Source organism: Balaenoptera acutorostrata, chromosome 1 (assembly GCF_949987535.1).
Source record: "Balaenoptera acutorostrata chromosome 1, mBalAcu1.1, whole genome shotgun sequence".
In the NCBI taxonomy this organism is placed as follows: Eukaryota; Metazoa; Chordata; class Mammalia; order Artiodactyla; family Balaenopteridae; genus Balaenoptera; species Balaenoptera acutorostrata.
This window is the reverse complement of record NC_080064.1, coordinates 156,276,283-156,348,371: the sequence shown is the minus strand read 5'-3', so window position 1 is coordinate 156,348,371 and position 72,089 is coordinate 156,276,283. Positions and strand designations below refer to the sequence as shown.

The 72,089-nt window shown below is 42.5% G+C and overlaps 1 protein-coding gene across 2 annotated transcripts; it reads right to left on the bottom strand.

The window, feature by feature from the left end:
• Positions 1-15,156: 15,156 nt before the first annotated feature.
• Positions 15,157-37,976, bottom strand: CD34 (CD34 molecule). Of its 2 annotated transcripts, none has more exons than XM_007163950.2 (8): positions 37,837-37,976; positions 27,992-28,174; positions 27,108-27,361; positions 26,005-26,085; positions 18,100-18,250; positions 17,813-17,865; positions 17,328-17,492; positions 15,157-16,624 (listed from the first exon to the last, which is right to left on the bottom strand). In XM_007163950.2, exons 1-8 carry the CDS (start codon positions 37,913-37,915, stop codon positions 16,439-16,441), a joined length of 1,152 nt encoding a protein of 383 aa, XP_007164012.2. In that variant the 5' UTR covers positions 37,916-37,976; the 3' UTR covers positions 15,157-16,438. The 2 variants fall into 2 exon arrangements, with proteins under 2 accessions (XP_007164012.2, XP_007164013.2); XM_007163951.2 differs by lacking the exon at positions 15,157-16,624 and adding an exon at positions 16,632-16,777.
• Positions 37,977-72,089: the final 34,113 nt, after the last annotated feature.

Here is a 72,089-nt window from a genome sequence, read left to right as displayed (position 1 = left end):
CCCGCGCGCCCGCTCTTCCCACGCTCGGCGCCCGGCGCCGCGCCACCCAGCGGCCGCGGCCGGCACCGCACGCTGACGTCCGGGAAGATCTGCCGCAGCACCGCCGACTGGTTTGGAAATTCCCAGAATTTGACCGTGGGTTTGCAGTGGGGCAGGGGACCCCGCAGGCCGTTCTGACCTCCGGCCTTAGGGCGGAAAGGCTCCCACCCACCCCATCTCTGAAGGAGATTCCAGAGTCTTTGCATAAGTCCCTGAGTTTCCCCTCTGCTTCTCTGACCTTGCCTCCCTTATTTCTCTCAGGGCAGTGGAGACTGGTGAGGGTGGTGACTACTCATAAAATGGAGGTGGGGGGATCAGGGGTGGGCAAAGGGAGGGAAGCCCTGTGAGCTAGCATTTCAGTGTCTCCTTGGGCCTGTCTAGAGATCCGAGGTGTGCACCGGACAGTTCTTGAAAGAGATAAAAAAATAAAAAATAAAAAAAAACGACAGATGCCTCAACCCACCTGTAAACTCTAATTCGGGAGATCTGGAGTACTGTTTTTTAACATTTTCTCAGCTCTAGATCCTTCAGAGAATTGAAAGAGAGCTGGGCCCCTCTCCAGAAAAGTGCACATTCATGCATAAACATAATTTTGCACGGTCAGGGAATTCTCAGACTTCTCAAAGCTCCGTGGACCCCAGCTTAAGGACTCCCTCTCTGCCATACCCAAGATAGCAAGAGATGGAGCTGGTGATTCCCTGTGCCCGCTGCCATCTTTGCTCCTGCTGTTTCTTCCTTCAGGAATACCTACTCCTACCGCAGTCCCACATTTATGCCTATAGAAATTCCACCTCTCCTTTAAGACCAGCTTGAATACCACTTCCTCCCTGGTTTTCCCATTCAGAAGTGACCTCGGTCTTCTGAGAGCATGTTCTTTATGCCATTTATGGCTATTAACACTATTCATGTGGACCTGTAGTTATTTTTGTTGCTGGTTGTCTTATCGCTGCTTCTAGATTATAAACTCTTTTAAGAAGAGTTTCTGCTCTGCAACTACGAAGGTGGCTTATGTGGTATGCCCTTGACAAATAGCTCTTAAATAATCAAAGGGAAGCTGGGATGAGGGAACAGGAGGCCCACTGGAGACCCAGGAAGATGCATGCCTTTGCTCCAGAGGAACCGGAGCCCCTCATACTAGATGCTTCACCATCAACATACATCCACACCTTGGCACCTGGCAAGCAGAATTCTCAAGTTGGCAGGATCATTTCATCCATTTCTTCTCCTCTGGGCAAGACAAACATAATTTAGAGGTCCCTAGGTGAAATTGGGTTACAAGCTCATACAGGATACCCCTGACAAATAGCAGATATTCTACCCCAAGTGTCCCCTTGTTGAATAAGGGACATCACCACCCACCAGTTGCACATGCCAGAAACAAGCTAGTGTTATCCTTGACTCCTCCCCCTCCCTTCCTTTCCTCCATACACATTCCCCATCAATCACCATGTCCTAAATCTATTTCAGAGATCGCCCTTCTCTCCATCCCCATGGCCCCATCCCAAGCTCAGACCACCATTATTTCTTGCTTGAATTTCTGCATCTGTCTCCATCCTAGCTGGCCTACCTGCCTCCAGTCTCACCAGGCTCTGAGAAACGGAAGGTGAGGAGCGGGCAGGGGCTCCACATCCCAGCCAGAAGGATCTTCCAAAAATATCAACCACTTCTCTGCTGAAAATGTGTAGGCAGCTCTGCATTTACTAAGAATGAGGTCCCAACTCCTTCACCCAGCTCTCTCAGCCTCCAAGCTCTGGCCCTCAGCTAACCCTCTGGCCTCCTCTCTTGCCACTTCCCTCTCACCCTTTGTGCTTCACTTGTACCAAACAACAAGCTCTTTCCCACCGTGAGGTGAGAAACCCCTTCCCTGATTTGTGAGGCTATACCCTACTCATTCTTCTGGTTTCCCTTCTGTCTCTGTCTCCACGTATGTCACCTTGCCCTTCCCCAGCTGTTACATTCATCACAGAGATTGTTCCTCACTTAGATGATGTCCACTTACCCCGCCACACTAGGAGCGCTGCAGTAGTATCCTCAGTGCCAGGCACGATACCTGATAGGAACACAGATGTTTACTGCTTACCAGAGGAATGAAAGCTTTGAACATGACACACACAGGGACTCTGGGACAGATACTGTGGTGCTGCAGGATCTGAAAGTCAGACGTGCTGGGGCCAGGCCCACTGCTTGTGAATAATAGCACCACTCACTGTTCTCTAGTGAATTCCAATCTTTCGGAGTCTTCGATTTCCTCAACTGAAAAATGGGAATAATGATACTCAGGGTGCTCTGAGGGTTGCCAGGGTGCTCTGAGGGTTGCCAGAGGTATATGGTATATGCGGAAGCACTTTGTAATTTTGAAGTTCTCTCTATATAATAATAGTATTAACTTCGCTTAATCTTCACAATAACATTTTGAGGAAGGTGGCTGACATTTCCTATTTTGCATATGAGGAAACTGAAGGTGGACAATGGAAGCAATTTGCCTAAAGTCACCTAGCTAGTTACCGGGGAACAGAAGCTTGTCACTGGGATCCAAGCCCAGGCTCTGTCCATCACATTACCACTGCCCCTCCATTCCATCCCCAAGAGGGAACGTTTGTACATATTGACATCCAGAGGCTCATGCAGCTAACAAATGTCACCACTTACTATTTCTGAAGGGGTTTTTTTTTGGGGGGGAGGGGGGATAGCAGGGTGGGGGTGGAATGTTATGGGTTGTTGGTAGAAAGTAGATTGTATAACAACAGGTGTCCGGCAGGGGAATTGGGTTCAGGAGTAGTTGACCTTGGAGCTGACCCTATACTCCCCATCTCTGCCCCTTCTCCCACCCTAGAAGGGTGGCCTCAGCTGACATTTCCCTTTTACCACATAGTCGGACCCCTGCAGGCCCCATAGTTCCCAGAAGCTGGAGATCTTCTCTTGCCTCCATATTTCCAATTCTGTCTGTCAGCATATATTTACTGAGCTCATTTAAATGTTTTGTCACTACCTGTGGAGTCCTAGCCAAATGATTTACCCTCTCTGAGCCACAGTTTCCCTATTTTGTAAAATGGGATTGCTAGTCGTCTGTTACACAGCTGTTGTGAGGATTGTAATAACAAGGTAACCTAACCGCTGCTGGTGGGCTGAAGCTGGTGAAGACTCTGTGTCTGCTCATCTTCATTCGAGGGCACCAGAGTGTGTGTTTGGTAACCAGGGTGGGGAGGACAGAGGCCAGCGGAGGGGCTGGAAAAGAGAGGAAAGGAGTATGAAGGCCACAGTCCTCCCAGGAACACGGAGAGAGCTGTGGGGCTTGGAGTCTATTTGAACTGCTCAAGAATGACTTGTGATTTTCTGGGCCCTATGAGTTTGCATGACACAGTCAGCCACAGCGATGAGAGGCTTTTCCCAGCTCTTGGTGGGCAGGAGGCATGGACCACTGAGAGCCAGACCAGGAGGAGAAGAGCAGAGCAGCCATTCTTTGGTGACCACAGCTGTGAAGGCTCGTATGAGGCTCCTTTTTTGGGGAATTCCCAGAAATAACTCGAGGGCACTATAAGAATGTCGACGAAGTCATCAAACATGATGTTACAGACATAAAGAATGGAGGTGGTGCCTGGCACATAGTAGGGACTCCATGTGTGTAGGTTCCCTAAGAAGTACACACGTCAGCATCAGGGCATAGTCTCCGTGCTCCAGAGTCTTCTGATAACGCTGCGTTTGCCCTAAGCATGTTTGTTTCTCACTGTATCCAGTGCCCCAGGGAACACGCAGTGGATCTGCCCTTCACAGATCCGTGTGTGTGGTTATGGGGGTTTTTCTCTTTAAAGATTAAATCATTTTTTTCCCCTTTCTGTTCAACAAAGACAACAGCCTTCTGGTTTTTGATAAACGTTCCCTTCCTACTAACAGGCGGATTTGCCCCGGGCACTAAGCGCTGTGCTTTTAAAACACACACATGCCCAGCTGTTTGAATCTGCTATGCACTCCAGTCTTTCTTACTTCTCTTATCTCCTGCCCCCTGGGGGCTTGAGTTTTCTCTGCCTTGCAGGCTGATAACGTGTGGAAGGAGGAGAACAGTTTTAATTAACAGACTAATTAAGTGGTACAAGCCTTTAAATGCTGATTATAGCAAAGTCGTTCCCCACCCCCCAAGTGATTGATTTATTTATTGCTCTTGTGCTGCATTATGGCAAAATAGTCAGCTTCTAATTATTTGTCGGTTGGTTCAACAGTTCTTTTCCTTCTCTCCCTTTTCGCATTTCCCCTTGCTAATGGTGGGCACAGGTAGAATGGAAGACCTCAAACCAGGTGATAAGCAGCTCTGAACAGATATAAGTGTTGGGACGCTGGTGCCACCCCCATCTTGACAGTGAGAGCTAGAATGGGAGTGGGAGGTAGGAGGAAAAAGAAGGCAAGAAAATCCTAGCCATACTTGTAGGTTTACCTCCCCATGACCCCTCCCTCATGACCACTCCCCCTCATAGGCCATAACTCACACACATGTCAGTTGCATTCAAAAACAGTGCAGTATGGAGTTTTAGAGAATGCTCTGAAATCCGACTGCCTGGGTTCAAACCTTGGCTCTCCCACTGGCTGGCTATGTGGTCTAGGCAAGTCGCTTAACCTCACTGTGTCTCAGCCTCCTCGTTTATAAAGTGGGAAGATAATCGTTCCTCCCTAGGATTGTCACAAGGATTAAAGGAAACAAGCCGGGTAAAGCACTTAGCCCACTACCTAGCGCGTGCTAAGACCGCATACGTGAGCTATGATCACCACTCCTGCTGCCTGAAATTATTCAAATTACCTGCTACACAGAAGGAATTTGATAAATGTTTGTAGAGTAAATGAATGACTATATCATAATTTTCAAATAGATTGTGAGTCCTTGAAGTTCAAAAGGGTGAAGAAAAGAGGAAATTTTCCATTAAATCGTAATAAGAAGCTACCTTTAGTTTAGCGTGCTGATCACAGGTTGGGCTCTGAGCTAATTGCTTTCTGTACATTCTCTCATTTAATCCTTATGTAACCTGATTTTTACCAGCCTTCTTAGAACATGTTTTCCTTAAACAGCCCAAGTCCCCGTACCAAATTCTGTGGGATGTCCCTGTTCTCCCCAAGATTTCCAAGGATTCTTGGGGGATGGGCTGACATTTTCATGTTCCCTTTTTCTTATGAATTCCTGCTCCAGCTGAATTCAAGGTCATTTTCCTGCCTCGTGACAGTGCATCCTCTCGTCCTATTATTCTCATAGCAAGTTAAACTCTTTCCTTCCTTCTGTCCTTAAAGCTCCCAGAACACAGGGTCATTTTGTGTGGAAGACTTTTACTGAAGGTCAAAGGCAAGATAGGACAGTTATAGTACCACTTAGAGCAAGCAATAGCTGGGAATCCCCACAGTAAAGCTCCTCACCTCCCCCGCCCACCCTGCCACCCTGCCCTCCCTCCTGGCTGTTTTGCTACCCAGAACCCTGCCTGCAGCCATTTTTCCTTCCTGAGAGCCCTCTCCTCCATTTCTCTACTGTTCCCCACCCTTCCCTGAAAATATCAGCTTTCTATAACTTTATCACACGAAGAAATTTAGCTCTTTGAACAAATGTCTCCAATCTGGGCTATTTTCAATCTGGGGTCAAAGGAGGAGCTAAGGGGATGGGTGTGTATAGAGTTGCTCAGCTGGTTTTCTCAGCCGCAAAAGTTTACCCCAGCGTTCTCCCCAACAAATGAGCTGAGCGCCTCTGAGGTGAATCCTGCCTCACTTAGAATGAAGAAATACGGCAGTAATATTTTTACATAAAAAAGTTTTCTTCCTGTTAAACTTGTGGTCGTGCTATGAGGTAGATATGATTAAACCCCATTTTTTTTTTTTCCAGATGAGAAGCCTAGGAATGAAAGAGGTTAAAAAAAAAAAAAAAAAAAAAAAACCCACTCAAAGTCACATACCTTGGATCAGGGCTGGACTCCCAGGTCAGGCCTATCTGATTCTAAAGCCAGGGAGGTGGACCACGACACCGTGTGGTCACTTAATGGAGCTCAAGCCGGTCTGAAGTGGTTCTACTCCTAGGGCAAAGCTTTCTCAAGAAATCTTTCTGTGAGGGAGGCCCTGTGGGTCATGGGAAGGTGAATTGATTGACTGGAGGCCAAAGACATGAAAACAGATTTAGAGCTAGAAATAGCTACATATCTATAGGTTCATGTATGAGACCCAAGAGGAGTTGCTATTAATCACTGCCAAATGATTACTATGATTGCTTCAATTTGTTGATGCTGCAGTTGCTGAATTTTGCTGTGCTTTATTCAACCTTGGGTAGGGGCTCTCACTCCAGGAAGATAAGGGAGATTTTCTTTTGCTTGTGGAGTGCTGACTTCATATGTAAAACATCACGTTGGTAGCCCATTCTTGTCTGAGAAGTCTGGCCAGTAGTTGAGGCTCTTACAAAGATTTCAATAAATAGCTTTGAAATGAATGAAAGAATGGCTCTTCACTAACTTTAATTTGTCAGTTCTCTTCCCAAGGCAGAAGGGGTGAGTTAGGCAGAACCAGAGGAAGGAACATCCCTCCCAGCTGGGCAGCAGGCTGGGACACCAAAATTGTAACGTTGCAGGAACATCGCTGGAAGTGGGGTGAGGTTACAAAATGGATTGATCGGAACTCTTCCCAGAAAGAGTAATGAATGTAGTTAGAATTCTCTAACAAGCCACTGCGGTGGGGGGCGTACAGATTTTACCACATAGGAGCAATGTGACCCTGGCTTTCTCATACCCAAAATGGGGATTTGGTGTTTATCACAAGGGATTTTCCCCCCAATTAAGTGTGATAATGGAAAAATTCTAGCTTTTATCCTTACTTATTCTTCAATCTATTATAATCTGGTTTCTACCCTCCCACACTCCACTGACTGCTTTCACCAAGGTTACCAATCACCCCTTTGTTGAAAATTCCATTTCTCTACCACTTGGTAGCATTTGACACTGTATAACAGACCTTCCTCCATGAAATAGTCTCTTCCCTGGTTCCTTATGATGCCAGTCTCAAAGTTTTCATGTCTCCTTGACCACCCTTCTAAGCCTCCATTTGAGACATCTGTATCAGTTATCTGTTGCTACATAACAAATTACCCCCAAATTTAGCAGCTTAAAACAGCATTGATTATCTTACAGAGCTTCTTAGGGTCAGGAATTTGGGAGCAGTTTTGCTGAGTTGTTCTGGCTCAGGATTTCTCATGAGATTGCAGTCTCATTCATTCATTCTTTCATTCATGAAGATTCTCTTCCAACCTCTTCCAAGCTCCCTCCCATGGCTATGGGCAGGAAGTTTCAGTTCTTCACACATGGACCTCTGCGCAGGGCTGCTCGTGACATGGAGATGGCTTCCCCAGAGTGAGTGATCCAAGAAGAATAAGCACATGTGGCCAAGGTCTCAGGAGTGTCATACCATCACTTGTCACACAGACCAATACTAGTACAATGTCGGGGAGGACCACACACGAGTATGAAGATGAGGAGGCAGCACTGGGGGCCATCCTGGAGGCTGTCTACCATGGCAGCCCTCTTGGCTGACCCTAAAAAGTCAGTGCTCCCCAGGGTTCTATCCTCACACCCCCCTCTTCTCAGTCTCCACACACACCCTTGACACCATGGTGCTCTCCTTCAATTACTATCTAGATTTTAAAGTCACCTAAGTCTGCATCTCTAGCCAAGTTCCCTCTCAGAAACTTCAGCTTGTACACTACCTATTGGATCCCAAAGGCACTTCTGAGTCCACAGATCCATACTGAACTCATCCTCGCCCCACGAGCTTGTTTCTCCTCCTGTGTTTCCATCTTGAGGATGACAACATGGTCCACTCTGTTGCCAAAAGAGAAACAGAAAATCATTCTTCACTGCCCTTTTCCCTATCTCTCATATCCAATTGCTGCATTCTTTGTTTTTCATTATTTTCCCCATCTTTTTGCTTTGAAAAATGTCAAACCTCTAGAAAAGTTAAGAGTAAAATGATCCCCTATTTACTAGATTACTTCATATAGGTTCACAATTGTTAATATTTCATGCCACATTTGCTTTCTCTCCCCTCCTCCTCTCTCCATAGATATATATTTTTTCATAATAATATTAAGATGCTATTTGCCCTATCACTCTTATTCTCTCACAGATGTGCTGTGTGTGTGTGTGTGTGTGTGTGTGTGTGTGTAAAGTTTCCACGTAAATACGGTGGATTTGAAAGTAAGTTGCAGGGAAAAGAATCTGAAAAAGAGTGTATATATGTATATGTATAACTAAATCACTTTGCTGTACAACTGAAACTAACACATCTTTATAAATCAACTATATGCCAATAAAAATTAAAAATTAAACTAAAAAAATAAAGTGTAGATAATAAAAGAAAGTTGCAGATATTATGACACTTCATCCCTAAAGAGTTCTGCGTGCATCTCCTAAGAATAAGGACATTCATTTCCCTACATAACCATGATGCCAATATTACACCTAAGATTACATCCTCCCATTCTGTCTGCAGTTTAGCCACTTTCCTTAAGGCCACATGTTTCCCTTATCTCCACTAGTGCAGTCACCTCCTAACTAGTTCCTCCTTTGATCCATGCCCCATACTTCTGCCAAAGTGACCTTTCTAAAATGCAAATCTGATTGAGTCACTTCCCTTCTTCAGACTTGTCAATAGTTCCACATTACCTTCAAAATAAAGAATAGACCTCACATGGCATATAAAGCTTTCATCATCTAGATTCATTTAGAGCAGTACTGCCCAGTAGAAATATGAGTTACATAAGTAACTTTAAATTTACATTTTAAAAGTAGCCACATTTTAAAAAGTTAAAAAAAAACAGGTGAAATGAATTTTAAAAATGCATTTTATTTAATCCAATATATTCAAAATCTTATCATAGCCACATAAACCCAATATAAAAAATTATTAATGAGATGTCTTACTTTTTTTTCTAAGTCCTCAAAATCCGGCCTCTATTTCATACCTTGATTCAGATGCTAAATTTTCAAGGGTTAAAGTGAAATGTATTCCTACAAAAATAACAAGATTATATTTAACCAAAGAAAACTATATTGTTCCAGTCTTAAAATTTGAATTAATTAAAATTAAATAAAGTGGAAAGTTCTGTTCCTCATTCACACTGGCCACATCTCAAGTGCTCAGTAGTCACATAGGCTAGTGGCTCCTGAAAGAGTGAATTCTAAAGCAGCAGTGTGGTCCAGGATCTCCTGGGGTTCCCCAAGACATTCCCGAGGGGTAACTAAGGTCAAAATTATTTTCATAATAATATTAAATGTTATTTGCCCTCTTTCGCTTTCATTCTCCCGCAAGTGTAGTACAGTGGAGTGTTCCAGAGGCCACAAGACATGTAATATGACAACAGATTGAATAAAGAAACATATGAGAGCATCAGCAGTTTTCTATTAAGCCAGATATTGAAGAAATTTACCAAAATGTGAAACAATGCCTCACTTCTCCCTAATTGTTTTTGTTTTGGAAAATATAATTATTTTTCATTAAAATGGGTGACTTATACACTCAAAGAGGTAATTATTATTTTTAAATGAGTTAATGAATAATTTGAAATGGTCTCAGTTTTACTTTCTGATACAGTAATTATTGACAGATATAATTCTCAAAATCAAAAGTCTTTGAAATTCTAGATTACACCTCTCGATGGTGTAAGAGCGCTTTGAGAACAACTGGTCTTGAGCAGGCCTAACTCTCTAGCCTCATGGCTAGTGATTTCCTCTCCTCCCTCCTATTTCTTGCACTAATGTCCAGTTCCAGACAAGATGAAGCAGACACACTTCTCCCTATTCCTCTGGCTAAATACTTCTAAAAACACTGAACATCATATATAAAATAAAAATCTGAAAGGTAAAGAGAAGAAGGTTAGGGACCTCAGGACTCAAGGAGTGACATGTCATCAAGGTAGTATCAGCAGAGACCTAGTGGGGGGATGCTGAACTTCCACTCTGGTCCAGCAATAATGAGGCACCCACCACTCCACAAGTGTCAACAGTTGAATGGGGATCCTGGACTTTTACCCCCACCTGGTGGTAACCAGGAGGTACCCCCGCCCAGTGCAGTATGAAAGGGGCCCTGCTGAAAGAGATCCAGAGTTTCATAACACAATACCCGAAGTGTCCAGGACACAATTTAAAATCATCTGTAGTGCCAAGAACCAGGAAAATCTCAAATTGAATGAGAAAAAATAATTAGCAGATTCCAACACTGAGATGACAGAGATGTTGGAATTATCTGACAAGGATTTAAAAACAACCATTATAAACATGCTTCAATGAGCAATCATAATATGCTTAAAATAAAGGAACAAATAGAAAGTCTCAGTATAGAAATAAAAGATACAAAGAAGAATCATATCCTTTGCTTGGGCCTTAAAAGAACCACTCACATTTCTGGAATGACCAGTTTCACTTTGTGCCTGGGCCAAGGTGCCTACCTCTCCCTGGAACTTCCATATCTCCTCTTCTCCTTTTTAAATCCTGCTTGTCCCTCAGGGTCAGCTGAGTTGTCACCTCCTCTGGGTAGCCTTGCATGACTTCCATGCCCTTCCTCCTCAAGGCTCCCTACACCACAGCACTCACACTCAACGCTAATTATTCTGTCATCTGTCCCTCCACACCCACCCAATGTAAAGGCTTGACAGAGGGACTGTGTCTTATCCCAGGCCTGGAATAGTACCTGGCTTAAAATAAGCACTCAAAAAAATTTTGTTGAATAAATGAATAAATCAATGAATAAATGGAAACTCTGCAGTGGCCCTCTCTCTTCTATTGCATAAATCTAAACTCTGTGGTCTGGCATTAAACACCTTACACAAACTGTGATACATATCTTTTTGGTACCCTCATTCCCTCCATATATCCTACTTTTCTGCCACACTGGAAAACACAGTGTTTTGAAAGTACTTTTTACATATCTGTATCCCTATCTCCACATACACATATGTATGTACTTCTGTCAGCCTCAAATATCCTCACCCATTTTTTTTTTAATTTATTTTTTGGCTGCGTTGGGTCTTCGTTGCTGTGCACGGGCTTTCTCTAGTTGCGGCGAGCGGGGGCTACTCTTCGTTGTGGTGTGCGGACTTCTTATCGCGGTGGCTTCTCTTGTTGCGGAGCACGGGCTCTAGGCGCGTGGGCTTCAGTAGTTGTGGCACGTGGGCTCAGTAGTTGTGGCTTGCGGGCTTAGTTGCTCTGCAGCATGTGGGATCTTCCCAGACCAGGGCTCGAACCTGTGTCCCATGCATTGGCAGGTGGATCCTTAACCACTGCGCCACCAGGGAAGTCCTCCTCACCCATTTTTGCCATCAAATTCTTATCCATTTTTACAACCCTAGTCAGATATCACATCTCCATGACCCAGCCCCTGATCTGCCCCGCTAGAAGGGGTCCTGCCCACCTCTGGATATTCGGCACCTCATTTAGTCTCTTTTAGTGTTATTTCTCACTTTCTGCCTTGCATTTGTTTTTGTTGGTTTGTTTGTTTGTTTGTTTGAATGCACTTGTAGTATTCTCCCCAAGATTTAAAAATCTGTGGGTTTGGGACTTCCCTGGCAATCCAGTGATTAAGACTCTCCTCTTCCACTGAGGTGTGGGTTTGATCCCTGGTGGGGAACTAGGATCCCGTGTGCGGCACAGCCAAAAAAAAAAAAAACTGTGGGTTCAAGTGAACTCATATTTTGTTCATCTTTGCCTCTGCCACTGAGCCCTTAGCACAGTCCCCTGTTATTCTCTGAGTTTCCATTTCTTTTTCTGAGATCATGGTACCTACTTCATAGGATTTAACTTAATTTTTGATACAGCATCTCAATTTTGATACAGTCAGTACTCAATAAGTGTTAGCCATTATGATGATGATGATGATGATGATGATGATGATGATGATGATGATAATTTGAAGGAATAAATGATGGAGCAAGTCCTATTGGCTCTACCTTGAAAACATCTTTTGTATTCCACATGATCTCCCCACTTCCACTATTATCGCCCTGCTCCCAGCCATGACCATTCCTCTTGATACCATCACTATAGTCTACTTGGTCTCCCTGCTTCCCCTCTCTTGCCTGTCTACCTCTATTCTCTACTTAGCAGCCAGCACAATCCCTTTAAATAAATCAGATCATCTTACTTCTCTGCTCAAAATGCTCCAATGATTTTCCCCATCTGGTAATAAAGCCCAAACTCCTGAGGCCTCAAAGGCCTGATGCGATCTGGCCTGTCACCACTCTTCCCCTCACTCCCTCTGACACAGCCTCAGCCGCCTTCTCGTCCTCCTTCACCTACAGCTTCTTGCACTTGCCAGAGTTTGCATCACAGGCGCCTGCACTTGCCCTTCCCTCTGCATGGCCTGATCTCTCCCCCACTTCATTCTAGTGAACTGTGTTCTCAATTCTTACCTCCTGGAGGGTAACAACCACATGTAGATACCAACTGTTACTCTCAATCTATTTTATGCTTTCCATAGCTCTTAATACAACCTGAAAACATATGGATAGATTTGCTTAGATAAATGTGTTTGTTTCTCCTGCACTGGAATTGTAAGCTCCCTGAGGATTTGTTCACTGCTCTGTCCCCAGCCTCTAGAATGGTATCTGGCACATGGTAAGTGTTCAGAAGACTTGCTGAATGATTGAATGCTGGCTGTGGGCTTCTTGGGTGAGGGCTGTAGGGATAGAAGCAGCATCCCGTTGCATTAAATTGCTCAACTGCTACTGGGTTTACGTGAAGAGGAAAGGCAGGATTGTTCCACTTAGAGGAGATGATGGGGGAGGGGGTGGGGGCAGACCTTTCACAGACAGGAGCACAGTAGCATAACCCCATGGAAGTGGAATTTCCTAACCAAAAAACACTTGCCTGTTTGCTCTGTTTTCTGTAACTTTTGCTAAATACTTTATACATTTTTAATGCTAAAAAGCTGTGTCTCCTCTAGCATTCCTCACCCCGGTATGAATGTGTTTACTCCACATAGTATATCCTTCCATCCTCTGGCTGCCTAGGTCAGTAAATAAAATCGATGTACTATAATTTATAAGTAACACTGTTGAAACTCTGATCCCTATGGAGGCTGTAATCTGCCCTTCCCACCCTGTCCCCACTCCCAGCCCACCCCCGTAGCAGCATTTGTGTGTATTCGTGCCAGAAAATTAAATGTTTAAAAGGTTTAAATTTTAAAGGTGTTTGCTATATCTAACTGTTCTGCATTATTATAAAGCATTTTCAGGAAAAAAAAAAAAGGGCCACTCTGTCACCGACCTTTTTATCCAGGCTTAGGGGACCCTCCTCTTTATCCATTAAATGAAATTCTAGCAGAAGATACATCTAGGTATGCTTTTCCATAATGAACTATGTAATAGTCCAGGGTTAATTCTCCAGGGCTGACTTCAGGCACAGCAGAGTGAACTAAGGTCCCGGGACCTGCTTGGCTGCCCAGGCCTGGGAGAGCACCCATTGATGAAATGCTCCAGAGGTGAAGCCCCAGACCTATCCTGACACTGTCCTCTCCAGCTTCAGCACATCCAACTGGAGGAAGCCTGAGGTCCCAAAAGAAGAGTGGGAAAAGCTTTGGATTCAGGACACCTGAATTCTAAATGATTTGGGCCAGGGCCTTAGTTTGTCTTTAACTGTACCATAGGGAGTCGAGTTAAAAGTATCTTTCAAGTATCCTCCAGCAGCGACTGTCTGTATTTAAATGAGCTTCAGGTGTGGGACTGTCTGGATTAGGCTGCTTAAGGGCAGGGCAGTAGTGGAGAGAAACCCAACATGGAGGCAGTTGAACTGAAGCTGAGCGGTAGGAGCCCAGCATGGCCAGCAGGTGGAGCCATTGCCACACCAGGATGCTCAAACCAAAGGTGGGAAAGTTTGATTTTCTAGAAAGCAATGAGTCCTTCAGGGCAAGCTGTCCAGCATCAAAAAGAACCAGTCGCCACCCCACCCTACCCCCTAAAGACACACACACACACACACACACACACACACACACAACCCTCGCTTCCTCCTAAAGCCTACACACTCTGACAAACTCGGGGCAATATACTATTACAGGTTGCTGGGCCTGAGGCTGAAGGCGTTTCAAAGACCCAGCTGCCTTTTCTCCTCCTCCCTTGTTTCCTGGGAGTCTGTACCCTGTACCACCAGCCTGACCTGGCCAGACTCTCCTCCCGTCCCTCTCACGGCCAGATGTGTGACCAGACAGAGGCCAACCTGACTTCTCCTTCTGATTACCATCTTCCCTTTCTCCAACCCGCAGCCATCACCTTCTAGGGAAACCTCAAGATTTCCTCTCTTTGCCTCCCCTGAGTCCTGGGGAGGAACCTCTGGTTAGAGCAGTTGGAGAAAAGAAAGGGGGAAATGGGTGTAGGGCTGCTGAGGGAAAAGGTCTGGTTTTGGCCAGATAAGAATCGAAGGATCCTTTGTTTGGCCCCAACTGCTGCCACCACTGTTGACACACTTAGGAGTGTTTCCTGAAGCTCCTGATTGTCCAACAGCTCTCCCTCCCCCACTTCCTATGGTAGGGGCTGGGGGTGGGGCGTCTGGGCTCTGGGGGTAGGGGGGCTTACAGATGGTTTTGCAGTTAGGCTGCTGTCTTAATGCAGAGGTGGAAAGCATCCCATCCAGCAGTTGGCAGCCAGATCTCTAGAGAGAAGTTCCCATACTGTCCTTCATTGTTCTGCCCCCAGCTGGGGATGGGGATAGTGTGACTATAATAGAGGGTGCACAGGCCCTGGCTCCTTCTCTTTGTTTGGCATCTTTTGCATATGGTGATCAAAATGTGCCTCTATCTCAGAAAGGTGTTTATGAAGGGTACAGCTCCTAAGTCCTCAGCACCCTCCATCCTGAAGACCCCGCTGCATCTGCCTGCTTTTCTTTCTGCGACTAGAAACATCAGCTTCCCTGAGAGCATCCCTGTCTCCCCCCAGAGAGGGGAGTAGTTAGTAGGCTTAGACAACAAGCAGCATCCTGGTTGGTACCTGTGTCCCCTGAGCTGGTCCCACCTCTTCCCTGGCTAGCCCCTCCCTACCGGGTCCCTGCGTAGTCTGGCCAGGTCTCATGGGGAGACTGCTGCTCTGGTCTTCAGGCACACCCGGCTGGGACAGAACCACAGAACAGATATGTTTCAGTATCACTTTAATTACAGTATTTACACACACCATTTTTTATTCAGGAAAAAAAAAAATCCACCCCATCTTCCTATCTCTGGAAAGTTCTATTTCCAACCGTCATTGAAACCAGGATCCCTTTTCACCCCTCTGGAAAAAAACAGAAACAAAAACAGGACCTGGGTCACTCACAGAAAAGGTGGCTGGTGGTGAGGGTCCTCTGGAGATGTGCTGGGGCCCTGACCACATGGTTTGCAGAGCAGTAAAAGGATTAAGGGTTGGGAAGGCAGAGACAGAAAGGAAGTCTGCTGGGAGGCTGAGGCCACAGCTCAACCCAGGAGTCAGGGAGAGGAGGGAGGAAGCCGTTGAGACAGAGGTTAAGGTCAGAACCTAGCCTCAGTGCAAGAGTCTTCCTCAGAAGCACACAGGTCAAGAGGCACGGCTCAGAGATCTGGTCCCACGGTCCTGTCCACTCTGAGCCACAGGGAGAAACAGCACCCCAAGCAGAAGCTCTGCGTGGCCCCGCAGAGATGAGGGCCAAGCTATGTGCCCTCACCCATTTGTGCCCATGTGTGTGCCCATTTATGAACATGTGTGTCCATGCACCCCAAACACACAGACACAGGACATTGTTCTAAAACTTGGGGTGGGGGGGGGAGGGGGGCGGGGCCTGTGGAGCTCAGGGAACTTGGAGAGCAAGAGGGGAGCTGGTGACAGAATCCACAGTGCCTTAGAGGGGGAATGAGGGAGATGGTTTAAGACAACATGATTTTCTGTCTATATCATTACAAAGGAGCAGGTGAAAGGGGTTGCTTTTGGTTTCCCTAAAGTAGAGAAAGAAAATATAACGAAGAAAGAGTAAAAGGCAAAATCTCCTGGGAGGAAATTACAACCCAGAAAAGCCTGTGCTTTCCCCTGGGAGTTCCTATAATGAGGCAGAGAGGAGGGGGAGGGAAGGGGACCCTGTGTGGAAGCTGCAAGACCATCAACCCCCCGAGGGAGTTTCTCTGCACCTTGGCTTTCCCTATCACACCTTTACGCAGAGCAGCCCAGAGGCTGGGTGCAGGGAGCTGAATGTGGAAAGGGCAGGAGCTACCTGTCTCTCCCCAGGGTGGCGAGAACCCCTTGGCCTGGAACAGGGCAGGGTCCCAGGAACGGCCTCCGAGGGGGTGTGCAGTGGGAAAGGGTGGAGAGTGAGGGAGGCTCCTCCAGCAGGGAGACAGCACGTGCTCAGGTGCAGGGAGGGGCTCCTTCCCCAGACTTTGCCCAGTCTCGCCCCGCCCGCTCGCCCCGTCACAGTTCGGTATCAGCCACCACGTGTTGTCTCGCTGAATGGCCGTTCCTGGAGGTGGCCTGGCCGGTGCCGTTCTCCTGAGCCCCTTGATTCACACTGGCCTTTCCCTGAGCCTCAGGGGAGGCCCCAGGGCCTGAGCTATAGCCCTGGCCTCCACCGTTCTCCGTGTAATAAGGGTCTTCGCCCTAGATGGTGTATAAATAAAGGAGCATTATCTCGTAAGCAGGGCAGCAGTAAGGGGGATGGGAGGAAGAGGAAGGAAGTAGGAGGGGAAGATGGAGGTTGCAGCTGCATGTGCAGACTCCTGTCTTCCTGAAGAGCGATCAGGGTTCCAGCTCCTAGAGGAGAAAGGACAGAGGAGAGGCACCACACCGTGCCACGGCAGTTCAAGAGCCAGCTCCCGCCAGAAACTAGGCAGTCCCCAGGGTGCAATAACCTCCCCAGAGGAATTAAAGGGCCAGAGGCCAAAAGTCAAACCCTGGCCTTGTCCTCTCTCATCCAGAACACATCAAGAGTAGATTTTCCTTCCATGTGTCCCCTTATGAGCCACTTGGTGCCCGTGGGCTTTTAACATGCTTGCAAATAAGTGGCTGATTTAGCAGCCTGTTCTGGTTTGTACCCAGCTAAACTATCCCAGGGAAAATAATAAATAGATGACACGAACCACCTGCTACCACAGGGACCAGGGCCCCAGTCAGTGCCCCCTCCCCAATCTGCTATATATTGTTTTGACTTGTCCATGGATACAGTAATGTGCATACACGCATATTCCCGTGTGAGGGCACAGAAGTGCCTTTTCTGGTATTTCTCCTCCCCCACCATGACATTCATGGACCTCCCCAGGAGACCTAGCTTCCCATTTTCTTTGCCCTGGACCCTAGAACTGACCAGCCTTTCTCCTGTGGGGCTCCAACTGCGGCGGTTCATCAGGAAATAGCCCGTGGTGCCCAAGACAGCCAGCAGGATCCCCGAGGTGACCAGTGCAATCAAGGTCTTTCGGGAATAGCTCTGGTGGCTCCCGACATCTTGTTCAGTGAAGCCTTGGATGCCCAGCTTGAAGAGAAGAGACAGAAAAGAGAGCCTGTCATTTGTGGAACATGGGTTCTAGACAAGGGGCCCAGTCCATGCTAGACCCTGTATGTGACTCAACAGTGAATAAACCCAAGAAGACATGGACCTCAGGGATTTTCTAAACAGGACTTAAGACTGGAATCTCTTAATTAAGCTGCACTGTAAAATTTTGTTTCAAACATAGAAGGGAAAGGACTATTGGAGAAGGGTGGAGAGGTAGGAAGGGCAGGTCTGGAGAAGATAATTACTTTCTCCCCTGCTCCAGTGAATTCCCCTGAGACCCCTCATCTCAGAGAGCTTACCTCTTTCAGGTCAGACTGGTGCTTTTTCAGAAGTTGGAGCTTGCTGGAAAGTTCTAGAATTAGAAACAGAGGTTGTTGGATCTAGAAGCTGGAACAGCTCATTCTGTACTATTCTAGAAGATGCTCTGATGGTGAGGGTATATCTCAGGAGGGTCTTTCCCAAAGTCAGCATAGCCCTGCTCCCTAGCACCTGTGCTCTCTGAGTGAAGATGCCTGATTTCTACCCAGGATTCCTCTAACCTCAGCCCCTCTCCCTCCCTAGACTTCAAGACAGATATGCCCCTTACCTGTTCTGTTGGCCAAGACCAGCAGCAGGCAGTGAGGCCTCACCTCAGACTGGGCCAGGAGCAAGGAGCACACCCCCGCCCTGGCCTCAGCCTGCTCCTTCCCACATAGGACTCGGGTCAGTTCCTCTCCATTGTCCTTCTTAAACTCCTCCTGGGACGACAGAGAAAAATGGTGAGAAGGAGATGAGGTTACTAGTATACTCTGAACTGCATCCGGAGTCTCAGGCAATAATTCTGATTAAAGTCACACTATTACCCTGAAAACAAGAAGAATCCTTTTTTTCTAAAATTCCAACTGAAGAAAAAAATCTTGCAAACTTCTTATGTGCAAAAACACAATAAGATAAAAACTCCAAAATCTTCCAGGACCAAAAGGTGGTCTTAGGTGGCACTGCAAGATGCCAGAGAATGAATTTAGGAAACATCATCTTACTGAAGGATTGCCCATGTAAACATATACTATTCAAATTAAATTCAAAAGAAATTACCAATAACAGAAAATATTAATAATGCAATACTAATGAAGAGAAAAATCCTCTGTTTCAAGGTTACAATAGCCCCAAATATTGAAGGAAAAGCTAAGGGAGGTGAGGAATAGAGAACAAATTTATGATTATAGATGCAATGGGATCCTGGGTCCCTTCCCTCTTACTCTCCAAGGGGTCTCACAAAGAGCACGGCTCAAACTCAAGTGGTGTTCTTGTCTAGTGTTCCATTCCCCTTTCCCATTAGAAACATGGAACCCGGTTTTACATGAGGGTGACAGATTGCTCCAGGTTGCTGACATAGGACTCAGGCACTCAGACTCAGAAGACAAACTCTGATTATTCTTCAACAGTTGAGTCCCAGAAAAGGGATGAATTGGAATCACTGACTGTGTCCCTCCAGCACCCTGTGCTCAGACCTCCAGGATTTATTCCAATAGCCTTCTAAAGGGAGTGGCCTCCCCTGCACAGAAAAGGAATTAAAACCAAGACTTTCTCCTCTGTCCAGATGGCAGATGGCAGGGGAGGAAATGCCTGAACGGCTCTGACAGCTTTCCTGTTAGGGGAAAACTGCTGGGGCGTGTGAGGGGCATCAGAACTGAGCCTCTGTGGAGAAGAAAGCTTCCTGTTTGTGGAGCAGGACTGTTCCTTAGGGCAAGGCCAGAGGGCCCTCCCAGCTTGGAAAGCAGCCTGGGTATTTTCCTACTGCTATGGCCCAAGGCAGGAAAACCCAGGCTCCTTTGCTCCTGCACAAGACAAGGTCAAGATTGGCCTCACGTCCAGCTTTCTCCTGCCAGCTGGAATTCAAGGCTTTGGGGAGGCCAGAGAGCAGGGCTACCTAACCTCCAGATCACAGAGAGAAGAATCCAACGGTAGCCTCAGAAGGTCCCCAAGAGCCAAGGTTACAGAGAAATGAATTCTCAGGCCACGGCTGCTTCCCCCTCAGGAAAAGGATAGATGATGCAGGTGTCCAAGGAAGTCCTTGGATAGAGGCTTTTCACAACAGCATTTGCTGTGGGGAGTCTGGGCACCACATTTGATGTGATCAGCAGTCTTCTTCCTCTCTGGGCTCGTGTCCCTTTGGAGAGCCTTGCCTTGCCTCTCCGTGAGCACCTCACCCTCCCCAGCACCGCGCCTTCTGGATGAGGAGGAGGGAAACTCCTGCCTGGATGATTCTGGGCTTCTGAAGTGTCTCTGGTTGAAATGTGTCTTGTTACTGAGAGAGGCAGAGGGACAGGGCTCCGCATAATCTAAACAAGCCGAACAAGGCGGCACCTCCTCAGTCTCCTGAGTCCTAGGAAGCTATTCCTCAACCAGATTCAGCTGTTCTGACAGTGATCAGGACCCGAAACACAGACATTGTGTGAAAACTTCTGCGCGTGTGTCAGGTATGGGGTTGGGGGGTCGGGGGGGACAGGTGTGGCAATGAATTCCACATGGTCAGAGCTCTCACTGTATATGCATGGCCATGAAGATAAACGATGCTTCCTATGTCTCAGGCCCTACTTTAAGTGCTTTATGCATGGTGACTCATTTAGGCCTCACACAACCCTACGAGATGGATACTATTATTCTCCCCATTTTATAGATGAAGAAACTGAGGCACAAAGAGACTAAGAGGTAACAGAGCTAGTTACATGGTAAGAACCCTAAGAAAGGCACAGACAACTGCTATGGACATTCAAAGGAGGGTGAGCATACATCTGGTGTGGGGTTATCAGAAGCATCCTGAAATAGGTCTTGAAGAATGGGTAGCATGTATGCAGGAGAAGCTGGCAGGGAAGGGCCTTGGGAGTGGGGGTAGCACCACGAGGAAGCCCAGGAGTGTGTGAGCCTGCGACCTTCACAACCCTGGTTGCAATGAAGAACATGGCTTTCCCCCTTGGATTCCCATCCTTCAAGACTCAATTCCATCTCACCTCCTCAGTGAAGCCAGTCCTATCTTCCATTAGACTGGGTATCAGCCCCTGTTCTGCTATTAACTAGATTCTTTGCAAGTCATGCAACTCATCTGAGTGTCAGGCTCCTCAGCTGAAGACTCAGTAGGGTTGGTGACTCAAGAGCTGCTGTATGAAGAGTGCTTGGCAAGGTGCTTGGAACCAAATGGGCACTGGATAAATGGCAGCTGTTACTATTACTATTAATAATAGCAATACCTCATAGACTATACTGTCCACACTTCGATGTTTGATCACATTCTGCCTTACTGCTACTGTCATTTCTCTGTGACTAGACTATAAGACTTCTTAGTGGGGGGAGTGGGTGTACATTACATAATTTTGAACCCGGACTGCACGAAGCATAACACTAAACAAACAAGAACTCAGTGAATTGTTGTTCGTCTTAACATCCCAAGTGGTTTGGCTTCTACACAGGGTCCCTCCACCCCTTGTTTAGTTTCTTGGACTCAATTCAAGGGAATTGAGTGGCCAGCCTCCCTCCCACTCTGGAATCCAACAGCATCAGTGAATTGTGTTTGGGCCTGGAGAGGAGCAGGTGGATCCTGAACAAAGCACAATGCTCCTCCGGATGCTTGAAATAAACATCCTCCCCCAAGGGAGGCTGTGGGCAGACATCATGGGAGAGTGGGCAGGAGGAAGCCACAGCCTCACCATTTTGCTCATGAGAATCAGATTGGTGGACCCCTAACTACATCTGCTTGCACATGTTACTTTGTAAAAATAATAATCGTAATAAAACCACCTAACCTTTCTAGAGTAGCATTCTCAAACTTTGCAAAGACTCTTAACATGTTAAAGAAGCACATTAAGTATTGGAGCTGGGAGAGAGAGGGACAGGTATTTTTTCTAAATGAACGTTAAAATATTTCCCAATGTTAAGATTCTAGGCTAAATCGCCTCTCTCTCTGTCCCTCCCACCCTCTCTTTCAATAAATTTATTGACTGTGGTGTGAGTTTGACAATGCAGCTAAAACACCTATTTTCATATAGAGACTGGAGTAATTAAAGGACCTGTTACAAGTCACACAAGTGGGCAGCTGACCAAAAGTTAGGCTGTCCCAGATCTCAGGCTCTTTCCAGAAGACACACTTTCTTCATCAGTCCTCCGTCTGTAAGTTATTTTTTCTGCATGGAAATTGACCTTTAGTGTTGGGGCAGAGGGCAAGGAAGGCGAGGGCTGGGGATATTATCTGGAGGCTGGAGGCAGCCTGCCTCCAATGAAGTAAATGTGACAGAACAAGGGTGATGTGAGCTAGCGGAGAAAATACAACTTCTGCATATAAACATATGTGTTTCTGAAGAAAGGTAGTTCTGAAAAACAAACTGGAGGGCAAAGGACTTGAATAGAGATTTCTCCAAAGAAGATATACAAATGGTTGGTGAGCACATGAAAGGATGCTCAACATCATTAATCGTTAGGAAATGCCAATCAAACACACGTCATGCCCATTAAGATGGCTACTATCAAAAAAGCAGAAAATAACAAGTATTGGTGAGCATGTGGAGAAACTGGAACTCTTGTGCCCTGTTGCTGGGAAAATAAAATGGTGTAGCTATTGTGGAAAACAGTATGGCGATTCCTCAATATTTTAAAAATAGAGCTACCATATGATTCTGCAATTCCATTTCTGGGTATATACCCAAAAGAAATGAAATAAGAGTGTTGAAGAGATATTTGAACAGAGCAGCGTTATTAACAATAATAATGTTATTGCTCATAGCAGCATTATTACCAATAGCCAAAAGGTGGAAGCAACCCAAGTGTCCATAGGTGAATGAATGGATAAACAAAATGGGGTATGAACATACAATGGAATATTACTCAGCCTTAAAAAAGAAGAAAATTCTGACACATGCTACCACATGGATGAACCTTGAGGACATTAGGCTAAGTGATATAAGGCAGTCACAAAAAGATAAATACTATATGATTTTACTCATATGAGGTACCTAGAGTAGTCAAATTCATAGAGACAGAAAGTAGAATCATGGTTTCCAGGGGCTGGGAGCAGGGGGGAATGGGGAGTTGTTTAATGTGTGGAGAGTTTCAGTTCTGGAAGATGAAAAGAGTTCTGAAGATTGATTGTACAACAATGTGAATGTACTTAACACTACTGAACTGTACACTTAAAACTGTAAATTTTTATATTATGTGTATTTTACCACCGTTAAAACGATTCCTTGGTAGATTCCCCTGGACCAATAGCTATAGCATAAGAGAATAAAGTAATCTCACAGTTTGGAAATTATGTGGGAAACCACAACCACAAAAACTAAATTAACCTGATATTGCAGTGGAGAGAATGAAAGTCAGATATAGGGTGGCACGTTCTGCTAATGAAGATTCTGAGATGTGTTAACAGGTGCTTGACAAGAGTGTGGGATTACCTTCCCCCACTCTGGCTGAAATAGGTGATTTCTGCCTAGAGGTGACGGATGAGGAGCAAAAGGAGAGTAGTTGGGATAGAAATGTCTACAGAATGCATGTACAGAAGACAGGCCTAAATAATCCCCATAGCAAGAGCTAACAGATTGGATACTCACTATGTACCAGTGCAAAATGAGTGTCTGGATAGCTGAGAACAATGCATGCATACTTCTGTTATGGGAATATACTAGATGGAAGAGCATGACAACATTACATAAGTACTCAAGGATGTGATGTTAGAGGAACCCATGTCTTTCATGATTCTCATTAGGCCTGAGTTTCCCTCGATTAGAACCAGTGTGGTAAGGCTCTCTGATACCAAAGGTACAAATGCAACCTAAGGAAAATTAGAAGACACTACACCACTTTGGAACAGATTGATTATCAGACAAGCATGCAGTAGGACTCAAGGAAAAGGAATCTGGGACACAATCAGGAGCTGTGGCCAAAAATTCTGGAACAAGGATTGCTGACTGAGGAAAATTACCTTGGGAGGCAATGCTCCTTGGGGGCTGGGGAAGAGGAACCCTCAGGAAGACAGGGGTATCAACAGTGGTGGAAGAAAAAGGAAAACAATAGCACTACACAGGTGCTGCCATAGAGTTGATTCATCATGGGCAGTGCAGAAGCCTTCTTTAGGATATTGGAGGAATTCCTATCTTTTCACATTCCTACTTGCAGATCCTCTCCAAATTGAGTAGAGTGCAGACCTTAGCTGTGGCACAGAATAGAATAGACAGTAAAGACCTCAGAGAGAAAGAGACTGCAGCACAGAAAGAGGAGTTATTTCTGGAGTAGCACTAAGTTTCTGGCACTTGTCTTGTACAATGACCCTCGTTAAATGTGAACTTTGAAGAGCAGCGGACAGACATTTAGAATGAATCCTCTGCAGTTAGCTCTAAATCATTCGTACAAAGAATTAGCATTCTGGCACAGACCACTGTGATGCACAAGAAAATAAGTGCTCAACCAAGATGATACAAAAAGAAAGAGAGAGAGAAGATGGTCATTTTTCTTGGCTATAATTAGCAAAGTGTTGGGCAAAAATTTTTTTTAAATGACTAGAGTTGAAAATCAGCGTCAGAAATACACAGAATGTTACTTGTACGTTGTATATTCATGCTTAACTATTTTGCAGATTGCACTTAGTTATTCCATTGTGTGAACCTATGTCTTCAAAATTTGTGTTGTTGGGCTTCCCTGGTGGCGCAGTGGTTGAGAGTCTGCCTGCCAGTGCAGGGGACACGTGTTCGAGCCCCGGTCTGGGAGGATCCCACATGCCGCGGTGCAACTGGGCCCGTGAGCCACAACTGCTGAGCCTGCGCGTCTGGAGACTGTGCTCCGCAACAGGAGAGGCCACGATAGTGAGGGGCCCGTGCACCGCGATGAAGAGTGGCCCCCGCTTGCCACAACTAGAGAAAGCCCTCACACAGAAACGAAGACCCAACACAGCCATAAATAAACTAAAAAAAATAATAATAAGAAGAAGTATGAGCAAATAGTTTAAAAAAAAATTTGTGTTGTTTTTTAAAATTGTAAGTTAAATAATTTTCTTAGGTATTATTTTAAAAGACCTGTGAGTCACAATGACCCAACTGATAATCATGAATAAGATATCAATAGTCAGAGTGGACAAAATAAGTAACTTAATGCCCTCTACAGACTACGGTATTTGCTCAGGCTCTTTCCAATCTATGAATGTCACACATCATATATATGGTTCCCTTAAATGGATTCCCACCTTGTAAGAAAACGTTTTTTTTTTCCTATGAGTAAATACCATTCTTCCTGTCATCTTATCCTTCATCCAGGAAATTGTTACTGTCAGGAAATTGGATTTACTGAAACAAAGCAAGGAGGTCTGCTATCATCATTAAAAATTAACACCATGCTGTACAGTTTACCAATGCAATAAGACATGAAACTGAAAGAAGAGGCATAACTACTAAAAAGAAGGAGAAAAGCAACATATTATGAGAAATAACATAATAGCTTATGTTAAAAATGAAAAATAATCAGCTAAAAAGCTCCTGGAATTAATAAACAAGTTAAAGAAAATGACTAGACCCAAGATATTAAAAACTCAATGAACTTTCCAATATACCAGAAAAATCAATTGGAATATATCATGGAAAAATCTATATTATAAATAAACCTTAAGAAATCCATAAAACCTAAGGAAAAAACATTTTAAAAACTAAAAAAAGAAGATACTGAACAATACCAAAGAAAACCAGAAAAAAATAGAGGGACTTTAGAGCAGTTCCAATTAAAATTTTAATGGTTTTGTGGTTTTTTTGAATCTTGAATAGGTGTTTCTAAAGTTTTTCTAAAAGAATAGATGAAAAAAGCCTTACATTTTTATAGTGTAATAAGCAAAAACCTGCTTGGCTGGATATTAAAAGTGCTGTAATATAAAAGTATAATAATTAAAAAATTTAAAACAGGCAAAAAAAAAAAGACAAACTAAACAAATAAAATCTCTCTGAAGAATATGCCCTAGGACATATAAAAACTTAATACAAACTAAAGGAAGCATTCCAATCAATAAAGGAGAGGATCATGCAATAAATAATGCTAGGGGAAATGGTTATATGGAGAATGCAGCATTTACAGCAAAAAAATTCTTTGTATATTAAAGAGTTATATAAAAATAATAATAAATAAATTGATATTTTAGGTGACTAGTTTATATTTCATGAAGAATTTTCTTAATATAAAAGCAAACTTAAATCTGACTATATATATATGTGTGTATATATATATATATGTATATATATATATATACATATATATATATAAAATGTACAATAGAGGAGGGAAAACGTAAATTTAAATAAAATTGTCTTTGCCTTCTTTGTCCACCAGATGGGGCCTCTCATTCCTTAAATCCAAAGCTCAGTATTCAAAGTAGCCTGTCCATGTTAAACTCCCCCCACCCCCTCCCAAGTCAGTTAGTCCAAGACTTGCCTTCAGGACATTCAGAAGGAATTTTGGGAAGAGAGGTAAGGAATTGGGGGCTTTGACTTACACAGCTGGAGGTCTCATTTAGCTCCAGGCAGATACCTTGGGTCAATTTCACTTCTTTGACTCTGGAACATTTTATTTCTCCCTGTATTAAAACAAAAACAAAGTAAATAAGCCAGCATCTTTGCCCCTCATTTCTTCCCCACCTCTTTTCTGGTTTGATTTCTGTGAGATACTTTTAAAAAAGGCTTTAAAGAAAGGAAATTTAAACATTTTGTTAGGAGACTAGAAATTTATGTCATATTCTTCTTTTACCTCACTTCCTAACCCGTCAGATAATCAAAACTTTTGTTACTAGCCTGGGCTTGCAGACAAGCAGCTATTTGTGACCTTGGTAAACATTAGCTTGGATGGCACAGAAATGGAAGAGGGGAGGATCTTTTCCCCTTTGAGCTGTTTTCCCTCCAGTGAATTACACACTTGCAGGGAAACAGATCATGAGGTGGCCAGGCAGATCCTGGTGACACTCATTTTCCTCCTGGTCCCTTAGGACTTTCTATTCTGGCTTCTTTAAAAACAGAAATCAGGCAGGTCCCCCATGCCTGCCCACAGGCTCCATGCCCTCACATTTTCTACTCTTCCTGCTGAAAGCTGTTGATAGCCACAGGCCCCAAGGCTGAGAAAGGCAGGTTGAGCTCAACATCCCTGGTCTGCCTAGTTCCTCACTGCCTCTCTACTCCTGGCATACCACCAAACCCTCTTGCATACAGGAAATGGTATTTGCCCTAAACATTTTGGGAAAAGCAGCGCCATTAAGTAGAAGATGGTTTCCAAATATGTCCAAAGGCGAGTGGTACCCTAGTCAAAGATTAGACCAAGAGGTACTGGAAAGAACCACAGAGAATTAGATGGATTTCTGAGAATCCTCTTTACTCTTTACTTCCTAGAAATATAGTACCCACGGCACAGATCAGCCTTGCTACCCAACTCTACCCCTCTCCTCCCTTTTCTATCCCTTCCAGCAATATTTATGCTGCACATTTTTCATGCTAACTCCTATATGACCCAAATTCATTGGCTGGGATAAGCAGAGGTTAAGGGGAAGAGAGAGCTTGCATACATATGAAGTGAGGGGGCAATCTGTCATTTTTGGCCTGATTCACCCACCTTGATGGTACTTGGGATAGGAGAAAATGATGTATAGGGGTTAGTAGGAGATGTCACAGGGCTGGTACTATTGTATGGGGAATCTGAAATATTTCCAGGTAACATGCTGGGCTGCAAGGTCATCTCTGAAGTTGTAAAGTTGATGGGGGTAGAAGACACTGTGGTGGCTAAAGAGGTCTGTGACTGGACAGAAGAGTTCATGGTTCCAGGGACTGGGGTGATCCCAGAGGTAGATGTGAAATTGACTGTAGGCTCTGGAATTGACCAAAACAGAAGTGTGAATATATGCACATTGGCATAAACACACACACACACACACATACACAAACACATCTCAGTTCATTGACATAGGCACGGACTTGAACCCAGAAAAGGGAATTTGGGGAGTTAAGAGTTACTTCGTGTCTTAACCCTTACCAACTCATTTCCAGCCAGCTGTTGGAACCATAGCTATAATCATAGAATGTATTAGAGATGCCCTCAGGACTCTGAAACTGAACTGGAAACTGGTCCACCCTAGAGATGTCAAAGACCCCCAATTTGAGCCTGTACACAGTCTGCTTCACTTAGAAGAGATCAGAGATCTCTACAGAGTCCTCATCAGATCCTTATTTTATCACTAAGCTGAACTCAAACAGTACAAGGAGCATTACAAATCAGGATCAGCAGCCAAGGCACTGACTTGAGAAAGCTGTCACTACAGGAAGAACTGTCTAGCACTTACTTCAGGGTACCCTAAGCACGATACTCAAGCCACTATTAAAAGTGGCTTGTATGTTTCCATCTGTGGTGGGAAATAGAGGGTGGGGGTATTTGCAAATATCCTAATGCTTTACCCAAGTGCCAGCAGCATCCTTCTGGGGCCTGAGACAAACACTCTTTACCTGAGATGGCTGCTGTGTTCCCACTGCTGTCCTGAGAGACAGCGTAGAGGCTGATGTTTCCAAAAGTACTTGATACTGGGCTTTCCTGGTTGGGTATAGTTGTAGGGACAGTTGAAGATATTCCTGGGGTAGATGACTTTGTGGCAGTAGTAGTCAAGCTCTCTGTATTTGTGAACCCAGAGGCTACAGAGAAACAAAGAAGAAATATCAGAACCCAAATCATCCTGGAGCCTCATGGCATCACCTGATACAATTTCTTGACTTTAGGTAGAATCCATCTAGAACATCCCCTGCCACCCCTGGCAACAGAACAGAACAAGGATATCCTCCTGGACATGTGACTAATTTCTCATTAGATTTTTCCTAAGGAAAGAGAGAAGGAAAAGTTTGCATGCACCAAGCATCTAGTATAGTACTATTTATAGGAGGGAAAAGTTGCAAGCAACTAAATGAATTACAATAGGACAGATGTTATATGCACTTAACATACCATAATCATTGCAAATAAAAAAATATAAAAACTATAGCAGCATGAGAATATGAGGCAATGCTCATAACATGCTAAGTAAAATATTAAAATTTCAAATTACACCTGAATAAATATTGCCAAGATCTAAAATGTGGGAAAAGATGTGCTTCTATTTCCTTTTTAATGTATCCTTCTCTTCAGCCAATATATTAACTCTTAGAATAATCACCAGATTGACACCGTCTCTATGTAATCCTTTAAAAATCTTCTATCATCCCTAGATTCCCCCATTCCCCAAATCCTTTCATTCTTTCCTTTTATTGAGGAACTGCAGCTAGCAACCCCAAGATTTCTTTCGGGAAGCTCCGACCTAGGAATCTAGCTGATGGACTAGAGAGCATAAGGCTTGGTTTCTCAACGAACGTCCTGGGAACAGAGAGCTTAGTCCTGGCTCTGTCAATAATTCTGTACTTTAATGTGTGTGTGTCTCAGTTTACTAATTTTTAAAGTGAGGGTCTTTCCTTACAGGGATTATTGGGAAAATCAGTGAGATAACAAATGTTAAATTGCTATAGTATAACGTTCCTGGAACTAGTTATTCTCTGAAAATTTTCCTGCAGGTTCTTACCCTTCCATGTTTCCTGTGGTACCCAGCAGTGCCATCCTTAGACCCAGGAAGGAGAAGCTACCTGTCTGGACCCTGCACTTTAGAGCCTACACTCTGTTCCTCTTCCTGCCCTCCCTGTCCCCAAGCTACGAGGAGTCCATGGGGCCAACAGAGGTGTACCCTCTCTTCTGGATCACGTGTTGGGACCAGAAGTCCTAGAACTTCTTGCCCCAATGGCTCTTTGCTCACTTGAGGACCTGCATGGGCCTCTTCTCCCAGTCCATCCTTCCAAGGGTGAACTGCAGCACCAGGGTGTGTGCCTCCAAGGCCCAAGGGTGGCCAATGGGTGGCGGTTTGCAGGGAGAAGGGTTAGAGCTTAAGATCTAACCCCACCTTGTAGGTGGGGTGTCCCTTGCCTGCATGCAAGATCCCTTACAGTATGGACCAGAGCCATGAGTAAGAAGAAGAGAGGAGGGTAGGCAAGGGCCGAGGACCACCTCTTCCTGCTAAGCCACATTGTGGCATTGAACTCCGAGGCTCTGAGAGTCCTAAATTCAAATCTGGCCTTCCAGGTGGCCATGAAGGTAAGTTTTTCAAGGTAAGAGGATAGAAGATATTTTATTTACCATATGGTTGGCCTGCTTTATAACTTTGAAGTATTTAAACATATAATATGTGGGCCTCCATTGTATTCTTAGCTTGAGCCCTGTAAATATTAAGGGTAGACTTGGTATTCAGAGCTCATACCCGGCAGTAGCATCCTCAAGGAAAGGCAACTGAGGGTCCCAGGCCACCCTAAAGCTTGTCTCTAACTTTTCTGATTGAAATCTAGGCCTGTATTTTACAGAAGTTTCTGGGTAATTAGCAGCGCAAAATGACACCTCTTCTTTTCCTCAGCATCAAGGTGGAAGTTAGGCATTAGTTTCAAGGCAATGAACCTGAGGCCAAAAGTTTCCCCTAAAGGTGGTGGCAAGTCTCACTCTCCCTCATCTGCCTCTCTTTCCAGCCTGCTGCAGGTAGGCTGATACTCATGGTGAGTACAAAACTCATATCTCAAAATTATAGGGCAAGTGAGCAGGAGGAACAAGTGATATTACTATCTCCGTTTTAGAGATAAGAACCTGGATCACCAGGGTTTTGACCAAGAGGGAAGGCCATCATTCATGCAGGGCAAGGAGCAATGGGGCCACTGAGGTTTAGCTGACTCTTGAGTAGAAGTAGCAAGAGGGTCAGGGGGTCCAAACTGCTAAGGATCGGATGCATCTTCCATATTTTGGAGAGAAAAGTATGGGCTCCTGTCTGGCTGGGATAGGGGGCAGTAGCGGGTGGGGAGTGGATTTATCAAAATAAAATAGATGGGGAAGCAGATCCAGTCTTCTTTTGTCCTTAAATAAGTCCCTCTCAGCAATCTGACCCTAAGGTATGAGTTCAGTGCAGGGGGCAGGTGGTGGGAACATTTGGACACTGAATTGAAGGACCATCCTCTCAAGGTACCATTCCAAGGCACCACTGGAACTCCCCCTTGACATCACTCTTCCTGCCCACCCTTTTTTCTTCTTCCCACCAATACATCAATTCTTGGGAATCCCATCTGGCCCAACCTGGCCCAGCCCTCTTCTCTCCCCAGAGAAAGCTGGGCCTGGCTGAGGTGATGTCATGCTTTTGAACCCCCTCTCCCAGGGCCTCCTTCACCCAGACAAACAGTTTTGAACTTTTCCAGATGTGAAGAGAGACCTGCTGCTAGCTCTGAGGACAGACATGCCTGTTCCAGATGAGTGAAGCAATCCTGGACCCAGGCCAGCTACTAAGCCACTAGGGTCAGGCTCCCGGCTGCGGCTGCCCCCTCCCACCCACCCCTCAGCCAAGAACTGAGGAACAGGTTGCAGGATCTGTCTGGAAATGAAAAGGGAACCCCAATCTCAGATTTATGTCCCTGAGCCCAGGGTGAGTGGGGAAGCCTCTGAGACCCTAGAGAAACAGGACAAAGAGGGAAGGCAGAAAGGCAAGGCTGAGCAATGGGGTACATATGAGCTGGTGTAGGGCAAGGGGACAACTTGGTAGAGCCCTGGGGGCCAATCCTGACCTACACTGCAGCACAGAGGCTGTCAGTAGAGACTGGAGTCTCTTGTTTTCACAGTCTCTAGGGCTCCCTTTCTCATGCTCCCTTGAAGAGATGGGTCTTGGAGGAATGACATTTATAAGAATCAAGACTGACCACAGATTTGTTCTTATCCTATATTCCCCCCCACACCCATGGCATTAAACCATCCAATGCGGATCTTTCTTTATCTGAGCTTCTTATCCCTGACTCTGTATGGAAGTCATAGCAGCCTACCAGCCAGATCCAAGAGACAATCGATGAAACCTCTACCCCATTCCACTCTAGACTGGAAGAACAGCCCTTACCCCCAACCCAACAGAGCACTATACTACAATTTAAATTTGAATGAAAGGCTATCTTCTGTTGTTTACTTCTCACTCCTTCTTTATTAACTGTGTCTCCCTAAGTACCCTATTTGCCCCTACCTACCCTACTTGATCTCAACCCATGGACCTGGGACAAAAGGAGACAAGGTATCAGGAAGTTAGCAAGATGAGGATTCCAAGAAGCCAAATAGAGGTCACAAAATTCATGTTGTAAAAGTCACGCATTTAACTTACAGGTACTTATTTCAGAGGCAATTATTCTCGTTTTACACATAATTCTAACAAACTTGTTTATCTGATATCCTAGCTAAAGCTAAAAATTAGAAAGAGAAGCAAACAATAAGGAGAAGCAAATAATAAGGAGAAGCAACAGTTGAAAATGAATAAGCAGCAATAAATGAAAAACAGACATGAGTATCAAAAACCACACTAGTCTGGAACCATTTATGGTAGGAGTAAATGAAAATATACACCTTCATAGGCATTAACAATGCCACTGAGTTGCACCATAACCGAATTATTTTCATGATACATCTGAGTCTGAAGGTTAGAGCCCTTTTTTTCCTGATACACTAAGAAAGCAGAAACATATGTAATATGTTTTTAAAAGATTTCTACCTACAATTAGTAAATTAAAGATTCTTTTAGTCTTTAAAGGGGGTTTACAAATCCTCAGAGATCCAGAAAGTTCTGCTACCTAAATTACTAAATTCCTATACTTTAGGAGAAGGTTTTTCCCCCTATATTTGGTCTTGTTTTTCACCCTCTGAGTTTTAGTTTTTGCTGGTGCTGTTTTCTTATCTCCTAGCCAGTCAGCACCGTTCTGCCCATCCTTTCAAATTCTAGCACCTGGCCCAAGAGGAGTTTCTTGGAGGAGATCCTGGGTATCTTAGATGCAGTACTAGGAAGAAGGAACAAGCTGGCCTCTGCTGGGAGCCCACAGCCTGCGTTGATGGTTGATGAGAAGACAGGAGAGCCTCAAAACAAAGAGCTCGGGCTCTGTAATTGGACCTTGTTGAAAGGCTCCTCTACCAAGTTCTAGCTGCATGGCCTCGGGAAGCTTCTTCACCTCTCTATACCTCACCTGTAAAATGGAGATAAAAATAGTCCCTACTTCCTTGTTGTTCGGAGGAATAAAGGAGATGGGGGGTGTAAAGCAGTTGCCTATCTGGTAAATGCTCAAGAAACAGTGATTATCTTTAGGACAGGTCCCTTTTTTCCTGCCTCTCAGAGACCTTAAGACACATATCTCCATGACTTATCTGGCACAAGATCATATATGCTGTTTCCTGAGTATAGGTCTTGTCACCTCAGTTACATCATAGGTTTCCTGAGTGTTGGAATCATCTCTCATACTTGTCTGTATTACTCAGGACACTGAGCACAATCCTCTGAGTTCACAATAAGCACTTGGGTTGAATGGCAACTGCATCAGGAGTGTTCACACTGACCACCTCTATGTAGAACCATGTCACTCAATGCTATATTTTAAGAGGGAATTTATTTAATTAAGGGAGTGCCCATGAGAGGACAACTAGAATTAGGAAAGTTCTAGAAACCAAGTCATATGGTTGAGGGCTTAGTGTTATTTCATCTGGATCAAGGGTTGGCAAGTATAGCTGGTGGACCAAATCCAACCCATGGGCTGTGTGTTGTTTGGCCAGTGAGCTAAGAATGGCTTCTACATGTTTAAAGTGTTGTAAAATAAAACAAAGTAGAGTATGCATCAGAGGCCACATATGGACTCCAGAGCCTAAAATATTTACTATCTGGCCCTTTACAGAAAAAAATTGCTGATTTTTGATACAGAAAGGAAGAATTTGGGGAGAGAGAATAAGTACCTTTCTTCAAGATTCATTTCACTCATTCATTCATTCTTATTTTCCCGAAGCACCACCAAACTCAGCACTGTGCAGAGCACAAGCTAAGAGAAGATACCTTTCTACTTCTAGGTGTTGGTGTCACTAGAATTTAAATAAATCCCTGTCCTCAAGGAGCTTATAATCTAGTGGAGCAGATGAGAAAGGTTGTTAAGGATTGCCATGAAGAAAGATCAGATTAATTCTGTGAGAGTTTAAGGAATAGAATTGCAGTTAATGATTAGAAGCTATATAAAGGCTAATTTCACTGCAGTACAAAAAAAAGCTAATAATCATGGGATTTTTTTTTTTTTTTTTTAATAGAATGAACTACTCTGGGAGATAGTGAGCCACCCATCTTTCCTGGGAGCATTCAGGAAGCATCCCTGCTATGGGTCTCGGTGGGTTTGGGTCATGTTGGACTAGATCAAAGAACTGGGCTGATGCCTTCCTACACTGCAGAGGCTAAGCTGAGGTGTGAGCATAAAAAAGTGTCTGTGGCCTGAGTGTTCCCAGGGGACTGAGACTCCCCTTTAATATTCAAATAGCATGTCTTGGCCGCCATCCACTTCCTGTGGAACCCTAATATCTTGAGCTTTCCCTGGGGGCCTACGTTTCTCCCAGTCACCTCTTTCTCCATTTTCCTAATTGCCACCGACCCCTGTTTCACAGCTCTGTGCCTCTTTGTCCTCAGGCTGCAGGAGTTCTCGTTCTACACTACTGCACCACGGGCTTGCCAAACACCCATTCCTTTACTCCCCCCCACCCCACCCCAGAGCACCACTAACAGTGTTACAAGGCCAGTGCATGTTTACTGAAGGTTTGAGATCATGGAGGGAGATTACAGCACAGCCCAGAAGAGACAAAGGCATAATCTTGAAACCCTAGGCTAGACATTCCTATGCTTAACAGCTGGGCCACACCATAAGGAATTTTCCCAGCCAGGTCTTTTCCACCCTCCACTCACTACTGTTCCCTACTGCTCCGAGCACCTCCCCTCCTCTCTCTATGCTCTCCTGGCCTCTGGAGTCCTTTAGCCTTTTGTCTCTAGGGCCCATCAAATACAAAGTTCTACTTTATTTTATCATGCTCAGCAATTCAGCCTCCTGTCTGCCACTGCACATCAAAGGTTTGTCCAGGGGTCTAGGTTTTTTCACCCAAAGACTCATTAAGGCATTTTCTTAAATAATGGAGCTGGCTACCTAGAGATGCTGCTCTGCTAAGAAGGTATCAGTGGTGGGTTCTTTGGGGTTTTTTTCCTCTTAAAGCAGGAGCAAACTTCCCAATGAAGCCAGAGGCTTTTTCCTTTGTATTCCAAAGGGAAGTGATTCATTTCAGTGGGCTCCAGAGTGTAGGTCCTAGGAAGTACACCCTGGTATACATCCCTATTCATTTGTATCGCATTCTCCCAAGATGCATGCGTCTTTCTCCTTAGCAAAGTCTAGGGTTCTTGGGACTAAAAATCATAGATACTGTGTTTTTATTTCTTAGCTGAGGAAGGAAGAGAATGTTCTCATTAGGGAAGTCAAAGCCCAGAAAAATATGGAAATTCTGCCCTGGCGACTCCAAGCATTTTCTTTTGGAGGGTGTGTTTTATTCTTTTTCCACACCTTCACATTTTCAGTTCCCCACACTCGGGGCCATTTAGTGACATCCAGCAAAGTCAATGGGAGAAGGAGGCCCAGGCACCCTAAGGGTGGAACTGGGTAACCATCCAGCTCTGAAAGTAAGCCCAGGCCCTCCTGCCCAGGATCTAAAGGAAATCAGGCAGTGAGACAGTAAGAAGTGGAATTTGTTGCTCCTTTTGATTTGTTTTTGTAAGACTCTGAGCCTGAGTTTATCTGTTGCAGTTTGGCACTTCTTGCTCTGAGCTTTTGGAGACAAAGACTCACAGAAGGAAGGAGATGAGAACTAGTGAATGAACAGGCCCAGGAGGTGGAGCCAAAGGGATAAGAAAAAGATGCCCAGGCTCGTTTTATCAGTCAAACAGGAATGTTGCCGAAGATTTGCATTTGCAAAGGCTATGCCAGCTGGGCTGGCCCTACAAGGGGGAGAACTGGGGACCACGGAATTAGTCAGAGGTCCCAAGGCTGCTCCTTCTTGGTCGCCATGTGGCAGAGAGTCAAAGGGTGGAGTCCTCTCCCCTCCGGAAAATATCTGATAAAATTCTTTTCCCTTTTCTTTTTTCCCCTCTTACACGTAGCCCCAGACAGGATATGGGTGTGGGGTCAGCAGACACGAAGGACCCAAAGGAAGAAGAGGAATGTGAAGGGGTGGGACTTGTTAGGGAAAGAGGAAGGACAGCCTTGGAGGGCTTGGAGGAAACAGATACCCTGGGCCTGACAAATGGGGTTCCCTAATTACCTGAAAGATTTCTCTTTCCAGCTGGTGGTGTGGCAGTGCTACCTGGTGGCCTCTCAACGCCCACCCTGACTCTGGTCACCACCCAGAGCCACCCCATCTCCAACAGAGAAAGTCCACTTTTGGTTGGCTGCTGTACCCAAGCCCAGGCCAAGTTCTCACAGGGACAGAAAAAAGACCTTCCCAGAACAAAGCTCTTTGTCAGGGTCAGTAAGGAGAAAACCAGAGAACCCTCTTCTGCCCTAAAGTTCACAGTAACAATAGCACAGAATTTCTGCAATGCTCCTTTGTTAGCATTTCAAGGTAGAGTCACTCACTCATTCCAGTCACCCCACAACATAATAGAAAATGACTCCTACTATTAAATAAAAACAAACTGTAGAAAGCTCTTGGGGAATGCATAAAGCTACACACTGGCCTTAGCAGTCTGGCAAGATTGAGCATAGGGACCCAGGCCCCACCGCTCATCCCCAAAGCGGAGACACTGAAATTCTCAGCATATCTGCCCAAGGTTTTGCAGAGGTTAAATCGCTCTCCCCATCCCCACTGCTGCAGGCCAAGGCGAGACTGAGACTGGCCAGCTGAGGAAATAAGAAAAGGGTGGGCCTCACTCGGCCCAGGACCAGGTCATCATGAGCTGTGAAGCCAAAGGAGAGTGGAGCATCGGATAGGAATCTGAGCCGCTGGTCAACTCACCCCATTGTGAGGTGCAGCCAGCCCCCAGGGCAGTTCCCCATTCTAGGGCTTCAACGGACACCTTAATGACAGTTTTTTCCCTGCCCCGAAGGGCATATCTGGGGCTGCCAAACAGGTCAACCCAGAGCCTAACTTAGAGCTTTCTCCAGCCTGGAGTCTCTCTCCAACTGGGTGGACCCAAAGGGGGACAGCAGAGGAGACTGAGAGCAAAGAGGCCTAGCTGGCTGGCCCAGGTCCCTCTGGGGGGCCGTGGTGGGTGGCCTTTAGGATGCAATAAGAGTAGGGAATTGGGAGCCCTAGAGGCCTGGAAGCAGAATCTTGAGCCAAAGGGAGAATAACTTAACAATGTTTAAATCCTTCTAAGTGCAATGAGATGAGATGGAGAGAATGTTATCCCCAAATGAAAGCAATTATGAATGAATATTTATTGAGTGCCTACTAATTTTTCTTTTTAACCAAAGTGAGAGCAAGAGCTTAAGAAGTCAGGGCGGACGTGGATAAGCAAAGGAGTGTCCACCAGTCTGCTGATCTGTCCACTAGTTTTAGAACTTGGAGAAGAAGGGCAGGGGAAGAAAACTCCAAAATGTAACAAGTTTGAGTTTGTGCCAGGGTGAGGGGCTGCATGGGGAGAGGAAGGCAGGGCACAGAACAAACTCCATCTACCCCGTGCCTTCTCTCCAGTGGAATGGAGAAGAAGGTGTCAGAAGACGGAGTGTAACTTAGCTTTCCGATCTTAAATGCAAGAATATTTTCACGGACTGTTCTTCATTCCAAACTCCCCATGTCACCTAACTCAGCCTGCCTCCTGGGCCTCTGGACCTCGGACCTGGGGCCTCATCCCAGGTTGGCTTCACTCCGGTTCCTTGAATGTCCAATTCTGGCTCCCCCTGTCCTAGTGGTCGGTGGGCACCAACGCTCTCTTCCCAGGAACCGCTCTCTTCCCAGGAACCGGCTCAGGCCGCAGCTTTCTGAATCAACCATCAGTCACGAAACTTTCCTGCTTCTCTCCTCCCCTCTCTCCTGGTTCTGGCTCCAACTCTGCACTCTGCACCTTTGGCAACGCGAAAGGACACTGGCATCTTCAAAGAGCTTTACTTTAGAGACAACTCGAGAGAGCCTCATTGACTCTGGGAAGCCTCCGGCGCGCCCTCCGGTTTACACCTGGGCTAGTTCACGCTCACAGTGTGGTCGCCTTCCCGGCGCATCCAACCCCCACCCGTTCCCAGCGGAGGCACCAGTCCCCATGGGGCTCGGTTCAAGCGGCCCCGGTCCCACCAAGCCAGGAGCAGCCCTGGGCGTGGGGGCGTGGGGTGGGGCAGGGGTCCCTTCGCTCCGCCTAACTCGGCTCTGCGCGCTCTGCCTCCGGGAGAGCGTCGACCCTCCCCGCCACCAAGTCGGCCGGGCCGGGCGCGCGGCCCATACTCACGCAGCAAACTCAGCAAGCAGAGTGCGGTCCAGCCCCGCGGCATCCCGCGCCCCGCGCACGCGCCCCTGCGGACGAGCATCCTTCCCGCGCCGCTCCCGAAGAGATGCACAGAGCCCGAGACTCTGCTTGGCCAGGCCCGGACGCGCAGCTCCCGCCCCTCCGCCCGAACGTGGGGTGGGCGAAACTTGCTTTTTCCCCTCCCCTCCCTTTTTAGTCCTGGCACGGCCAACCCCTCTCCTTGGCTGCCACTAACGTGAGCTTCCCGCTTGGTCCCAAAGGCGGAGGACGTTAGGAGGGAGGCTGGGGTTGCCGCTGTCGAGGCCAAAAAAGGTTTTGTGAGGGCCCCAGACGTCTTGTTCAACTTTATATAGAGGCCCCGTCTTCTTAAAGCTCGACTTCACTTAACTTTAACCCCTTTGTGTCAGCCTTGCCGGTGCCCAGGGCAGGGGACAAGTTTCCTCTGATTTTTTTTTCCATTTCCTTTCCTTTTTGTTTTTACGTTTTAAGCTGAGAACAATCTTGCAGATGAAATCTACCAGTAAGGACCTGAGTTTACAAGTGTGAGCATTTTGCTAATCAGGTAAAATTTAGCACCTGTCAAATCGGAGGCATTTAGTGATACTCTACCAGAGACTGCTGTGTGTTAATGATGCAGAAAGCCTGAGCAGGACATATAAATGACAGTAATTATTCACTTTCTTTTCATAATTTTTCTTACAAGATCTATTTATTTTAATTTGGAGGGTTATTTCCTGTGACTGTTCCTATTTTCCCACATAGTTTTATCCTAACTGTCACCATCATCATAAAGACAAAGGACTCGCCCTAGCACCTGGGATTCCTTCTCTCCAGTCCTAGGGTTGAGACTCTAGGGGCTTCATCCTGCTCTCTTATCAGAAAAAAAGACTTCCCCTGGCTCCACCCTCTTCTACCTAATTGATCCTGGAGCTGTGTATTCCTCGCGAGTTGTTCTGGATGTTGGTAAACTGAATTACAGAAACTTTGAACTGGGCAGTCAGCCTAGTCAAGGACTGGATTGAAGAGATGGATACTGGAAGAAAGAGGAGCCAGGAGGAGCAGATGACGGCACCGGGAGGGGGTAAGAGAAGGCACAGTCTTGGAGACTATGCCCTGAGTTCCTGAGTGGGATCACATGATTACAAATACCCAGTCCAGTCTCTTCCATGATGTCTGCTCCACAGAGCCGAAAGGGAGAGAGAGGAAAGCCCAGCACTGCTCTTTTCTGATTTACTTCTCTGCAGACCCCCTAGCATTATGAAAGTAGAAGGGTGTCCAGGTCTAAAAGCAACCCGAAACTCCCATTCTGAATATGTTGCCTAACTTTCCTTTACAGAGGAAACAAAGCCTTTCATCACATGATGAAACCAAAGGCTTCTGATGCAGATTTGGTAGAACATGGTGGTATGGTATGTATCTGTTTCAAAGTGCAAATGGTGATTCAGATCTGACCACACTGTGATCTCAAGGGCCTGCAGATGGGGACAGAAAGGGTTACAATATACATTTTTAAAATCAGGCTTTTGTCCTTGGAACTCCCAATGAACAGAGAAAAAGAGTTGCCCTCCACCGACCCCCAGCTCTCTCAGCTCCGGGAGCTGGATCTGCTTTACCCCCAATGAGAGGTTGTGAACAAAATGTGGGGTTGAAAACCCCATATGAAAACCAATTTGGCCCTCTCGGCTCTTCCTTCATTCTCAGTAAATTCTTCTGGTTACTTCAAATGCCCTTTGTCTGCCCTAGCTGGAGCAAGAACTTGTCCCTAGCACCTGAATTTCTTAACTAGCTTTGGGGGCAGAGGAGACAATGATCCTATGAAACAGAGCTTCTCAAAGCATGGTCTACACAGAATCAAGGGTAAGGTCTGGGAATCTGTGCTTTTAATAGGCACTCTTTTCTATACACGCTAAAGTTGAAGAAGCCCTGGTATAGAACAAAGACAGGTTAGGTACAAAGTGGATGGCAGACTTCAGGGAGGGAAATAGGAGTAGGAGGCACTGGAGGCTGACAAATCACTTCTTCTGGGAAACCAGAGCTGTTCTTCTCTGGACTACAAGACTATGGATGACACCAGAACCATGACACTAGGTGATAACTGACCACTCTTTCTATTTTCCAGGGCCACTGAGACTCATGACTCCAAGCACACATAACCTTGCCCCGGCTGCCCACAAACTCAGGTTCTGGCCATTGGACACACGTCTGCCCTGGGGCCCCAGCCTTACGTTTCCTCACAGGCCACATAGAGCTGAGCTAGCAAGGGGCTTCAAAGCTCTAGCCTTTTTTGGCTGCCCCTCAATTCTTCTGCTCCCCTGCTTTGTCACATGAGCTGTTGCTGAAAGAAGATGTTAACTACACCACACAGGGACTTCCCTGGCGGTCCAGTGGTTAAGACTTCGTCTTCCAACGCAGGGGGTGCGGGTTCGATCCCTGGTTGGGGAGCTAAGATCCCACATACCTCGTGGCCAAAAACCCAAAACATAAAGAAGAAGCAATATGGTAACAAATTCAATGAAGACTTAAAAAAAGATGGTCCACATCAAAAAAAAAACTTTAGGAAAAAAAAAATAAACCTACACTGCACATTGTGTCAGATGCAGCAGAAATCTATAGAGTGAGAGGCTCTGTTGGGCCCTGATAGACTTCTAGGTCATGGCCACCCTTACCATTGAACATCCCCCACCCCAGCCCCAAAACACACACATGTCGTATCAATCCATTTAAAATAGACCCTCATCCCATGTTAAATATAACTCCTTTGATGTAAAAAGAATAAGGGAAATTATTTAAAATTTTTTTGAGTTTTATGATATAGTCTTCATTTTGTTCTTGTGATTCAAGCTTTATTACATTTATATACTGATACAAGTGCTAAAGAGTTGAATTGCAGTTTACAAGTTGGCTAAGTTTACCTTTTAGAGGCATTTAATAAAACATTTGTTCATTTTGATTTTCCATTTTCATATTTTGGAACCAAGACTTTTTTCCCACATTGCTAACTTGTCTTGGGTCTTTGAAAGCTTTCAGGGTTTGGAGCCCAGTTTGGCAAAGAGAGATGCTTGGTGGTGGAGGTGTACAGATATTAGAGGGAGGCGATGAGAACCTGAGGTCAGAAGTGAGCCCTTTCTGTCCTCTTCCCACTTGCCAGTCTCTCTCCAGTGCTTCCTCTTGGCAGAACATAACCAGAAACCAGCTGACAAGGGAGCCTGGGAAATGTGGCATATAGATTCCCAGCCCTAGTGTCTTGTGGGAAATTGGCTTCATGCAGTGGAAACCTCCAGTGTGCTCTAGGCAGGCTACAGAGGCCACAGACCAAGAAGGCTCAGACCAAATTATGGTGATCAAATCACAAAGGTTACTGAATCTATTTAAAACATACAGCTAGAACCAAGAGGAAAGAGTTGGGGTAAGTTAACCCACTTGGGATGGGTACAAGCAGGGTGAAAGGACCACACACTCTCTGAATCTTGTGTTTTGCTCCAGTAGTGCAGTTTTGAGGACCAGCACTGAGGTTAAAGGATCAGTAGGTGGAAGATGCTTGGAACCAACATATATTTGCTCTACTGGGAGATGCAAGGCCAAGTTGGTCTGGTGGCAGGTTTATGCACACAGCTCATAAGTGTTCTTCTGGGCAGCCATCCCTTTTGTCAGCGTTTATGGGGCAGAGCATACAGGAGGCAGAATGATGTCTACCAATAGGTAGACAACTTAGGGATGACCTGGCTGTCAGCCCGAGGAGGCATGATCTCTACACTTGGTGACTCATGACTTGATTTTTCTATTCCTTTCTACCTACCTGTAAGTAACACTTTTGTTTGGTCTCTTCTTTTTATAATATATTCAATTTATTCTATTTTTGCATGTCTCACAGATTACAAATTTGCTCCTATTTTTAGCACATGTGACTTCTGCCTATGTCTCACAAATCACTTGCTTACTTATCACCTATAATTAGTACATCTGATGAAATTCACCCATCCGGTCTGCTTTCCTTGTCCTCTGTAGCAGAACTGGATATTCTCACATTATACCCTGCATTATAGAGAAGAGTATAGAAGCGTGGGGTTGGGACTGAGAGATGCAGGGTGAATAACTATCACTAATCCAGTTTCATGTATTTTTTATACAGAGAAACACTTGCCCAGCTCTATTTACTGCATAGTCTATCCTTTCCTTACTCATCTGGAATGCCATTTCTGCTATGTGTCAACACTTCATATATATGTGCCTGTTTCTGGGCTCCCTATTCATTGGTCACCATATGTATCCCAGGGCCTTTAGCATTGCCTCATTTACTGCAGCTTCAAATAAGTCCTGATATGGTTAGGTCAAGTGAAAACTCAAATTTTTCTCAGAAAAGTGGCCTGGCTATTCTCGGCTCTTTACTCTTCCATATAAATTAGAATTTGCTTATCAGATTCCTCCCCAAAATAACCTTTTGGATTTTGATTAAAATTTCCCTGTAGATTAATTTGGAGAGAATGGAATCTTTCATTCAGTGAAGTTGGCATAGCTCTCCATTGTTTGGTTCTTCTTTAAAGTTTATGATCTTCCCTGTAGTGGTTTTAATTCATCTTTTGTTAGATTTATTCCTAGGTAATTGATGTCCTCTAATACTGTTGTAAATAGTATCTGCTATTTAATTATTTTTGTTGCTGGAGTGTGAAATGACAGTTCATTGTTGTATATTAATCCTCTATTGAGCTACCTTGTTAAATTCTATTATTTCTAAGTATTTGTAGATTCTTTGGGGTTTTCTATGTAAATGATCATATCAACTACAAATAGTGATAATTTTATTTTTTCTTCTCCCTTTGAATTCCTTTTTTTTTTAAGTTAATGTACTGGCAAGAACATCTGCTACAAGAATGAAAGATGGGTGATCTTATACATTCTTGCCTCATTTCAGATTTTAAAGGGTAATGTTCTAATGTTTCCCCACTGAGGACTACATTTGCTTAATTTTTTTATATGTGCTATTTATATCATGCTAAAGAAATTCCCTTCTATTCCTAATTTATTAAAAGAGTTCTTTTTAAAATAATGAATGTATGATGTTTTAAAAATATCTACATCTATTGAAGAGAAGTATAGTTTTTCCTCTTTTAATATGGGAGTTTAGTGAATTACATTTATAGACTTTCTAACATTAAACCAACTTTGCATTAAACCCAACTTTGTCATGGCTTATTATCATTTTTATACACTGTAGAATTTAATTTGCTAATGCAGTCTTCTATTTATGGCTTTTGTTTCTATATTCATAAATGAAATGGGTCTGTATTTCTTTCTTCATCATTGTGTCATTGTCTGATTTTGGTATTGGGGTTATGAAGTCCTTAAAAAGTGAGTTGGAGAATATTTTCTTTTTTTATAGTCCCAGGAAGAGTTTTTGTAAGATTGGGATTATCACTTTTTTAAAGATTTGTTAGAACTTTCCTATGAAATCACTTGGGCCTGATATTTAGTGTGGGACCATTGAAAAATGCTATTTCCATTTTTTCTAATTGTTATAAGAGTTCTCAGTTTTAAAACATTTCCTCTTGAGTAAACTGTTATTTTCCTAGGAATTTATTTATTTACTAAAGTTTTCAAATTATTATTGATAAAAGTCCTTTTATCTTGTTAATCTATACTCTAATATTTAGAGTGTACCTTCATTTTCATTCATATCATCACTTGTTTGTGAATAATTTGTTACAAAAATTTAAATTACAAATGTTTTCAAATTGCGCATATATATATATATATATATATATATATATATATATATATATTTCAAGTGGGGTTGGAGAGTATTCTTATGTTGGGATAACATCTCTCTCTTGCACTTGAGTAGGTGGGGCTGTTCCTTAGAGGGGAGTGAGCTTGGGCTGATCAACCAGTGCAGGCGCCCAAGATAATCTGTTGGCATCTTTCATAGGCCCCTTGGGATATCATTAAAGGCAAAAATGTAATGATGTTCAGTAAAGAGGCATAAAATGCAGTCCTTCATTTCTCCTTCCCTTCGATGTTGGCCCAGGGCTGCCATCCCAGTTTTGCTTCCTAAGAGACAGGCTTCTCAGTAAGAGAGAAGGACATGGTGTTTCATCTAGACTTGCACATAATCCACAGCTTTTCTGTGCATTGCTATAGCTATTAAGAGCTGGTGATGTGACATGTAAGTGAGGAAAAAGCACATCACGGTGTGATGCTATTTTGTTGTGGGAAGGAAAAAAGGTCAGGGTGTGAGGGGATAACATGCATCACATACATACTCAATGATCATCTCTGGGTGGTAGAGTTAGGGGCAAATGTCACTTCATCTTTTTCACTTCTGTGTGCAGCATGGACCTTATTTTATTTTACAATACCTGTGCATTACTTTTACAAACAAAAATAACAAATAACGCTATTCTCATTGTGAAAAGGAAAAAGCTGCGGCAATTATTAATTATTATAGTTCTTTTCTTAAGATTTGTTAGGACCTGGGTCGTCTGAGGGAGCAGCCACATGATAACTGAAAACAGCTTAGCTACAAGAGTGGATATGTCAGCGATGAGGGCAACTTGGGTAAAGAATTTTTAAGCCCTGGGAAGCAGCTCTCTGAGAAAGGGTCAGAAATCCATGGTCTGTGAATGTGAGTGTGTCTGTGCTTCTGATATTGCCTCTGCTTATTTCCCTTCTGTCTCTTCTAGACTTTCAATAAATCTTCCTGCAAGTGCAGGCGTATCTCAGCTTCACTTATGAGTGCTACCAGACAACATTTATATTTCCATTAAAGCCAGAGTACCAAAGCGGGTCCAGGCTACCCTGGGGGTTGGGGTGTAATGGATTCAAGGAAATTCCAACATGAAGGATTTATTTGGAGTAACAAAAGTGGAGCTACTTGGCAAACTGTGCTTCCTCATTTGGAAATTCTCTCCCTGGTGCTACCTAAAGGTAGGAGCAGGGAAGAAATTTCCTTCACTAGAGGGTCCAAGAATTGCCTCAAGGGGCTGGAATCATCTTGCACCCGATACTGCATCTAGTTCATGGGCCAACAGGCTGTAAAATCCAGGAACCTATCAGTCTTTGTCTTTGGAAACCCAAATGGACAGTTTTAATGACATACATTTGATGGAGGCCAAAACAGAGAGGGTGATTATTTTTAACCTGGGGCAGGAAAATGTGGCTGGAAAGGAAACATCTGTCCCAAACTATTGACTGTTGCACTTTATATAGAGGTCTTTTCTGTCTTGAAATCATCACATAAAGTAAGGTGGTTGGTCAGGGTCTGACTCTGGGAACATTCCTCCCTTCCCCCTTTTCCCACTGCTTATCTTCTGAGTGAGGCTTATGCCTCGAAGAGACCACCTTGGAGGTATAGGGTGGGGGAATGGGTCAAGGACTGCCCAATTCCTGTGAATTTTTTGGACCCCTCCTAGTCTGACATCTTCATCCAAGATGGCCTACTCTTTAGGGTACAAATTTTACAGACTCCCCAGTTGGGGGGTCACTGGAGGTCTTGCGCTGGGAGAATCAGACCTCTGAGTGCCAGAACACTTTCCTTGGCAGTTCTGACTTCTGGTCTCTGAGCAGAGAAGTCGTTCTTTCTTCCAGGGCAGCAAAATCATTCCCTTTCCTTCAAGACATGGCAGCCTCCTGTGTGTCTGGCTGGGGAAGGAAAGGGGCAAGTGTGCCCACAAAGTTGCAGGGACATATTTTCGTCTCAGCAGAAGAATTTTCCATCATTTCTGAGCACACAGAGCAAGGCTGAATGTACCCACAGAGCCTCAGGGTGGATTATGTGATGGGGGGCAGAGGGGCAACATGTAGTGCTCTGGTCGAGCGCTGCAAGGACCAGCAGTGCTGTTTACACAGACCGTGGGGACGTAAGTGGCTCCTCCAGGAGTGGCTGGCAGTGGAGAAGGGGAGGAGAAAGACCAAGTATGTAGTTGGTTGAGGGGTTCCCAGCCTTTGGTCTTGGAAAACTAACCAGAATAGTGCTGCTGTGTTCTTTTCTTCTCTCCTTTCTCTGTCTCTGTCTCTCTCTCTCTCAATTCCTTCCTGTTTTCAGCCAAAGACTGGACCTGGAGAGAAACAACTGTGTTTTCCAGATCGAGTAGACACTTGCCAGGAGAAATGACAAGGGAAGAACAAGAATAAAAGAGCCTACATGAATCCACTCCTTCCCTCTGCTGGTGCAGTCCCAGCAGAGCAGTGTCAGAGCAGCAGGGCTTGGAGGGTGTGAAACAGGATTGCCAAATTGCATGAGTCTCTAAAAAGATCCATATGTCTGGGCTGCACCAAGCTTCTGAGCTCAGGGAGGGGCCGATAACATCATCTGCTGGATGGGTGTACAGTTCTCTTCCTTTGGGGAGGATTGGATGTCAGCTTGACTAGATGCTGTTAGACTCGTCATGACCCAGGTTGGGAACTCGGGGTGCAAGTGTTTGGGGTGAGGAGGAAGGGAGAGGGACAGAGAGTAGAATAAATAGGAAAGGTAAAGTTTCTAAGCTAGAGTCTGTGAAACATTTAGTAGGGAAAGAGTTTGGAAACCCCAGCATACTGATTTTTCTTTAAAATTTTTTCTCATGCCTGGAGAGTTTTGGGGGAGCCACTGTGCAGATGGATGTCAGGCCATTTGCCTGCTTTGTGGGAAGTCTAGACGCTTATTCCCATAACTCACCCTCCAGAGCCAAGGAAGAGTCACTCTCTTCCTCCTCACGTCTTTAACCTCCAAACTATAGCTTCCTTTGGGGTAAGGGGTAGCAGATGGTACACAGCTGTGGGACACATCTGGTCTTGCAGGGATCAGAGGAAGGCACAAAGGCCAGTTGGAATCCCAGTGGCTACCCTGGAGGCATGGCTCCAAACATTTGGGGTGGTACCCCGACACTCTACCCAGATCCCATCTTGGACAGACTTCATGTTTTTCCTTAGACCTCCACGCCTATTCTCCACTCTGGCTTCAACTGCATCAGACAGAGATGATTTTGTGAGAGTGGCCAGGCAGCTGCTTCCCAGATGTGTGTTTTCTCCAGAGATGGCCATATCCAAACAGAAGAACTTTGAGAAGATTCGTTGGGGACAGTAAGGATGGGGCCTGGGAGATTCCTCTGAGCATGTGTTGACCTAGGAGAGCTAGCCCAGCAACCACCTGAAGACCCCAGAGTGAAGCCAGAGGATTAGAACTGGAGAAAGGGTGGGAAGGTCCTGAAGTGCTGGTGATCTTACCCTAATTTTCTTCAGTTTACTGAGGGCTTGTGAAAATGTTGTCACAGAGAGCCCACGTCTTCTGACTGGCATCTGGAAACCTTATCCCAATCTCATAGCTCCTACAGCCTATGACCCCACCCGACACTGGTTAGATGTTCAGACCCTAAACATCCAGGTGGACCTGAACGAATCCCTGTCCCTCTGTGGGGCTCAGTCCTGGCATCTGTAGAGTGATAGGGTTCAGTGAAGGAACCGAGGCACCTCCTGGCTCTAACTGTACCCAGAAGCTTCCCTCTAAGAGGGAGGCTGAGCCACGCCTGCCGCTGAGGGGACTGAGGGGGTGGCCTGTGTCTGAGCCGTAAGCTGCTGCAGGGTAGGGGGAGCGTGGGGGTCATTTCCTTGTGTGAGGGGCAGCCAAGGGAGAGAGGGGAAGCAGCCAGAGTGGGTGGCCAATTCCTGTCTCTGACCCTTGGGGCAGTGCCTGAAGCTCCTGCCAGGCTCCCACACCTTGGCTAAGAATAGTCCAGCTCCTTCCTGCTGGCCTTCAGGCCTCCGGAGCCCAGAGGAAAGAGAGCTGGACTATATAACCTCAGGCTGGGCTGTCCCTTCCGGCGATTCTCTCTGGAGATCAAAGGACCGCTGGGATTGCAGTTCTAGTTTCTGACGCTACTACCTAATAATAGTGCTCTGGTGTGTGGGGACCAGACACCAGGCCACCGCTGAAGGCTGGTGGGAAGCAGGAGGTCTGGAACCTGAAAACTAACAATTCTAGGTGCAAAGGGTTGGAAGGATGTGTGCTTGGGGGCACAGAAGGTTATCAGGGGTCTTCAAGGTAAACTAAGGTTACAGTAGAGAGTGTCTTAAGTGTCTTAGAGTGACTAAGATCCTGAGGGAAAAGGCCACCTGGTTCTGAGTGACGAGGACCAAGGTGGGCCCCGGGCACCCGCGTGGATACCCAACTCCAAAGCTGGCTGAAGCAGTGGACCTGAAGACCACACTTTGAGAAACAACCAATGACCGATGGCTTACCAGTCCAGAAAGCAGTTCCCTGCATGATGGGCTGGCCCTGTTCTGGCTCCTGAAGTAACTTCAGGACCATCACTAGGTCCCAATGACTAGGGGGACCATATAATTTATCATCCAAACATGACCGTTTTTGACAGTGAAAGAAGATGTTGTTAATAACTACGCCAGGAGAGCAAGCATAATGGAAACTGTCCCTCAAAAAGCAGACATCTGGTTGCTCTAACCACCAGACATTGCTATGTCTACATGCTCTTCTCTCTCTAGATTTCTCAGTAAGAAGAGTTGAGATGGAATACATAAAAGAGAACTTTAGAAACTGAGGGGCCACAGAAATCTGGGGATTATGATCAAGCTTCTCTGTGTTTCACAGGTCCTGTCCTTCATAAATCATGTGGAGGTTAATTATAGCCACAGAGAAGCTGGGCTCCGAAGCTGGGAAAGAAAGGAGAACTTTCTAAGGAAGTCCATTTCTTGGCTGGGATGGGGGGCTGCCTGGATGGAGAGATAAGCTTCACCGACAAGCCAAGAGCCGCAGCTTTGTGCTTTGGTTTTCTGCAGCTGAAACTCTGGGCTTGTAGCAAACCCCAGAAAAAAACCCTGCATCTTCTTTTACTGCAAAATAACCTCAGCTCCCAGTTAACTGTCCATAATCTATACAACTCACTTGAACAGACAGGTCCATTTGTTGATTCATTAATGAGCATGTAAGGAACAAGTCATATGTTACATGCCAGCTTCTGTGTTAGTTTCTAGAGATGTAAAAACAGAGCAATAGTCCCACCTCCTAAGGAACTCTCAATCTAGCAGGGGAAACAGAGGGCCAAATAATTTGCGGAGTGATGGAGTAATACTGCTTTGGTAGAGAAACCTGTCCCAAGAGCCTCTTTCTCAGAATCACTGAAGACTTTCACAACCTCCCTTTAAACAGATAGCAACATCCTTGCTAATACGATGATGAAATTTACTGAGGGGCATTTTGGAGCATTTGTTAGGAGCGCAGGTTTTGGAGCCAGTCAAACCTGGATTTTGGATTCTGCCTCTGCTAACTCACAAATTATGCACTCTTCAGCAAGTTTCTCCAGGCAGATAGTAGCAGTGCCTACTTCATCAAACAGTAGGTCTAAAACTTTAACGTGTACACGAATCACCTGGGGGACATGTTAAAATGCATATTCACATTCAAGAGGTCCGGGCTGGGGCCCGAGATTCTGCATTTTTAATAAGCTCCCAGGTGATGTAGATGCTGCTGATCTGAGAACCACACTCTGAGTGGCAAGGGCATAGAATGCTAAAAGATCAAATAAGTGCAGAGCACAGTGCTGACAAATGGTAAGTGCTCAAGAAATGTGCCCTATTACTATTCAAGTGAAATACTAAAATGTTCATTGATCTTCATTTAGATATCTCCCCATATATGACACATTATCATAATCTAAAAGAAAATTTCTCAAGTCAGGGAAACACTCCCTGTTCTATCTCTTGGGTACCACACGAGGCCAGTCCTTTACACAGTCTATGCCAATGGGAAAATTCCAGAAGAGAGGAATGGAAGATTTAGAATTTGTTTCTAATATCATCCCCAAATCCTCCTGATGTGAAGGGTGATGGGAAATCTTGTGGAGCTGTCACATCTCTCCTGCAGAATGGATCTAACTATGGATACTGCACAGGTATCACTCTCAGACCCAATACTAACAGTAAAGAGAGAAACAAGCATGCAGATATCAAAAACATGATTAAAGTCTAGAAATTTTTATAAACTTTGGTGGTTTTAAGATATGGCCCCAAATTTGTTGACACTCCTACCATTGAGAGCAGGCTCTATGTCCCCTCCCGTTAAAGCTGAGCTAGCTTGTGACTCCTTCCACCAGTAGAGTATGATGGAACGGCTGCTGTGTGACTTCTGAGACTGGATCAGAAAGGGCCCTGCAGCTTCCTCCTGTTTCTCTGGGATGCTTGCTCTCCTGACATGCTCCCTCTCTTGGAAGCCAGCTACCACAAGCCACAAGGAGAGGCCCGATCTAGGCTCTCTGGTTGACAGCCTCAGTGGAGCCCTGCCTGTCAGTCAGGCACCAGATCTATAAACGAAGGGGTGTCCAGACACTCCAGTCTTCCCAACTGAGGTCCCAGGCCTGGTGGAGCAGAGACAAGACCTTTGGGCTGAGCCCTGACCCACAGAATTCACGAATATAATTAAATACTTGTTTTATGCCAACGTGTTCTGGGGCAATAAGTAATTTCAACTATATATATATATATATTTTAATTAATTTATTTTTTTGGCTGTGTTGGGTCTTCATTGCTGCACGTGGGCTTTCTCCAGTTGTGGCGAGCGGGGGCTACTCTTTGTTGGGGCGCGCGGGCTTCTCATTGCGGTGGCTTCTCTTTGTTGTGGAGCACGGGCCCTAGGTGCACGGGCTTCAGTAGTTGTGACTCACAGTCTCAGTAGTTGTGGCTCGTGGGCTCTAGAGGGCAGGCTCAGTAATTATGGCACATGGGCTTTGTGGTTCCGCGGCATGTGGGATCTTCCTGGACCAGGGCGCGAACCTGTGTCCCCTGCATTGGCAGGCGGATTCTTAACCACTGCACCACCAAGGAAGCCCTTAAACAATATTTTTATTTAGAATAAGAAAATGTAGATAAGGTGTTTAAAAAAATGAAAGTTTATCTTCAACCCTTATTTACAGGTAGTAAATATTGTTTTCTATAAAGTTAATAATTCACTTGGTTTTAAAAAGTAAACATCAAGGGCTTCGCTTCCCTGGTGGCGCAGTGGTTGAGAATCCTCCTGCCAATGCAGGGGACACGGGTTCGAGCCCTGGTCTGGGAAGATCCCACATGCCGCGGAGCAACTAGGCCCATGAGCCACGATTCCTGAGCTTGCGCGTCTGGAGCCTGTGCTCCGCAACAAGAGAGGCCGCGATAGTGAGAGGCCCACGCACCGCGATGAAGAGTGGCCCCCGCTTGCCGCAACTAGAGAAAGCCCTCGCATAGAAACGAAGACCCAACACAGCCAAAAATAAATAAATAAATAAAATAAAAAATTAATTTAAAAAAAAGTAAACATCAAATCTCTAACAAATTAAATTTAAATCCCATGATTAACTATTATGTCACTAGACGAGGAAGAGTAAATAGTGAAAAAAAAAATCAAGCTTTGGAATCTGGATTTGAATTCCAAATTAAAAACTTGCCAGTTGTGTGGAAGACAGATAGGTTTACTTTTCTATGTCTCATATTAATAATATATTAAATATTTATATCACTTAATAATATAGTAAATGGGACAATAATAAAATGAGAAGCTAAGCAATCTGTGGTGGGGAAGACAGGAAGGTTTCTGATGAAACTGCCCCCTAAATTAATCCTTAAAATGAGTAAGAATAACTAGGTTAGATATTCTCAGACTGTAGAATTTCAAAATTTTCTGAAAAATTTTGGGGTAGATTTAGGGGGCAAAACACTTCAAAAAAAGCAATTTTCTAAAATGTGTGTGAAAATTCGAAGAGCCAGTAATAGCCAAGCCAATCTTAAAGAGAAATAAAGCTGGAGACCTTATGTTAGTCTAGATCCAGATGAATTATAAAGATACAGTAATTAAGACAGTGTGGTTTTGGAACAAGGATAGACAAACTGATGAACGGAACAGATAGAGAGTTCAGAAATACTCCCACACGCATTTGTTCTCCTGATTTATAACAAAGGTGACAACTCAGAGGTTGTGAAGAATATAGCAGCAGAATAGAGAGGTGTGAGAACCAGGAAAGTAGAGCATCACAGAACCAAGGGACGAAAGATCTTCAGGGAGGAGGAAGAGATCAGCAACGTCAAGGACAGCAGAGGTCTATTAAACTGGAAGGTTATTTTGAATTTGACTTTTAAGCAATTGTTGAGACCAGAGTGTGAACTCTTCTGCCAAAGTGGACAGGAACCGGATTGCAGTGGTTTGCAGAGTGAGGGGAAGTGATGGGTTAAAGAAAGGAAGTACAGGCTGCTCTTCCAAGAACACTGGTAAGAGGGGAGGCAAGGAATTCACAGCAGGTAACCGTGATAGGAATTCATTTTTTAATTTATTAAGGATAGTGGAGGCTTGAGTATGTTTATAAGCTAAGGAGATGGTGAAAGTTGAGAGGAAAAATTAAAACATACATCCCATTGAAGATATATTACATTGATAGAGGAAATTCAGTATATTTCTGGGGAGAAAAGAAGATTAAGAGTTGAGAATAACACATGGATAAACTACATTTTATGAGTCTTTAAATGTCTCCAGAAACTATTACATTAACATTTCAGTTTAAAATAGGCCAATTCTTGGACATCCTCAGTTATATCTCAAAGGCCTTTTAGCTGCTTAAAAATATATTTTGAAATATTTCAGGCATAAAAAAGGCTATAAAGAGTAATGTAAGGAACTTGTGAGCCTCCACTCACCCTAGGAAATAGAACATTATCAATACAATTGAAGACCCCCTTTTGTACCATTTGTGTGTATGTGTATGTGTGAATGTAACTGTGAGTTTTAATACATTGCTGGCTTCTGTTTGCTAGCATTTTGCCTTGAATTTTGCACCTCTGTTTAGCAATAGGTTAATATGTTATTATTCTTTTTCTTACTGTCCTGGTATACTTTTGCTTTAAAGTTGTATTAAAAATATATAATAAATTGGTTAGTATTGCTGCCTCTTTGTTTATTATCTGGAAGTGTTTGTATAAAATTAGAATTTTTTGCTTCTTAACTGTTCTATAGAACTCACCACTAAAATGTCTGAGTCTTGTGAGTGATACTGAGTAAGTGCGGGGGTCAGTTTTTAATGATTCATTCAATTTACTTAACAGTTACAGTCGTGTGCCGATTTCCTATTTCTTCTTGAGTCAGTTTTGGTATGTAATATTTTCCTTTTCAACTGTTTTTAAACTTAAAGGGATATAATTGTTCTTATTATTCTCTTAATATTTTAAATTATCTCATATCTATAGTTATGAATGATTTTTAAATCCTAATATTATTTTCCTTCTTTTTTAAAAAATAAATCTAGTCAGTTTTAAGATTTTCAAAAATACCCACTTTTGGCTTTGTGTGCATTCTGTTGTTTTTCTGTAATTTTTTAAGACTCTTAGCTCATTAATTTCCATTCTTTCTTATTTTCTAAATAAACATAAAAATCTGTAAAATTCTCACTAAAAACAACTTTGCTCCTTACATATATCTTTATATATACTATTTTATTGTTCTTTGAATTTATGCATTTTCCAATTTCTACCTTGGTTTGTTTTTTGATCCATGGAATTTTCAGAAGTTTGTTTTAGAATTTTTCAAACATATTGGGTTTGTTATGTTATTTTAAAAATAACACACGTAATTCCATTTCAGTCAGAAAACATAGTGTCAATGATATGACAGCTTTCCCACTTACAGAGACTTGCTTACCAGCCTAATGATACAAATTTAATTTTCATAAGTGTTCCATGTGTGCTTGAGCACAATGTGTATTTGCCAAGGGTTGGATTCAGAGTTCTATATACAGCCTTTGGAATAAGTGTGTTAATTATGTCATTCAATTCTTTTATTTCTAGCTAATTTTCTTACTGCTTGATTATTTTTGGAGGGAATTGTACTAAAATTTTCCACTGGGTAGGTGAATTTTGCTCTTTTTGTAGTTCTATCAGTTTTTGCTTTATATATTTGAAATTATATTATTAGATATAAAAAAGAATAGAATTTTTATATTTTCATGGTGAATGAAACATTTAATCTATTTAATCTTTAGTAATGCTTTTTGTATTGAAGTATGTTTTGCCTGATATTAATGTAGCTACATGAGCTTTCTCTTTGTATTAATATTTGCCTGAAAGATTTTTCTTCATCCTTTTACTTTTGACAGTTCTCTGTCTTTACTTTAAGATGTGCCTTCTGTAAACAGTATAAAGTTGAGTTTTCTTAAGTCCATTTTAATAACCTCTGCCCTTTAGTTGGTAAGTTTTCAGTCCACTTACATTTATTATGATTTATTTCTATCATCTTATTTTATGCTTTCTATTTGTACTACTTTTTCTTTCTTTCTTTTTTTTTTTCTCATTCTTTTAGATTGGTTGTTTTTCTTAATTCAATTTTTTTTTTTTTTCTTGTACTAATCCTAAACTTGAATCTGCTCCTGTCTGGACTGGCTGCCCCCAGTGCCTGAAGCACAGCTCTCCTACTAGGCTCTCCTTTCACCATCACCCCAGGGATTCTCTTGTCCTCTCCTGTGCTGGATTCCCTGTTTCCTGTGCCCCATCTCCCTCTTTCTTAGTTTACTCCCTCATTTGTAACAGGCACATTCTTCACCAGCTTTCTGAGAATCGACATACTAGAGGCAAACTTTTTCATACCTTATATGTTTGAAATTGTCATTATTCCACTCTCACACTTGGTTTAGCTACAGATAGAATTATTGACTGTAAACTGGTTTCCTTTATAATTTTGAAGGCACTGCTCCATTGTCATTTAGCTCCCAGCGTTGCAGTTAAGAAATTCAAAGCTATTCCAATTCCTGATCTTCGGATGTGACATGTTTTCTCCCTGGAAACTTGTAGGATATTTTCTTCGTTCCTTAGTACTCTGAGAAGCCTTAATGTACCTTTTATGGGCTATGTTCAGCTATAATGCTGGGTTCTCAATAAGTCCTTTCTTTCTGGAAACACGTAACATCCATTTGGGGAAAATATCTTGAATTATTTTGTTCTTTCGATGTTGGACTTTGAAACAAGTCCTCTGGCTTTATCCTTTTAATAATATTTTCCATCTCGTGTTTTTAATCTATTCTGGGTGATTTTCAACTCTTTTATTACATTTTTAATTTCTACTAGAATTTTTTTTTTTATTTCCAGAGTACTTTTTAATTTGTTTTCTAAATGTTGTTTCTTTTTTTCTTTTTGTTTTTTGGCATTTTATTTTTGTTTTATGGGCATAATGTCTTCTCTTATTTCTCTGAGGATATAGGGGATTGTTCCTTTTTTATTTTTTTTAATTTTCTTCTTCCTTCATGGTCTCCATTTCCTCCAAGTTGCTTTTATTTTTTTCTTCCTGTTTGTTTATTTGCTTTTTTGTTTTGGTTTATGTAATTCATGACAGAGGCTTTCTTTGCTATCTGATATGAGTGGGGCACCAGCAAGCTGACTGTAAGCTGTGAGAGAGAGGGTTTGGTTTGTCAACTGTGGTCTCTACTGTGGGAGTGTTCTGGCTGGGATGTATCTTTGGAGAACCCAAAAGATACTGGCATCAGTAGCTTCAGACCTTCCCTCTTGTGTTTGCCAGAGGCCCCAGAAGATTTTCCATTCTCCTGCCTAGAGTGTTTAATCCTAGCTACCTGCAACCTGGGAACTAGTGGGAGAAGTGAGCTGGGTGAGCATTCCAGCATTCAGTTCATGCCCCTATTTTCAGAATGATTCACTTGTCCTGAACAAGGGCTGGTGTCTGACAGTCTAGAGACTCTTTGTTTTATATCCTTCAGTCACCAAATCTCCAGGCATCTTGCTGTGGTTTAGAAGGGACAGTCTCTCATGGTATGGTAGGATGGGACAAGGGGGGCAAGATAAAAATTTGGGAATCTTCAAATTTGGGGTTGCTTCTTCAACCAAATTGATCTTCAACCAATCATTTCATTTTTAAAAACTCTATTTTATGTATAGTAGTTTGTATTTGTTAATCCCATACCCCTAATTTGTCCCTCTTCCCTCCTTCCCTCTCCCCTTTGGTAACCATAAGTTTGTTTTCTGTCTGTGAGTCTGTTTCTGTTTTGTGTATACATTCATTTGTACTATTTTTTTAGAGTCCATATATGAGCAATATCATATAGTATTTGTCTTTCACTGACTTATTTCACTAAGCATAATATTTTCTAGGTCCATCCACATTGCTGAAATGGCAATATTTCATTCTTTTTTATGGCTGAGTAATATTCCATTGTGTATATATACATATAACACATCTTCTTAATCCAGTCATCTGTTGATGGGCACTTGGGCTACTTCCATGTCTTGGCTACAGTAAAGAGTGCTGCTATGAACAATGGGGTGCAAGTATCTTTTGAATTAGAGTTTTTGCTTTTTGTAAGTATATATGCAGGAGTGGGATTGCTGGATTGTATGTTAGTTCTATTTTTGTTTTTTTAACGAAACCTCCATACTGTTTTCCATAGTGGCTACAAAAATTTGCATTCCCATTAGCAGTGTACAAGAGTTTCTTTTTCTCCACATCCTCTCCAACATTTGTTATTTGTAGACTGTTTGATGATAGCCATTCTGACAGATGTGAGGTGATACCTCATTGTGGTTTTGATTTGTGTTTCTCTAATGATTAACGATGTTGAATATCTTTTCATGTGCCTGTCAACCATCTGTATGTCTTCTTCGGAAAAAATGTCTATCTATTCAAGTCTTCTGCCCTTTTTTGATTGGATTGCTTGCTTTTTTGATGTTGAGTTGTATGAGCTGTTTATATATTTTGGATGTCAACCCCTTGTTGGTCACATCATTTGGAAGTATTTTCTCCCAGTCTGTAGGTTGTCTTTTTGTTCTGTTGATGGTTTTCTTTGTAGTGCAAAAGTTTTTAAGTTTAATTAGGTCCCACTTGTTTATTTTTGCTTTTATTTCTTTTGCCTTGGGAGACTGACCTAAGAAAATATTACTACAATTTATGTCAAAGAGTGTTTCACCTATGTTTTATGGTGTCATGTCTTACATTTAGGTTTTTACACCATTTTGAGTTTATTTTTGTATATGGTGTGAGGGAATGTTCTAATTTCATTGTTTTATGTGTAGCTGTTCAGCTTTCCCATTTGTTGAAGAGACTGTCTTTTCTCCTTTGTATATTCTTGCCTCCTTTGTTGTAGATTAATTGACTATAGGTGCGTGGGTTTATTTCTGGGCTGTCTATTCTGTTCCATTGATCTATGAGTTTGTTTTTGTGCCAGTACCACACTATTTTGATTACTGTAGCTTTGTAGTATAGTCTGAAATCTGGGCGGGTTATACCTCCAGCTTTGTTCTTTTTTCTCAGGACTGCTTTGGCAATTTGGTGTCTTTTGTGTTTCCATATAAATTTTAAGATTTTTGCTCCAGTTCTGAGAAAAATATCCTGGGTATTTTGATAGGGATTGCATTAAATCTGTAGATTGCTTTGGGTAGTATGACCATTTTAATAATATTGATTCTTCCAATCCAAGAGCACAGGATAGCTTTCCATTTCTTTGAATCATCTTCAGTTTCCTTTATTAATGTTTTATGATTTTCAGCATATAGATATTTACCTAACTGGTTAAGTTTATTCCTAGATATTTTCAATCAGTTCATTTTTAACCTCTACTTTACCCTGTACTTCCTAGAGATTTTGCACACCAATTCTGAGCTTTTGGAGGCTTTTTGAAGTAAAAATTCTGTTGTTTCTCAGTTTTCCTTAAGGCTGGTTTAGGACTCAGTCTTCTAAGGATCTCCTAGTCAATTACCACTTTTCCATATGTTTTCAAACTTCCAATATTTTACCATTATTGATTTTTTCCTTCACTCATTGTTTTTGTAGTTTGTTCATTAAAAATTCTCTTTGTTCTAATTTTAGTTGGGCTTCAGAAAGGTTACCAGTAAATGATGTATTCATCCTCCATATACACCCAGGAGTAGAGTACATTTTTTCTGATTCTCCTTCACCAAGAAAACAGCCTTTATGTTTCCACCAATAGTGCTTTCTAGGGGTCTCATTTCCAGTCCCACATTGAGGGGAGACTTGGCAATGTGGTGGGAACTTGATGATTGGAAAGAAACATTTCAATCCAACATGAAAAGAAATGGGAAGTTGATGTTTCCTCAACCAGAAGCTATTATGATTAAATAGTGTTTTGCTAGAAAATTCTGAGAGCTTTGTGCTGACCACTGGAACAGGGAGGGATAGGGATAACTAGAGATAAAGAAACTAGCTAGGAACAGCCACAATGGTCCATGGACCAGCTATGGCTTCCACACTCAATATTTTTTTCTTTTAGGGAGAGAAGAGTTTATAAAGATATCAAAAATTTCAAATGTATTTTTAAAAAATTTTATTTAGGATTCCAACTTTATTTCAACATCACAGGACTGCTTTGAAGTTCTGTTTGGAAATTATCTAGAGTCATATATTTGCCAAATATCTCTAAGTAACATAAAAATATTAAGTTCTTTGTAGTTTAAAAGACCTTTCTAGATAAGAAAACTCTAAAACAGATTTGTTCATAACACTATCTAATTCTGTTTTCACTCAGTGACCTCAGGCATCCTGTGTTAAAAACCCAATTTATTCCTGAAAATATTTTGGATATTGAAATTTCAAATAGCTTGAGCCCATATTTTATGATTTTTAAGTGAGAAAAATTTAAAAAGGCATTTCCTAAAACCCCAACCAATTTCCCCCATTTATCCCTAAAACCCTCTTAGAAATCTATATAATAATCCATGGAGGATTTCTGAAATATAAAGATAAAAGATTTAAAACAACAATTGTATTTAATGAACTCATTAGTGAGTATAGACTAATGCTCTGCAACAATATTGTTCAATAGCCAATACGTATTACGTTGTCCTTTCTACCTGCTTATGTTTTCTATTCATTCTCTTTCTCTCAAAATGCTTTTTCACTCTCAACTCTCTTTTTAGTGATTGGGTTTTTCTAGGCCTCTTTGGTTCATGTACTTGGTTCACAGGCTTTTCCACTTTCTTAGAAGGCATTTTCGCTTAACAATGTGGGGAAGATGATGGCGATAACACACAAGTTTAAACAATGCAATCATCTGTGCAAGCAGGAGAGAAATGTCTTGCAGGGGAAACAGCTAAGATAGACTGCAGGGCATCCTGAGTCCTCTTGCCCAGACTTGTGTTCAAATGATGAGTTTTTACTGGCCCCAGCATGCAAATACTTTATCGAAGGTTTTCAATTAGAGTAATGTATGTAGGGTAAAAATGGTTCCAAGTCATTACAGGGAATATTTGGAGAGTGAGAATTCAGGTAATAAATGCAATATCTGTATTATGTCCTGTGTACCCACTGTCTTTTCTAAAAAAAAAAAATCCTAACAGTAAAAAGGTTTTTATAATTAAGAAAACGAATTCAAACACAATACAAAAATACACAAAAATAAAACCAATTGTATTTATTTAATTTTTCATGGTTTGCATTCTGTCTTCTGATTAGACAACAAACCTCTTTGTGGAAATGACCTCATTTTATAATTCAATCCAACAAATGATGCTGGCTACCTACATGGTGGCAGGCACTGCGCTAGGCAGAGAACTGAGTATGACACAGACGGAGCACCATGGCTGAGTGTGTAAACTTGCTCAGAAAGTGTTTGTTTCCTCCCAGTTTCCATGTGCATATTCTATGTATCTGGCACCAGGTAAATGGGTTATTTCTCCATAGCACCCTACCTCCCCAAACAAACAAAACCTTTTCCTAACCATGCCAAAGTGGCAAGCAATCTGATTATTTATACTGCTATTCCTCCAAAATGTGATTATTAAAATAAGAGCATGAATTATTAGGTCATGACTAAAATCACTAATCATTGTGTATGATTCTTGTATATTTTAGAGAAAAATAGAAAGAAATAAAAAATACACAAGGGCAAATTAAATATCCTTCTCCTATTAAACTTCAATTTTAGTCCTAATCACTTATTCACCTAACCCCACTTTTCTTATTTTGCAAAAACAACCTTTTACTTTCTTAGATGAAGTTTCCAGTGTTAAAAAGGGTCTGAGAAGCTCAGTTTCTCCCTTTCTCTGCTTCAGGGCTTCTGACAGATCTGGGGTCAAATAGCCTGTAGCTATTTACTCACATTTATTAGGGTAAGGGCATTCTATTTCACTCCTTGGGTCTCTGAATAGACTGACGTATTTTAACTGGCCAGATAGACTTCCAGAGGAAATCTGGCTTTAAGCTTCCAGAAGTGACCTTCCTCTTTCTTTTCTTTTTGTGGTTAGAAGAGGAAAGAGCAGAAAGACAATGGCAAGCGCTGACAAACGCTTATATACCCAACCGGGCAAAACGTTCTCCCAGTAGTCAGGGGACCTGACTCCCTCCCCTCCTCGCCTTTGAGGCACCTAAATGCAGTATTTATTGAGGAGGCAGTTTGCAGACTCCCCCAGGCCACCTCTGTCTGATAGAAATGTATTGTAAGTCACATATGTAATTTAAAACTTTCTCATAGCCACATTAAAAAAGTAAAAATAAGCAGGTAAATTAATTTTGATAACATACTTTATATAACACAATATACTCAATCATATAATCCATATAAAACATTAATGAGATATTTTAGGTTTTTTTCTTCTTACTAAGTGTACTTTACACTTATAGTACACCAAATTTGGATGCTCAGTTTTTATGAGGAATAGGTGAAGTATATGATTTTATGTAATTCACAGTTGGAAAAATATATTCACATATTTAAGGTGTTCCAAACATAATTAAATTTTTCCCTTAACTGAAAAAGCATTGTCCTTTAATACTTGCAGCCACATTGACAAAACTGGTCTATCTTTTTAAAAGTAATTGTTTTGACTTCAAAGCAAAAGATATCAGTTTCAGATTTATGTCTAAGTTTAGTAAATTCATTAACTCTTGTGTTAGCTCAGTATTATTAACATTAAACTCAAAATGGTATTGACAGATTGAAAAGCAACTCTTTATTAGTATTGAGTTCTTCACATTTTTCTTGCAGTGCTGAAGTCAATTTACACCTAATGCTATCAATTACAACTATAATCGTCTTCATATTTACACATATAAGATAACTGTAAAATCATTATTAATTAATCATAGGATGAAAAGTTTCAATTTCAACTTAAGATCTTGTATCGCTCTAGCTAGGTCACAGATAAGCTTTTCTTTTTCTTGGAACTTCAAATTTAGCTCATTCATATGCAGTGTGATATTAGTGTGAGAATGTAAATCACACTGCTGTCTTTTCTGTCTTTGATTATTGGATATTTGGCAAATATTCCTTTATTTTCAAGAAAATATTGAATTAGAGTTAACAGCACAGCAAAACTCTCACAACTCGACCAAAGAGCATTGGGAAAGAAGTCATGAGACCATTAAATTCACTGTCTTTTATTTCTTTCAACAGTTCTATTCGCTTGTAATGCTTCATTGTATTAGCATATATACACTGAATAATTTTAACAACTGTATCCATGACAAATTTCATGGAGTCTGCTTCAGAAAACTGAGCACAAATATTTTAAGATGTATCATACAGTGAAACAAAGACTTAAAGGAAACATCATTTCCTTTTTAAAAATTCCAATAAACTGGGTTTTTGGCCTAACACAGGGGAAAAACTATTTGTTGTGTTAGAAACTAATTTTTTAATATCTAGCCAAAATTCTTCTTTGACATATGTAAAATATTAAAAAATATATATACCATGAGTTTGATATTTTACGCCATGAATGGACAATATTTCTTGTAAATTAAGAAATCTTTGGAGATATAACATACCCAAAGTACTAATTGGACAGTGTCTTTTATATCTTGTGACTCATTTAAAGCTAACCCTACCCTCCAAAAATTTGTTTTGCAATTTTTCAGATTTTGAATCAATTGATCTTTGATATTGTTAAAAATATCTTGTATTTTATAAGCAATAGTTTTGTTGGCTTAATTGAAGTTCTTACTTTTTGTGAAATATCTTTTTAGTATTTTCCTTTTAACTTTCTAACAAAAATTTCTCTAATTGAAATAAATAAAATTTTATGTGTATGTGTATATGAAAATCAAAGCAATTTTATATCTGATCAAAGTGACAAGTTCAGATTCTATTAAAGGTCTTAAAAATTTGGGACAACATAGATAGATCTGGAAGACATTATACTAAGTGAAATAAGTCAGTCACTGCATGATTCTACTTATATGAGATATCTAAACTAATCAAACTTGTAGAAATAAAAATAGAATGTTGGTTGCCAGAGGGTGGGGGGAGAGGAAAATGGGGAGTTGCTGTTTAACTCATATAAATTTACAGTTATACAAGGCAGATAAGGTGTGGAGATCTGCTATCCAACATAATGCCTATAGCTAACAACATGGTATTGTGCACATAAAAAACTTTGTTAAGAGGGTAGATCTTGTTAAGTGTTCTTACACACACACACACACACACACACACACACACACACACACACAAAGGGACACAAGGAAACTTTTGGAAGTTATAGACATGTTTATTACCCTCACTGTAGTGATGGTATCGCAGGTATGTATACATATGTCCAAACTCAACAAATTGAGTACATTAAATATGTACAGTTTTTTTGTATTTCAATTATACGTCAATAAAGCTGCAAAAGAGAAAGTGAGAATAAATTGTCTACAAAGAGGAGAAAAAGAAAAAAATCTTAGATATTTAATTCTGATTTCAGGTAAATAATTTCATCAATTCTTTTTCAAATATTAGAGGAAATGTATCTAATTCAGTATGTATTTTCTGAAACGTCTCTTAACATTGTATACTTTATTATCTCTAAAAATTTTTTGTATAACAATCTTTTTCATTTTGCTCCATGTCAGCAAATTACAATGGTCATTCATTGTGAAATTTACAATATACATTTACCAGTCTTTTTTTAGAGTTCCCATCAAAGTACCAGCTTTTGCACCTGTATGCAATTCTGCATCAGTAATCCGCCATCATTTTGAATTAAAAATCTTGCTCTTTCTTATTTTTTTAACTAGAAAAATAATTTAATTGTGTTACAATTAAAATAATTATATTTGATTTAATCACCAATTATGACATATAGGTATCACTGGAACTTGTGCTGTCTGTATGAAACATTCAAATAAACACATTATAATTGTACAATGGTGTATAGAAAAAATCACTGGAACTGAAATCAGTGCATGGACCCTAACTCTGTCAGTGAAGTGTTTACATGCAATACTAGAAACAATGCATATGATGCCAGTAATGTGAGAGTAAAGTTTCATGGTGAAGGTGAAATGTTGTCCTGCCAAAATAATCAAGTTGTGTTGTTAGAAAAATATTTCACACTGCTTCAGTTTTTAAATGTAAATTATTACAATTAAGAAAAATTAAAAGTGCGGTACCACAGTAACACATTTCAAGAGTTCAGTGTCCACATGTGGCTGGTGGTTACCGTACTAGATAATGCAGCCTCAGATGATAACTAACTAGACCTGGTAGGCACCTAGCTGAATCTAAAAACCCTCCATAAAGGGATTTTGATTCCATTTCCCTAAGTGAATATTTAAAAACACACATGAAGAGATGTTTAAAAAATATACTATAATTCATTGTGACTCTTCTAAATAAGGATGTAATGAAGTAATAATATACATTAAGAATTTAAAAAATCTCACCTTTCAGAAATCTAGTTTTCACATGTTCCACATTTCTGTTTATATTACATATTACATTAGATAGATCATGTAAATCATTTAACACAATGCCTGGAGCATAATAAGTTACCCATTTATTTGTTTTTTTTCCCCTCTGTCATCTGATTGATGATGATTTTGAGCCCTAAGAGCTTGGTGCTCTTGCTGCTGCTGGGGGTGGGCAGGTGACCGAAGGTGATGGCTGAGAGCTGAGGCTGGGCTTCTAAGGGAGCAGTTGTCCTTGTCACCATCTTTCTCCCCAACCCTTGACCCCATCCCTTGACTGCCAAGGTCTGGAGTTTGTTCACCACATGAGGTCATCCCCCCAAGCTGGTATCTTGCTAGGCCCCCTCCTCTCTGACCACAGGGAAGGCTGGCCACTGAGTGGAGGACCTTACTCATGGATGAGCTTGGAGGGAACAGATCAAGCCCTCATTCAGCTATTGTTTTGGAAGCAAGGAAAGAGATCTCCTTTCCCCTATCTTATCCTTTGTATCCCTAGTGTCCTGTGGCGGGGATTGGGGCAGGGGGGATGGTCAAGGAAGGGGGCGGCATGGCTCCCTGATCCTATGGGTTACCAAGCCTTGAGCCCCTCTCCATGATCACAGCTGCTCCTGCCCTGGCCAGATGGGCCTGTTAAAGATTTTCATATGTTCTAGATCACTGGAGTTTAAGTGAGGCAACGTCTACAGGAAGCAAAATTAAGGACTTTCTAATCTTTTGCATTTGGGGAAGATACCTGATCCTGCCTAAAAAGATGTAAGCCTATTGTTCAACTTCTGAATACGGCACTTTCAAACATTGTCAGGATCTGTTGTCAGGAGCACTGTGAGAAAAAGGGAGTTGTAAGAGTAAAAGCTGAAAGTATTTATTGAGAGCTCGCCATATCCTAAGTATCTCAACTGTCTTTATCTGCAATTTTGAGATGATGAACCTGAGACAATGAGATGATACATAACCTGCCCAAGAACATAAAGCTGGTAAAGGGTGAAGGTAGGATTCAAACCTAGGCAGTCTGATTCTGGAATTTGATATCTATATCTATATTTATATTTATATATGAAACATGCCTAGTTTTTTTTTTATCACTTCTATTTGATAGTTTCTGAACAGATCTCTTAAATATCTATACAGTGACTTACATTTTCTTATAATACTTACCCAGTATTTTTGCTTTTATTCCTGTTGTTGAATTGAATGAACTATTGAATTTTTTTCATTTAAGGTTGAATGTTGTAATGCCTCTTATTTCAGAAAGGACTCAAGATTAAAACACAGTGCAAAATAAGATAATTCACAGTAAAGTCCTGCAGTGCACAGCTGAAGGATGCAAGGAGAGTGGACAATCAGGCAATTACACTGAACTGATTGGCACATGGGCAGTAAGCTGGCTCTAAACTTTCTGGCAGCAAAAGCAAAAGCTAAACACATTAGATTGCATCGTTTTCATTTCCTGACAGAAGAATAAAATTCAGCTACAGACAACTCAAGTAGGAATTAATGTACGAGCCTTTAAAAAAAAAGGGAATTAAACAACATGGAAAATATCCAACCCTGGTTTTATGAGACAAAGAAAAGTCATTCAGATAGTTGGTTGTTACATTGTTCTTAAGTAAGAGCAGATGCCCTTACACACTAACCTGCTACTTGTGAAAGCATCTCCACAGGCTGAAAAAATGTGATGCCGCGTTTCCTTCAGGGATAGAATTACGTGATTAGAACTTGGAGACTCTCTGATGGGTGATTTAAATGCTTTGACTCTCTCCAATACCAGACACCTAAACAATTTCTGGGCATGTGCTAAATGGCTATAAATAATGACCAAATCCTCTAAACAATATAGATTTTTCTGAACTGTTTATTAAAATGAGAGCTATGAACTGTAGATACAAGATGGGAAAGAAATAAATGTGCCATTCTCTGTTGGAATGTTAAGAGCTGGACAGGCTTCTCAGACAGGCTGCCCACTTCAGGAGAGGCATGAGCCACCAAGGCTGGGGCAGGGGGATGACTAGGGCTAGTAGGCAGTTGAATGATGTGCTGGGCACTGTTCTAGATAACTCTATAGGGAGATGTTACTATTCTCTACATCCTTCAGATGAGGAAGCTGAAGGTCAGAGAAATGAAAGGCCATATATAAGCCTCCCTGACTGCTGAGTACAGTACTGAGCCAACAGACTTAAGAAGTCTAGTCCATACCACTTGGGAAAACAAGACTTCCCCCTGACAAGTGATTAAGCTGGATGTTACCACCTGTCTACACCTCTCAAAGCAAACTTCTCTATGATTCTGTACTTTTTTCTGAAGAAGTTGTCTGTTGGGTGCAACAGATAAGCAATAGTGTGAAAAAGCCACTTAAATAGCAGGGTGATTCAATTTAACCAGTTAGAGAAAACTGTATAAAATTGTTCTTTTAAATTTTGATGAATGCTTACTTATTTCTATGATATAAAGGTAGTATAATTAATATTAATTAATGTTCCTTTTGGCAATGGCTAAACTACAAATTCAACCACTGCTTAAGACCTATTTATTTATTTATTTATTTACTATTTATTTAAAAACTGAAGTATAGTTTTTTTTAAAAACTAGCCTTTTATTATAATTACCAAATTCTCCATTCTAATGATCATATGTTGCCTAAAATATGTAAAACCAAAGTATAATTACTTTACAATGTTGTGTTAGTTTCAGGATGTACAGCAAAGTGATTCAGTTGTGTGTGTGTGTGTATATATATATATATATATATATATATATATATATATATGTATATATACACACACACATATATACACACACACACACACATATATATGTATATATATGTATATACACATATATATTCTCTTTCGAAGAGCTCTTTATTGTCAAAGACAATAAAACAAGGCCACTGGTTCAAAGGAGAAAGGCTGACCTTCCTGTTTCCTATGGCAGAGGGACATGTCCCTAATTTTCCTGGTTTTATAAAGATTAAAAAAGGAGCAGTGCTAGGTCACTGCCCCATTTGATGCCATTTAAAACTGGTACTGTATCTGCTATGAGAATCTAACTATTTTAATGATGCTTTTTTCTGAGGCACTAGAGAAGCAGAGGCTAGCCTGAAGTCTGTGCTACATATTAAATGATGTTGAGTTGCCTGGGTGTCCTTGATGATTTCACAACGTGGAGGAAAACTTATTCTTTAATCGAGCTTTGTTCTTACACAAGACCCTTTTTAGTAGTAATAGTAGGAATAGGAAAGTGGGTGTAGATGGGAGTCAAATTAGTGGACTAAGGGACTGTAGAGATTTGAGATGATGTGAGAGTCAAAGGCGACAAGGATTTTAAGTATTAGTAGCTCAGATGATGGTACTACCATCAGCAGAAGTAGGCGAGTTAAGAACCCGGTAGGTTTGGATGGTAGAGAGATAGGGATCACGTGTAGGAATCTATTTGAAGGTAGATGGTTGGAGCCAGTGAAGTTTCTAAAAAAACTAACAGTCATTCCACCTCCCTTGTTTGAGACCAGTGCTGTCACTCGTCCCCATTAATATTGACACAATGTCAAGGGTCCATAACTGTCTGATAAAGGTCTGAAAAGGCAAAAGGAACTGATGTTGCCATCTCACAACCTGATGCAATTTATAGAACCAGTGCCAGGTCATCCATCCACCTATTCTTTCATCCATTCAAGTTCATTCATCTATTCAACTAGCATGTGTTTCTATGAGTCAGGCACTGCAGGTACTGTGCTAGGTACTGGGGATGAAATGGTTAACAGCTCAAGGAGCTTATGATCTCACTGAAAAGACGATAAGAAAATAGGCAATAACAGCAGAGTCAGTATGCAGTGGTAGTGATAGGAGAAAGAGTGTTAAGCCAGCTCATAGGAGAAGCATCTAACTCAGCCTTAGTGAGTCAGAGAAACCCTCCTGGAAGGTTATGATGTCCAAGTGCAGAAAAATAGGGAGGAGAGAGCCAGGTGAGGTGGTAAGGTGGGAAGCCTTCCAGACGGAGCTGTGAGCAAGTCAACATTGTTGAAGCATAAAGGGTGAGATGAAGTGCGGTGAGAATTGAGAAGGGACTAGTAAATGGGTTTGATCAGGAGGTGCCTTGTAAGTCATATTCAAGAGTTTGCACTGGATTCTAAGAGAAGTGAGGTGATATTACTGAAGGGTTTAGAATTCTCTCTCTGCCTATAGTGGGAAGGGTGGAGTGGGCTTGAAGCAGAGTTTCAAGGAGTACTTTGTTGTTTTCTGGTCACCTAGGGGTGAGAGCCCAGGGCATCAAGCCCTTCAGTTCCCGTCTCACTGGGAGCATCTTGGGAAATCAGCACAAGCGCGGCAAGAGCTTTCACCCCAGCACCATTCCACACTCAGCTCTCTGATGCTCTCTACCTTCTGCTACCGCTTTAGTGACACTTCTCAAGGAATAATAAGAAACTATACTCCATAAGCACTTTCTTTGTACCAGTCATGATGTAAGATCTTCACAGCTTCCTTAAAACAACCCTATGAGGTAGGGATTCTTTTATCTCCATTTTACAGAAGAGGAAACTGAAGCTCAAAAATTTGTGTACCTCGCCTCTGATGACACACATAGTACGAGACAGAGGGGGCATTTTAACCCAAGCAAACTGACTCAAGAGCCCACCCTTATGACTGCAGGGGATATGAAAATGCTAGTAGCATTCATTTCTCTAACTTGGAGGGTCTGAAAGATTGAACCACACTTTTCTTTTTGGTGGGGAAATTATTAATATAACTAAGATATGCCATTTTAGCCAATTTTGAATGTACATTTCAGTGGCATCAATTACATTCATACTGTTGTGCAACCACCATCATAATCTGTTTCCAAAAACATCTGTAGCACCCCCCAAAAAAACTCGATACCCATTAAGCAATAACTTCCCCTTCTCCCTTCCCTAGCCCAAGGTAATCTCTACTTTCTGTCTCTATGAAATTTCCTGTTCTGTATATTTCATATAAATGGAATCATACAATATTTGTCCTTCTGTCTCTGGTTTATTTCACCCAGCATAAAGTCATCAATGTCTATCCATGTTGTAGCATGTAGCAGAACTTTATTCCTTTTTATGACTGAATAATATTCCATTGTACATACATACCGCATTTTGTTGATTCGTTCATCTGTTGATGGACACTAGGTTCTTTCCACCTTTTGGCTACTGTAAATCATGCTGTAATGAACACTGGTGGCCTAGCATTTATTTAAGCCCCCACCCTCAATTCATTTGAGTAGTATATAACTAGGAGTGGAATTACTGGGTTGTATGATGATTCTATGTTTAGTTTTTTGAGGAACTGCCAAATTATTTTCCACAGCGACTGCACCATTTTACATTCCCACCAACAATGTACAAGGGTAGAACCATAAGACTCAAAAGGCAGAAAGGATCCTGCAGTGTATTTAGTTAGTTCCCTTACTTTACAGCTGGGGAGACCTTAGTAGTTCAAAGATTAGTTACCATTTTTGATCACTGACTATAAGCCAGCCATTTTATATACATTATTCCACTTTGTCCTCTCCAAACCCCTATAAAGTGTTTATTATCTCAGTTTTATAGAGGCTAATTAACATGCTCAGCATCTCACAAATGACAAATGGTAGAGCTGAGCTTTGAACTCAATTTAGTCTTAAATTAACTCAAGATCCTACACATGGATCTTCTCTGTTGCATGGGATTATCTGGTTTCACTTCCTGGAATTGGTTCTCAGTTTACTCCATCTCTAAAATGAGTACAAGATTTTGTATGCTTGTGAAAGCTTTTAATTACTTTTGTAAATTGATCTGGAATTTACGTTTTTCACATTACCTGCATTCACATTTTAAAAATGCAGCTTCAGGGACTTCCCTGGTGGCGCAGTGGTTAAGAATCTGCCTGCCAATACAGGGGACACCAGTTCAAGCCCTGGTCCGGGAAGATACCACATGCCGCGGAGCAACTAAGCCCGTGCGCCACAACTACTGAGCCCACGAGCCACTACTATAGAAGCTCGCGTGCCTAGAGCCCGTGCTCCGAAACAAGAGAAGCCACCGCAATGAGAAGCCTGGACACCAATGAAGAGTAGCCCGTACGCGCAGCAACGAAGACCCAACGTAGCCAAAAATAAATAAATAAATAAATTTATAAAAAAAAAAATGAGGCTTCATTGTCAGTGAACAATGGAACAGGCAGGAAACAAAACACTTTGTTGTTATTGTTGGGTAAATATAGCATCGGTGCTGGTTTTCCTTTTCTGGATTTTCTCCAAAGTATTTCTCTGTAAAGCTACTGCAATCTGATCCTTAAAAAACATTCTGCTAACTTGGATGCTGTTAGTAGTTGTAGAACTCGTCTGATTTTCACATCTGTCTTTTTGTTCTTCTTGGGTGTGCTTATCACCCGTCTCTTGTCTGATTTTCTTTGTTATGGATTGAACTTCCATATGCTGCTACACAGTGCCTGTAGCCTTTCTCTCCAATTATCTCTTTCCTGTGTAAGACGTTTCACTCGCCATTGTTCAGCACAGGCATATTCTGTCTTCAGCCAATGATAACAGTTCCTCCAAGAAATTTCCTTCTGCTTCTCCTCTGCTTTATAGGTGTTTGATTTCATTCATTAGTTCTGTTTACTATCCTCATTATATAAATTATTATACTGTGGCTTCCTTTTTTCTTTGCTCTCTAAGCAATTTAGTTGGCCATTTTGGGGGTCATATTACTTTTTTTTACACCTACGATTTGAAATCTGGTTATTGGTGATACTGAGAATTGGTCTGGCATGTTTCTCAGTCCACTCCTCTTATTTGGGGAATGCAAGTACACTCGGGAGAAGAAATAGCCCTTGTAGCTACTTCCCAGCACCTTCTGCAACGGGCTCTCTTTATTAATTTTCTCTTCTCTATTAGGATTCTAGATTTTCTAGCTAGATTTTCACTGCCACCGGCTCACCTGGTTGCCCCAGGCATCCTGCTGGTTGTTCTGGCTTCATAAAAATAGTAGCTTACATTTGTACACAGTTTCATATTTTATAAAGCACATTGGAATACATTATGTGACTCGAGTCAGACTTAAATGCAGTAAGTAAACATTATAATCCCTGTTTTATAGGTGAGAAACTAAGATGTAGGAAGGCTAAGAAGTTTTCCCAAAGCCACACCAACTGAGTGGCAGAAGCAGAATGCAGACTTTATATTTTTCTTATATTGTCTTATATTTTATCAGCACTTAGATATAGTCAAATTCTTTCTGGTTCTTAGTGATCAGATTGTGACTTTAAAAAATTATAAATAAGCTAATGGAAAATAAAAAGGAAACAAAGGTGGGAAGAACCAAAGTATACATAAGATGAAGATGGACACATTTCTAAGTCTCAAGTCTGAACCACATATTTCTTCATTGATCTGCATAGAATTCATCACCAACATAGAAGTATAAGACAACACTCACTTATTGTCTCACAATTCAGGTTTTGAAAGTAGTATAGAATGGTTGGATTCCTGCTCAATATATCACAAGGTTAAAATTAAGGTGTTGACCAGGCTGGGCTCTCATCTGGAGATGTACACTGAACTTGTGAGTATTCTCAGAGATCTAATAGACCTTTCCTGACTCAAGTCCCAAGAATTCCCAAATATCTTTCACCACTCCCTTAAAGGTCCTTTGGCTCCCCAATCCTGAAAATTCCATTCTCACCGCTGTCCCCTGTCTCAGCGCTGGGCAGCTTGACTCAGCACCATTCACTGACTATTCACAGTGGCCTCTGCTCCCTGGTGAACTTGAGCTTCTTCCCCAGGTCCCCAGCCAGCATCAGGCCTGGCTCCCATTCCACTCCCCATGAAGCATCAAATGATGAATTACACCTGGGCTCAGCTCTGGACGCTACTGTGGCTTCCTCTCCATTTCCTGGGCAGATTCACATTAATGAAAGTGTCTCCTTCCCAATATCCCACCACCCACTTTGCACCTTCTAGCCATTTCTCATTTCTGATCTGATGACCACATTGAATCCCAAGCTCATCTGCTGAGCTGGGTGACAGACATCACAGGACCCAGACAATACCACGGCCTGGAGCTTTAGACTATGATTCTCTCAAAATAATCCCATAGTCCACTTGCCCCAGGGAAGGGGTCTTTTAGAATGACACCTTTAAAATGTTATAATATTATGTGCTCAACATTTTCTCAGGTGTCTTACTGTATATAAGAATCCTGGCAATCCTATAAGTGAAGTATTATTAGACACATTTTACCAATGAAGACATTGAGGCTCAGAAAGTTCAAACAATTTGCCTAAGGATACAGCACTAATCAGTGACAGAAACACCTCAGTTTGTGCCTCTTCCATGCCTGTGATTACTTGTTCTTAAGGAAAGAATAACACACCTACTATCAGAATGCCATAAACACAGCGGAAGCAGTGTTGCGCTCTCACACTTGGGCTCGTAGGTGCATAAATCCCTTATGCGTTTTTAAAGCTCTGATTTGGGAAACATTCTGCCACTGTGGGTGCCCTCACTTCTGCTCCTGTTCCATCAGGGCTGCTGCTGCTCACACATCCCAAGACACTGTTTCACCATGACTGAAGCAACAAAACAACTCTTATGACAGTTGCCATAAAGTGCCATATGG

Coding starts and splice junctions, on each gene's coding strand:
- CD34 (XM_007163950.2), bottom strand. CDS start 37,915: ATGCTCGTCCGCAGGGGCGCGTGCGCGGGGCGCGGGATGCCGCGGGGC. Junction 17,493..17,812: donor ACCAGTCTGACCTGAAAGAG/GTAAGCTCTCTG, acceptor CTTCTCTTCAAG/CTGGGCATCCAAGGCTTCAC. Junction 16,625..17,327: donor GCCCCACAGGAGAAAGGCTG/GTCAGTTCTAGG, acceptor TACACCATCTAG/GGCGAAGACCCTTATTACAC.